Source organism: Odocoileus virginianus, chromosome 17 (assembly GCF_023699985.2).
Source record: "Odocoileus virginianus isolate 20LAN1187 ecotype Illinois chromosome 17, Ovbor_1.2, whole genome shotgun sequence".
Classification (NCBI taxonomy): Eukaryota; Metazoa; Chordata; class Mammalia; order Artiodactyla; family Cervidae; genus Odocoileus; species Odocoileus virginianus.
In genome coordinates this window covers 31286070-31350805 of record NC_069690.1, presented here as the reverse complement: position 1 = coordinate 31350805, position 64736 = coordinate 31286070, and the positions used below count along the sequence as shown (strand labels likewise).

General features: G+C 49.0%; 1 protein-coding gene across 11 annotated transcripts; it reads left to right on the top strand.

Annotated features, from left to right (window-relative positions):
• The first annotated feature begins 4499 nt into the window (after positions 1-4499).
• On the top strand, positions 4500-49617 carry CDRT4 (CMT1A duplicated region transcript 4). 11 transcript variants are annotated; one of them, XM_070479137.1, is made up of 7 exons: positions 21824-21925; positions 22254-22424; positions 22780-22954; positions 36028-36137; positions 36611-36692; positions 44504-44578; positions 46229-49617. In XM_070479137.1, exons 4-7 carry the CDS (start codon positions 36120-36122, stop codon positions 46681-46683), a joined length of 630 nt encoding a protein of 209 aa, XP_070335238.1. In that variant the 5' UTR covers positions 21824-21925; positions 22254-22424; positions 22780-22954; positions 36028-36119; the 3' UTR covers positions 46684-49617. The 11 variants fall into 11 exon arrangements, 10 of the variants coding, with proteins under 10 accessions (XP_070335237.1, XP_070335236.1, XP_070335241.1 ...); XM_020892258.2 differs by having other exon boundaries at positions 22735-22954; XM_020892257.2 differs by lacking the exons at positions 21824-21925; positions 22780-22954 and adding an exon at positions 4833-5758.
• The last annotated feature ends 15119 nt before the right edge of the window (positions 49618-64736 follow it).

The window sequence follows — 64736 nt, the reverse complement described above, 5'->3', positions numbered from 1 at the left end:
CACACACCATGGAGAACTAAGCCAGTGAGCCACAACCACTGGGCCTGAGCTCTAGAGTCCAGGTACTGCAACCACTGAGCCCATGTGCCACAACTACTGAAGCCCGTGTGCTCTAGACCCCGAGCTCCGCCAACAAGAGAAGCCACTGTAACAAAGAGTGTGGTACGATCTACCTATCTATCCATCTATTCACCTATCTATCCATCTATTCACCTATCTATCCATCTATCTATCTATCCATCTATTCATCTATCTATCCATCTATCCATCTATTCACCTATCTATCTATCTATCTATCCATCTATTCACCTATCTATCCATCTATTCACCTATATATCCATCTATCTATCTATTCACCTATCTATCTATCTATCTATCTATCTATCCATCTATTCACCTATCTATCCATCTATCCATCTATTCACCTATCTATCTATCCATCTATTCACCTATCTATCCATCTATTCACCTATCTATCCATCTATTCACCTATCTATCTATCTATCTATCCATCTATCTATCTATCTATCTATCTATCCATCTATTCACCTATCTATCCATCTATTCACCTATCTATCTATCTATCTATCACCTATCTATCCATCTATCTATCCATCTATTCACCTATATATCCTTCTATCTATCTATCCATCTATTCACCTATCTATCCATCTATCTATCTATTCACCTATCTATCCATCTGTCCATCTGTTCATCTATCTATCCATCTGTCCATCTGTTCATCTATCTATCTATTCATCTATCTATCCATCTGTCTATCCATCTATTCACCTATCTATTCATCTATTCACCTATCTATCCATCTATCTATCTATCTATCCATCTATCTATCCATCTATTCACCTATCTACCTATCTATCCATCTATTCACCTATCTATCCATCTATCTATCTATTCATCTATCTATCTATCCATCTATTCACCTATCTATCCATTTATCTATTCACCTATCTATCCATCTATTCACCTATCTATCCATTTATCTATTCACCTATCTATCCATCTATTCACCTATCTATCCATCTATCCATCTATTCACCTATCTATCCATCTATCTATCTATTCACCTATCTCTCTATCCATCTATTCACCTATCTATCCATCTATCCATCTGTTCACCTATCTATCCATCTGTCCATCTGTTCATCTATCCATCTATTCATCTATCTATCTGTCTGTTCATCCATCTATCGATCTATCTATCTGTCTATCTAGGGCTTGTCTTGTGCTTGTGCTCAGCTGTGTCTGACTCTTTGTGACCCCATGGACTTTAGCTCTGGTGGCTCAGACAGTAAAGAGTCCTGTCTGCAATGTGGACTGCACTAGAACCTGGATTTGATCCCTGGGTTGGGAAGATCACCCGGAGAAGGAAATGGCAGTATTCTTGCCTGGAGAATCCCATGGATAGAGGAACCTGGTGGGCTACAGTCCATGGGATTGCAAAGAGTCAGACATGACTGAGTGATAAGCACAGCACAGCACAGGACTATAGCCTGCTAGGCTCCTCTCTCCAAGGAATTTTCCAGGCAAGAATACTGGAGTGGGTTGCCATTTGCTACTCCAGGGGATCTTCTTGACCCAGGGATCAAAACTGTGACTTGCGTCTCCTGCATTGGCAGGCAGATTCTTTACTACTAGCACCACCTGGGAAGCCCCATGTCTAACATCTATAATGTTTATCTAACAAGTAATATGCAGCAGAGAGGGAATGCACCCAGCAGTTTCAGATTGTAGCGACATAGATCACTTCCCTCTCAGGGGCTGGGTACTGACAGTTGGGACAACATATTCTAATTTTGTTTTTGTTTTTTTTTTTATGAGCCCCTGAGCATTGCAGGGGTTGTATAGTCTGTCATGGTTACCAATGCTGGAGAATTCCCCCTGGAGCCTTGTCTTCTCTGAGCCATATCAGGGAAAGTCCCTTCCAGGTAGACAGACAGAACATGGTCTGTAAAGAAAAACCTTAGACCTCATACTGTCTAGCCCACTGATGGAGAAAGCCAGGGCACACCTACAACCTCACTTAGAGACACCGGGGCAAAGGTAGGTCTGGGATCCTACCCCAGTTCTCTGAGGATGGGCCCGAGGAGGTCTGTGTTCAACAAGTGGTTCAGGGGTCCTGGTGCTCACTGTGGTTTGAGAACCACTGCTCTAAAGGACCACGGATGAGGTCACACTCTCCAACTCTTCGAGTCTTCCTTGCCCTTCTGTGAGTTAAGTCTGATACAAAGCTTATTTAACTATATCAGACTTCTGAACTTTTACATATTAGTTATTGTAAGTTATTTCTCCAAAGTCACACATATTGTTGAAAAAGGGAAATGAACAAGATTACGGTGGGTTCTGAGCTATCAGGTGAAGAAGGGAAGCCCACTTGTAAACTCAGGGCTATTCTGATCTGGATAAAGATGGGGGACTAAAGTGATTTTCTGATTAGAACAAAGAGAAAAGGGAAAATGGGACTAATTAAAAGCTCCTCTGTCTTTGTAGGGCCAGGATCTTTATTGTTTCTGTATATTTCTTAATGGTTCTAATTCATCAGGACCTAAGATCAGTTCCTCTGGGTTCCTGGAGTCTGTAGAAACATTTAGGATGATTTTTTACTAAGGACTTAAGATTGGAATACTCTGTAGACTGAAGGCTTCACTGGGACAGATATATATCTTGAGATCAGGGACTGTCTCTCTCGTGGTGATGCAGGGAGTGAAACAGGACCCTTGTTCTCAAGGGCAGTGAGCACTTCCCAGTCTGTAATGTCATTGTTTGCCCAGAATAACCCCTCACATTTGTCTAGCTCTGTGGTTTTCAAAGCTCTTTGACATCCAGTCTTGTATTTTGTCTTTCCTAATGGAGATGAAGTACCTGTGATTAACTCTTGCCATCCCATTTCTTTAGGGGTTTCCCTGGTGGCTCAGCTGGTAAAGAATCCACCTGCAATATGGGAGACCTGAGTTCAATCCCTGGGTTGGGAAGATCCCCTGGAGAAGGGAATGGCTACCCACTCCAGTATTCTGGCCTGGAGAATTCCATGGACTGTATAGTCTATAGGGTCGCAAAGAGTCCGACACGACTCAACAACTTTCATGTCACTTTTATCCCATTTCCTTAGCTGTGAAGCACAGGAGGTGGCTTGTTCAAGGTCAGGTGATCTGTGGGCTGCCCCACCCATTTTTTGTTGTCGTTTAGTTGCTCAGTCATGTCTGCCTCGGACTCTTTGCAACCTCACAGATTGTAGCCCGCCAGGTTCCTCTATCCAAGGAATTCTCCAGGCAAGAATACTGGAGTGGGTTGTCATTTCCTCCTTCAGAGGATCTTCCCTTCTCAAAATGAAAAGGGCCAGTGACTCTTGCTTCCATTTTTAAGGAAACCATATTAATATCTGTAAAAGCACTGGTGTAGTTAAGACTTGGTAAAGGCTGTGTGTGCCAAGTTGCTTCAGCTATGTCAGACTCTGTGTGACCCTATGGACTGTAGCCCGCCAGGCTCCTCTGTCCCTGCAATTCTCCAGGCAAGAATACTGGAGTGGGTTGCCATGCTCTTCTCAAGAGGATCTTCCCGACCCAGGGATCCAACCTGCATTGGCAGGCAGGCTCTTTACCATTACTGCCACCTGGGAAGCCCTGGTAAATGTTAGTGGTTACTAACTTGTCATCGTTCAACATGGGGCATGACAGAGGAATGAGGTGACTTTCTAGGAACATCCATGCCATCATAGAGCTGCAGCTCTGGTTGGGGTGACTGGGCCCTCAGCTCTAAGCTCTCTCCCTGAGCTACGGGGAGCAGACACGTCTCATGCTGGGGAGGGCTCCTCAGATTTCCCCTCATCCGGCTTCCTCCGTTTCTGTCTTTAACCCACGCTCTGCTCCATCACCCCTTCTCTGCAATTCGATGCCAGAACCCGTGACAGACCACAACGTTACTTACTGAACACCTACTGCATGCAAAACACTGTCCTAGACGGGGTGAGACAGGTACATTAACTCATTAACTCTCTGCTCTCATTAACTCTAGTGTGCGGTGCTCGCTGGCTCAGTCGAGTCCCACTCTCTCGCAACCCCATGGACTGTAGCCCCCCAGGCTCCTATGTCCATGGACTTTTCCAGGCAAGAATACTGGGTGTGTTGCCCTTTCCTCCTTCAGGAGATCTTCCTGACCCGGGGGTTGACCCTCTGAGCCACCAGGGAAGCCAAATAGAACTAAAGGGGCTGCAAAATGAGGTAAAGATAGCTGTCCGGCACCCCCACTCCCGCCCCCCGCCGGACCCCACATTTTCAGTGCTCTTCACTGTTCATTTCTAGGGACTAGAGGCGTTTTATTAATAATTTCTGTGATCTTCTGCCTCGAGGACCTATCCTCAGATAAGCAGGCTTCTTCACCCAGGACGCGTGAACGGAGCCGGTTCCCGGAACCCCCGGCCCCACCCTAAGGTCCCGCTTGTCTCCGCGAGCTTCAGGCTGCGGCCGTTAGGTGGCGCCGGCAGCCCGGCGTGAGGCCGGGGGAGGCCAGAAGACCTGGCTGCGGAAGCTGCGCCCGGGACTCTTCCAGCAATCTGGACCGCATTGCCGACGCCCCAGCTCTGCCTCTCATCTCCTCGGGAGAGAGAGAGAGACACGGCCGGAGACGCTGGGGAGGGGAAGACGGCCGAGAAGATGCGGACCAGCCGGGCGTAGTGGAGGGAAGGGCGTGTCCCTGCCCTCGCTGGGCCGTCCAGCGGCGCCCCCCCGCGACCCGCACGTCCGCTCAGGATGGACGGGGGGCACGCACGGGTGCATGGCCGGAGGAAGGAAGCGGTGAGCCAGAGGGTTCCAAACAAAGGATGACAAGACAGGGTCCCAGAGCTCTGGGCCTGCCAGCCCCCCTCTTCCCGGCACGGCTGACCCTCCCAGGCCGGGACCCAGAGGGAAGGGTGGAGGCCGGCCACCTTCCTCCCCTGCCGGACGTACCCTCGCTTCTAAGGGTGACTAATGGGTACGGCTGAGGGGTCCAGTTCCAGAAACGACCCCTGTCCCTCAGTCACTCGTCCTCCCAGTTGCTTTCCCCCTTTATTGTTTTCTGGGCCCTGATGGTGACAAGTGGTTACTGCTCAGCAGCTAACAGGCTGTGTGATCCACTGGCCAGTGGTGATGGGTTGGGGGTGGGGGTCCCAGGAGGATGGACGTGGTGGCAGTGAGGTCTGGTTCTCTCTCCCACTCCCTGGGATCAGAGACGCCTTCCTGGCTAAGATGGACAGGAGCTCCATCTAAAACCCTGCCTGCTGAGGGGTTGCACTTGCTCTCAGGAGGCTGCGACCCCCTGAATCTGATCACTGCATCCTTTCTCACCTAAACCACCTGGTTTCCAGCTTAAGCCCCCTGCAGCTGGCTGCTCACTTAAGTGGACAGCCTCTAGGTTCCCTCCCTGCACCTGAAGGCTGTGTTTTGGCGAAGGCATGTGAAAGGGTGTTCAGAACTCTGAGCCGAGCCCCAGGCTGGGCCAACCTGAGACTCTTCTCTGTCCCCCTTCCCCAGAAGCTCCCCGAGGAAGTGGCGCGAGGCTTCGGATCAGAGGCCTATTGCACACAAATGTGATGTCCCCAGGTGACACGCTGAATGAAATAGGAACTACTGTTAATAGGTCACCAAAGTCAGCCCAAGACTGGGGAGGAAGGCTTTATGTCTGTGGAATTAAATAATCTCCAAGTGGTCAGAATGAACTCCAAGCAGAATAGAGGACAGAAGAAAAGGATCCAGTGATCACAGTGAGTGCCAAGTTAAAATGAGTCATTGGGGATGGATCAGTGCTGACCAGGGAGGGACACTGAGAAAACCCCCACAGAAATGCTTGAGCAGCCTCCGGCACCACCCTTCTGTGACTTGAAGATGCTCAAGTCCTGGTCATTGGAAAAGACCTTGATGCTGGGAAAGACAGGGAAGGAGGAGAAGGGGATGACAGAGGGTGAGATGGTTGGATGGCATCACAGACTCAGTGGACGTGAGTTTGGGCAAACTCCAGGAGACAGTGAAGGATGGGAAAGCCTGGTGTGCTGCAGTCCATGGGGTCGCAGACTGGGACACGAGTTAGTAACAGAACAGCAAAAACTCCTTTCAAAACCTCAGGAAAGTGCTTCCTCCCCGAGTGCCTTCATTTCTGCAGGATGCACAAGGAGGACCTTGTGCTTGGGCTCATTTTCTCACAAGATGTGCTGGAAAGGTGAGCTCTCAGTGGCCACAAGGTGACCATACTCATGGTTTTATGTCCGTTACTGAGTCGCGGTGGGAGGACGCTGGCCGGCTCACCCAGCAGAGGCTGCCCCTGCAGTGGAGCCTTGTGGCTCAGGACAGAATCGTCTTAGCAACAACACCACTCTGTTTGGAGGATGGATTTGCAAGAAAAGACAGAACCGAGAGTCTTTGAGCTCTTCCTGTACCCCCCTTTCACCTCCCCCCACCCCCTCCCTCTTCCCACCCATCATCTCCTGTCTCCTCTGCTCTCTCCATCTGCCCACATAGCTGACCCTCCTGTCTGCATATTAAGGGTTTAGACTACAGCTTCTCAATTATCTGCACTACAGACATTGGGGCAGATAGTTCATCGTGGGGACCATCTTTGCATCCTAGGATTTTAGCAGCATCCCTGGTTTCTACATGTAGATGACAGTAGCACTTCTTCTCCCCTCTCCAGCGATAACAACTCAAAATATTTCCAGATATTGCCAAATGTTCCCCTGGGGAGGGGGAGGTGTACAAAACTGACCCCCAGTTGAGAACCACCAGTTAAGACAAATCACAGATGGAAGTATCTGCTGTCACACTCAGCAGTAATTGCTCTTACACATAATCACTGACATTTTTGTGTCCAGTAGGATCATCCAATAAAGGAATTTATTGATAAAAGCATGCTTTTATTCCAAGCCCAACATCTGGCATTATCTTCTAGTCATCCCTGTCCCCTTCCTTCAGCATCTTTGAAGTAGTGCCAAAACTGATTTTTGCTACTCTAGTATCACTCAGAATGATGTCTGTGTGTTTTGGGTCTCTACCGTGAGTGAAATAAGTTTGTGGGTTTTTTGGGAAACATGATTTCACATTTTTTTCTACAAAAAATTAATTGATTTACCTGGAAGTGATTTAATAGAGTGTTTTTGACTGCCAATCTGCTGGAGATTGGCTGAATCATTGTCCCAATACATTCAATTATGAGATTAATTCCTATTCATGCATTTTTCTTTTTTTCTGGCAATCTGTTGGGAATTAGTGAATTTGCAGATTTACTGGTCACGGTGCTTATACACTCTCCTTCTGTATTCTCACTGAGGTCCTACTTATGATGCATGAGTATGATGTTATACTGAGATGCGGTCAATGTTCCTATTACATTATTCTGAGTATACTCTGTGCTCTGCTTTGAGTCCTGCACTATCCCACCATGAATTGCTTTTGGACCCTTGATCCATTTTGTACTTTGGGACTATTGCATGAGACAATTGTAAATCGCAATAGAAAGGAAACCTAAGCGTTATGAGAAATAACCTGCAAATAATGAGAAAATGTTGGTTGAGGTACACCACACCTTGCCAGGTGAGAGTTAGCCAGGACAGGTGACCTGGTACCGTGGTGTGACTTGTCCTCAGACTTCCCTGCAGTGATTTCGGTTGTAACATCGACTAGGAGCACACCTTTATGTTAGAGTCACCTGTCAAACGTGTGACATGCAGTGAAGGAGGTTTGCATCAGAGTTTTCCCAGAAGAGCAGCATCGGCATTCCCACCTTCAGGTTCCTGCCAGGTGCTTCCGGGGACAGGTGGATTTCAGCCCTATTTAGGGAAGACTGAGTGCGAATCAGCAGCATTCCTTCAGAGGCTGGTAGAGGGAGAAAGACTCCAGATGCCCAGGGGTCCTTCTCTGGGCAGGACAGCAGGACCTGTGGGTAGGAGCACCGCCCCCTGACTCCACCCCACCTCAGATCACACAAAACTCTTGGCGGAAAAGGGTGAGGCTGTTGTGTCTGCTCTGGATGTGTGGTGACAGGGGATCGGTTTCAGCAGAGGGTGAAGCCCAGGGCTGAAATGCAGTTGGACAGCTCCACAATGCCAGGCCCTGGGATTTTCCCGGCACAAATCCCTGCTTTTGACAAAGACCAGCATTCTGGGCTACAGGACAGCTCAGCAGTGGTGGCTGGCCCCAGCAGTGGCTCCACCGCCACCCAGGGTAGGCTCTGGACCCCGTGCCCTGCTCCTGGGGCCCTGGAGGCACCAGGCTGTCTTCCCCACAAGCAGCGCCCCCTGCTTTTGTGCCAGGACCAGACTTGGGTGGGGGATGTGAAAAAAATGAAGTTAGGTTCATTTAAGAACAATTATTTATTTGTTTGGCTGTTCTGGGTCTTAGCACATGGGATCTAGGTCCCTGACCAGGAATAGAACCTGGTTCCCCTGCATTGTGAGTGAGGAGTCTTAGACACTGCTGCTGCTGCTGCTGAGTCACTTCAGTCGTGTCCAACTCTGTGTGACCCCATAGACGGCAGCCCACCAGGCTCCCCCGTCCCTGGGATTCTCCAGGCAAGAACACTAGAGTGGGTTGCCATTTCCTTCTCCAATGCGTGAAAGTGAAAAGTGAAAGTGAAGTCGCTCAGTCGTGTCTGACTCTTAGTGACCCCATGGGCTGCAGCCTATCAGGCTCCTCCATCCGTGGGATTTTCCAGGCAAGAGTACTGAAGTGGGGTGCCATTGCCTTCTCCACTGACCACCAGTAAAGTCCCAAGAACAACTTCATACTCAGTTCAGTTCAGTTGCCTAGTCATGTCTGACTCTGCGACCCTATGGACTGCAGCACGCCAGGCTTCGCTGTCCATCACCAACTCCCAGAGCTTTCTCAAACTCATGTCCATTGAGTCAGTGATGCCATCGAACCATCTCATCCTCTGTCGTCCCTTCTCCTCCTGCCTTCCATCTTTCCCAGCATCAGGGTCTTTTCCAATGAGTCAGTTCTTTGCATCACGTGGCCAAAGTGTTGGAGTTTCAGCTTCAGTTTCATATTACCTCCATTAAAAAAAAAACTTACTGAAGGATCAGAAGGGCAGGTAGGAGGATGCTTCTGGAGGGAGAACTTGTCAGGAGAGCTGGGTGGCGTTATTACTATTGCTATTGTGGCTGTTATCCTGCCAGAGTTCATTGCCTGCTGATACTTGCCAGATGTGGCCTGTCGTGTCTTATTTACCCCCACAATCCTGCTGTCACCCTCACTGGACAACTGTGGAAATGGCCACCTGGCAGGTTGAATGTTGGCCCAGAGTCCTGAGCTGCTGAGCTGAGGTTCTGGGTAGTATTCCTGGCTTTGGGAACTTTCCTAAGACTGATGTCATGGTCTCCTACTTGGAAAATTCAGGGTGGGTTAGTTGACCTTCAGTGACTTTTTTTTGCTCTCACACACATTCCCTTATGTCCTAATTTCTGAAAGTCCGTTTTCTTGGGCCATATCCTAAGAAATGCATGAAGCAGACTCTACTTTCTGAGCTTCCTTCCTTCCCCAGTGTTCCCCAGGGCTTCCTCCATCCACGGAGGGGCAAGGAACCAGTGCCTTTGTCGAATTTAGTTACTCCTGCTTCCATCAGAGATCATGAAGGAGGGACTCCCCTGGTGGTCCAGTGGTAAAGCGTCTGTCTGCCTTGCAATGCAGGGGACTTGGATTCAATCCCTGGTTGGAGAGCTAAGATCCCACATGCCTTGGGGTAACTAGGCCTGCATGCCACAGCTACTGAGCCTGTGAGCACTACAACTAAGACCCCAGCCAAGTAAATAAAATAAAAAGAACCCATGAGGGAAAATAGCTTCAAATATTTCTTTTCCATTCAGTGATGGAATGGCAGCTACCAGCCAGCAGGTAGCGAATCGTTTGCCAGAGGCGTAAGGGTCTTAGTATCACCCCACTGCTAAAAATCCCCAGATTGTCCCATCCTGCCCCTCACTCCCAATTAGGTAAATGAGGAAATAAGGTTTTGCAGATTCAGTTCTCTGCTTCCTCATCGGGAAATCCCATACAGAGATGAATACACTGAAACCGCTCCCCACTTTTGGAATGTTCAGATTCCTGACAAGGAGCACTCCAGGGGGCCTGGAACATTCCAGAGGAAACAAACGAAAGATGAGCAGAGGGAAAAAGACCTCCGAGCCCCAGGTTCACAGTGCCAGGGTGAGGGTAGCTGGAAACTTCTCAGGGGTGGTGGCTGCCCAGGTCGAGGGATACCAACAGGAAATGCTGCCTTCCAGGGCCCCCAGGCTGGGAGGAAGCCCAGGCTACACAAGCTTGGCGGTACCCCTGCTTCCAGAGACACTCTGCCCAAGGTGACTCAGGCTTCCTGAGAAGCCGCTTATCGCTGCCAGCAAGGACATCTGTGCCTTCCTTGCCCACGACATCACCAAGTGGCGTCACCTCCTCCCCCAGCCAGGTCAACATCAGGGAAAGGAGGCAAAGCTGGGTTATGCCAGGAGCGCCCCCATAACGAGGCTTGGTGACTGTCTCCCCAGGATTTCTGTTTCTGCTTCCCTGTCTTCCTCCCTCTGCTCGGAGGCTGCTGGAAGTCCGGGAAGGGCTGACTCACTTGCCCATGAGCTCCTGGCTGCAGGAGGGACAGAGCCATCACTATAGCAACTATTAGCTTCCAGACTCAATCAGGACAGGAGGCCTGGATGGAGAAAGGGTGCTGAAGGGATGAGAGGACCACATATGTTGAAAATTAGTCTCCTGGATTGGTTCTCTGGACATGGTTTGCCAGAGGAAGGCAGTATAGGGTGGGTGCAAGTCATAGTCAGCAGAGCTGACCACCTGTGTCCCACCAGCTAGAGGATGACTGCACCCCTCCTCAAAGTCCATCCTGGAAGGGGCTAGAGAGAGGGGGGAGAAAATCCCGTCTGAGTTTTCTTATTGGTGGTAATGGAGACCACGGAGCATGAGACAGTTCTGTACCGTCATCAGGGTTCCCACAGCATCCTCCTGAGAGACCATGAGATGGTCTGGATGGCAGGAGCCCTGCTTGCCTCGCCTGGGGTGGTGCCTCTAAGGCTTGTTCCTTGGAACTCATCCTTGGAGGCCAGCCAGCACCTCCCCTCCCCCCACCGAAGGGGCACGTGGTGGCAAGTTCCACCACACATGGAAGTGAATGGAAGCCTCTTGGCAAAACAAATGAAAGGAGACACGACCTGTTTAACTGTTTATAAGCAAAGGAGCCTCCCTTTATCGTTTCAGAAAACATTTACTTTTTTAAAAAAGAATTCTTGGTTGTTTTATTTTATTCAAACTTTGTATAACTGTGGTCTTTGTTCAGTCACTAGGTTGTGTTTGACTGTTTGTGACCCCATGGATTGCAGCACTCCAGGCTTCCCTGTCCTTCACTATCTCCTGGAGTTTGCTCAAACACATGTCCACTGAGTCGATGATGCAATCCAACCATCTCATCCTCTGTCACTCCTCCTGCCTTCAATCTTTCCCAGCATCAGGGTCTTTTCCAATGAGTCGGTTCTTCACATCAGGTGGCCACAGTTTTGGAGCTTCAGCAACAGGTTGATTTCCTTTAGGATGGACTGGTTTGATCTCCTTGCAGTCCAAGGGACTCTCAAGAGTCTTCTCCAACACCACCATTCAAAGGCATCAATTCTTCCATGTTCAGACTTACTTAGTTTCTTTTTTTTTAAAAATCATTTAGCTGGATTGAATCTTATTTGCAGCACTTGGGATCTTCGTTATGTCGTGTGGGATCTTGCATTGAGGCTCACAGACTCTCTGGTTGTGGTGCACAGGCTTAGTTGCTTCGAGGCATGTGGGATCTTAGTTCCCCGACTAGGGATTAAACCCACATCCCCTGTATTGCAAGGTGGATTCTTAACCACTGGACCACCAGGGAAGTCTCAGAAAACATCTACTTTTATCTCGGGGAACTAAAGCCATGCAGGCACATCCCAGCCTCAAGTGGGGGAGGGGAGGGGGAGCTGGCCTTTTAGAAAAACCAGGATCTCCTGAGGAGCTGGAGGTTTCATCCTAGGAACCGTGGAAGGCAGTGGCAGGATTCTTTTCTCCTTCATATAACATTTCTCCTGACTGCATACGTAATGCATATTCATTGTAAAAAACTTCGAGAGCTTCTTCAAGTTCTGCCTGCTTCCATCTTGACCCCCTGCAGTCTTTCCCTTTTAGCATCCATCACTGCGTCAAAACACAGATCTGAGCATATGAGTCCCTCTTTGACGCCCTCCTGTCGCTCTTAGGAGGGAGACAAAGCTTATTCATGTGGCTTCTCCAATGTCTGCTCTTCCCTGCTTTTCCACACCCTTTTCCACACCCTCATGTGTATCTCAGGCAGACTGAGGGCCCTTCGTTTTCACTACTAACTTTGGACATTTTTTTCTTTTTCCTGGAATGACTGCTTCTTTTTTCTTATCATCATGGATCTTCCACTCCATCCTTTGCTTTTCAGCTGAGTTATTACTTCTTTAGAGCCATCTTCTCCGACACCTTTGATTGGGTCACATCTCCACATTTATGCCCCATGCAACTTGAGATTGTATGTTTCCTTGTGATGGGTTGGTGTGAGTCTATAGGCTGTGCAAACTGTAAGTCAGGGTAGGTTGTAAGCTCTGTGGGAGTTGACTGGGTCTGTTTTTGCTCATCATGCTGGAACACAGTGCTCAGAAAAAGCTGTTGATGAGCAAATACATAAATGGGTAAAATGTCACAGTTGGTTTGAAAGGTGGTGGATTCCACTAAAGCTGTCGCCAGTGGCGCCATTTGCCCTTGGCTTAAAGCAAACAAAGAGACTGTGTCCTTCTCTCGGGGAGCAGGACCTGCTTCAATGGTTCAGCATTTCAGCAGGAGCTGCGTGTGGTGGGGCTGTTATTTTAGAGTTCTGCTTTTTCTGAAAGCTCACTGACCCAGCTGCCAGTTCTCACTCCCTCCGTGATCTCATTAGGGAGGGAGTGTTTGGATTTAAACACGTTTGGCTGTTGAAGAACCCCGATTGCAAAACAGGGTGACTTCATGCTCTTCTTTTTTCCCCGTAGAAGCACAGTTCTCTTCACGCTGGGGAGGCCTGGCAAGGGTTCCCCGAAAGAACAGAAAAATAGTGTTTCAGAGGCATCCTGTTTTCACTCTGTAAAAGGACCATTGTAACACGGCTTTTCATTGTGTGTGTGTGTGTTCATGTCCATCATGTTTCCATGTGTCTGTCACAGAATGTCACAGCACCAGGTATTGGGTTCTCCAGTTTGGGTGAAGTTAAGCATTTTCATCCCTGACCTGCCCATTTGTGGACAGAAGTCCCCTCCCACTTAGCGTGTGGGAACCCTATAACCCCGTCTCCGTGGGCCTTCAGATATAGCCAGCATTCACTTGGCAGAGTCACTTGTCCTCATTTTCCTTCATTTATTCATTCAGCAAACACTCAGAGCCCACAGGATGGATGACTGGCTCAGAATTTGCCACAGTGATTTCCTTGGCCTTTGATGACTTAGTCTCCCTCTTACGAGAGTGTAAGCTCCAGGAGGGCCAGGATCTTTGTCCACTTTGCTCACTGACATACCTTAAGGACCTAGAATAACACCTTGCACTCAAGAAAGACTTGTTGACTGAATGGATGCATGTTACTATGTGCTCCAGGGACCTCTCTGGTGTCCAGTGGTTAAGAATCCACCTTGTGATGCAGGGGCCCTGTGTTCAATCCCATGTTGTAGAACTAAGATCCCACATGCTGCAGGGCAACTAAGCCCACACGCCAAACCTAGAGGGAAGCCAGCACACTGCAATGAAGAACCCAAGTGCTGCAACCCAAGACCTGATGTAGCCAAAAATAAATTAAAAAAATATGCTCTAGATACCTTCCTATTTTTTACCTGTCTAGCACTCAGCATCTATGCCCCCCACCCACTGCCATTTGGGATGAGAACCCTAGTTTTCCATGAGGAAAAATCCTCTCACTTTCAGACTTTAGGGTGTGGAAAGAGACTAATCTTTTTGTTGTTGTTGGCTGAACCACATGTCATGTGGGATCTTAGTTCCCTAACCAGGGATTGAACCTATGCCTCTTGTGGGTTCTTAAGCTCAGGTACTTACTAACTGGGCCACAAGAAAAGTCCCAAGGGAGAAGGCTAATTTTACCCCAAAGACTCAAGCTGCTAAGACTGGATCCCAGGTCTACTGTTCGATTTCCTGGGAGGAGAATCTCTCCCCCCAGAGGACGTGAAATGGGAAGGCTATCACTGTTGGGGCCACCCCATAGTGATCACTTGCCTGGGAGTGGAGCCCAGACTGAGGATGGCAGAGCTTAGAGAAACTGAGAATCACTGAGTTCTGATGACATTGCTTTTTCTGCTTCCGCTAGTGTCCATCTGTATTACTTTTCTAGAGTTGTCACAGCAAAGTACGTCAAACTGGTTGGCTTAGAAATCCAGGCATTTTGGATTCGGGCCCACCCTAATGACCTAATTCTAGCTTGATTACCTCTGTAAAGACTGTATTTGCAAATGATGTCACATACACTGGTACTAGGGCTTAGAACTTCAACATTTTCTGGGGGAAGGCAGGGAGGGACACGATTCAGCCCTTAGCTCATCTCTTGCAGCTGAGAGCTTTACACACTTAATGTTTCATGAAGCAAATCAAGTTCCATGAGGCAAATCAGTAATATCAAGTTTGTCTTCCTATGAAAAACTACCACCTTCTGGCGTTGGTCCATCTCACTGAAGTTTGCAATAAAGTAGCCAATGATCAGCATTTATTTCCTGAATATCTTCTGCATGGACTTTGATGTGGGCACAAGGTCCATTGGAGGTCAGAAGAGCCACAGGCCACTTCCAGGTTCCTGGACTTATAAAAAGCAGAAATGAGAAAGCAAGTTTCTAGATTCTTTGTGAGAGTTTTCATGTTTATGTGAAAAAAGTAAAGATTTTATGCTCTGCATGGTATGTCATCGGGGGAATTGCGAATTAAAACACACAGTTATTAGAATGGCCGAAATCCAGAACACAGACAACAGCAGGGGCTGGAGAAGATGTGGAGCCAAGGGAACTCTCGTTGGTTGCTGGTAGGGATGCAAAGTGGTGCAGCCTCTTTGGAAGACATTTGGTAGTTTCTTACAGAATGGAATACTTTTGCTGTGTCGTTGTTGTTCAGTTGCTAAATTGTGTCCAATTCTTTGTGACCCCATGGACTACAGCACACCAGGCTTCCCTGTCCATCACCAACTCCCAGAGTTTGCTCAGACTCATGTCCGTTGAGTCAGTGACACCATCCAACCATCTTATCCTCCAGCAATTGTGCTCCTTGGTATTTATCCCAATGAACTTAGATCTTCATTCACATAAAAAGCTGCACACAGTCATTTACAGCACCTTTATTCATAATTGCCAAAACCTGAAAGCAACCAAGATGTCCTTCAGTAGATGGATGGGAACACTGTGGTCCATCCAGACAATGGAATACTATTCAGTGCTAACAAGAAATGATCTATAAAGTTGTGAAAGGATACAGAGGAATGTTAAGTGCCTATAACTAAGTGAAAGAAGCCAACATGAAAAGGCTTTATACTGTATGATTGCAACTGTAGGACACTCTGGAAAAGGAAAAATTATGGATACAATGAAAAGATCAGAGGTTTCCAAGGGCTTGGGAGTAAGGTGAATATATAGAGGATTTTTAGGTCAGTGAAAATATTCTGTATTATACTATAATGATGGACACAGGTCCTCTATACATTTGTCCAAACCCATGGAATGTGCAGTGTCAAGAATGAACCTTAAGGTCAACTATGGACTTTGGGGATTCTGATGTCTCAGTGTGGATTCATCCTGGGTGAAGCATGTCTCACTCTGGAGGGTGATGCTGATTATAGGGAAGCTATGCATATGTGGGGGCTGGGATGTATGGGAACTTTGTACCGCCAGTGTGTTGAAACAGGAAATCATCCTAGAAAATAAAGTCCTTATACAGAGTGCCTCCCAGGTGGCGCTAGTGATAAAGAACCTGCCAGTGCAGGAGACAAGAGATGAGGGTTTGATTCCTGGGTGGGGAAGATACCCTGGGGGAGGGCATGGCAACTCACTCCAGTATTCTTGCCTGGAGAATTCCATGGACAGAAGAGCCTGGTGGGCTACAGTCCACAGGGTCACAAAGAGGTGAATATGATTGAAGTGACAAACACAAACACGCACATACATACAGGGTGAAGTCGGTCAGAAAGAGAAAAACAAATATTGTGCCTTAATGCATATATGTGGAATCTAGAAAAATGGTATAGATGATCATATTTGCAAAACAGAAATAAAGACACATAGGAACCAACATATGAATACCAAGGGGGAAAGAGGGGGTGGGATAAATTGGGAGATTGGGATTGACGCATATACACTACTGTGTATAAAATAGTGAGAACCTACTATATAGCACAGGGAACGCTACCCAATGGTCTCTGGTGACCTAAACTGAATGAAATCCAAAAAAAGAGGGGATATATGTATATGTATATGTATAGCCGATTCACTTTGCTTTGTAGCTTTAAGCAATAAAAAGCAATGTTTTTTAGTTTTAAGCAACTCCAATGAAATAAAAATGAAAAAATATATTTAAAAAAGACCCACCTCCCAGAGTAATGGAAATAAAAGCAAAAATAAATAAGACCTAGTTAAACTTAAAACCTTTTGCACAATGAAGGAAACTATAAGCAAGGTGAAGAGACAGGCTTCAGAATGGGAGAAAATAATAGCAAACAAAGCAACTGACAAAGAATTAATCTCAAAAATATACAAGCAGCTCATGCAGCTCATGGAACAGGAAATGGCAACCCACTCTAGTGTCCTTGCCTGGAGAATCCCAGGGACAGAGGAGCCTGGTGGGCTGCCATCTATGGGGTCGCACAGAGTCAGACACGACTGAAGTGACTTAGCAGTAGCATGCAGCTCAATACCAGAAAAATAAACAACCCAAGCAAAAAATGGGCCAAAGAACTGAACAGACATTTCTTCAAAGAAGACATACAGATGGTTAACAAACAAAAGAAAAGATGCTCAACATCACTCATTATCAGAGAGATGCAAATCAAAACCACAATGAGGTACCATCTCATGCTGGTCAGAATGGCTGTCTTCAAAAAATCTACAAACGATAAATGCTGGAGAGAGTGTGAATAAAAGGGAACCCTCTTATGCTGTTGGTGGGAATGCAAACTACTACAGCCACTATGGAGAACAGTGTGGAGACGCCTTAAAAAACTGGAAATAGAACTGCCATACGACCCAGCAATCCCACTGCTGGGCATATATACTGAGGAAACCAGAATTGAAAGAGACACGTGTACCCCAATGTTCATCACAGCACTGTTTACAATATCTAGGACATGGAAGCAACCTAGATGTCCATTGAAAGACAAATGGATAAGAAAGCTGTGGTACATATACACAGTGGTATATTACTCAGCTGTTGAAAAAAATGCATCTGAGTCAGTTCTAATGAGGTGGATGAAACTGGAGCCTATTATACAGAGTAAAATAAGTCAGAAAGAAAAACACCAACACAGTATATTAATGCATATATATGGAATTTAGAAAGATGGTAACAACGACCCTATATGCAAGACAGCAAAAGAGACAAGGTTGTAAAGAACAGACTTTGGGACTCTGTGGGAGAAGGCGAGGGTGGGATGATTTAAGAGAGCAGCATTGAAACATGTATATTACCATATGTGAGATGGATGGCCAGTCCAAATTTGATGCATGAAACAGGGCACTCAAAGCCAGTGCACTGGGACGACACAGAGGAATGGGATGCGGTGGGGTGAGAGGGGGTTCAGGACAGGGGAACACATGTACACCCCTGGCTGATTCATGTCAATGTATGGCAAAAGCCACCACAGTATTGTAAAGTCATTCAGTTCAGTTCTGTTGCTCAGTCATGTCTGACTCTTTGCGACACCATGAACCGCAGCACGCCAGGCTTCCCTGTCCATCACCATCTCCCAGAGTCCACCCAAACCCATGTCCATTGAGTCAGTGATGCCATCCAACCATCTCATCCTCTGTCGTCCCCTTCTCCTCCTGCCCTCAGTCTTTCCCAGCATCAGGGTCTTTTCCAATGAGTCAGCTCTTCGCATCAGGTGGCCAAAGTATTGGAGTTTTAGCTTCAACATCAGTCCTTCCAATGAACACCTAGGACTGATCTCCTTTAGGATGGACTGGTTGGATCTCCTTGCAGTCCAAGGGACTCTCAAGAGTCTTCTCCAACACCACAGTTCAAAATCATCAATTCTTTGGTGCTCAGCTTTCTTTATATCCAACTCTCACATCAATCCATGACCACTGGAAAAGTAATTAGCCTCCAAATAAAATAAATACATTAATTTTAAACAAAGGTAATGCTTTTCAATATACTTAAAGCCCAGTGCAATACAATTGCAGTATGTTACTTATAGGATTTCCAAAAAATGAGCTCAGTCACTTAGTCATGTCCGACTCTTTGTGACCCTGTGAATGTAGCCTGCCAGGCTTCTCTGTCCATGGGATTTCCAGGAAAGAATACTGGAGTGGGTTGTCATTTCCTTCTTCAGGGCTCTAAGAAATAGTAGTTCAGTAATGGACAGCAGGAGGTGCGCCAGGTACATTGCCAGTCCTTTATGGCTCAGATGCAGCCGCAACTAAAACACAGCTGCTACCCTCAAGGAGCCATTGACCATTTCTACCTTATAGCAAAGTGAGTCAGCCATATGTACACATATGCCCCTTCTTTTTTGGATTTCTTCCCCATTTAGGTCACCACAGAGCATTGAGAAGAGTTTCCTGTGCAACATTATGAAGCAACTATACTCCAATAAAAGTTAATTTAAAAGATAAAGGCAAAATTAACATCTCTGATAAATATTATTGTGTAGTACACACTTTGACGATATTTACAATATTGCTTTCATGCCTTTATATTTTTTTATTTTTGTTTATGTGTAATTTATTTTTATTTACATACTTCTGTAACTATTAGGAGGGAATTGCTCAGATCTAATATACCAATGAATATGTGTGTGTGTTAGTCGCTCAACTGTGTCTGACTCTTTGCGACCCCATGGATTGTAGCTCTCCAGGCTCCTCTGTCCATGGAATTCTCCAGGCAAGAATACTGAAATGGGTTGCTATTTCCTTCTCTAAGACCAATGAATACATAATGGCCAAAAAAGAAAGAGGAAGAAGCCTTTGACCTACTGGGGGTAAACATGCATGTGAAGAAGTGATGCTGTTACCATGAGACATGTATGCATGGCACATTGGGAACCTCCAAGGGGGAGTTAGGGGCTCTGCCTGTTGGGATGAGAGGCCTCATAGAGGTGAAGTGAGCCTCAAAGAATGAGTGGTTTTGCACGTAGAGAAGAGGGCTTTTTGGGTGGAGGGCCCAGCATGAACACACCTGATGGAGCTGGGAATAGGGAGCATTCTGGAGCCTCACTGGCTCAGCTCAAAGGGAAGCAAGCCCCACCCCCAAATTTCCACTTGGTTTCTACAGGGCAAGATTTTGCTTTCATGCCCCCAACCCACTATGAGGCTTTTGAGTCTCTCCTTCTGCTCGACTGTGGGGGGCTGTTGGATGGTGGGTGTCTGTAGTTGATGGGCCACTCAGGGTCAACAGCTGAGATCAGGTTAGCCACAGTCCCTTGCTCTCAGGGCTGCAGGACTCTCACTGTGGACTCGGCTCCCTCCACATCTCTCCTCCCGTCCCCTCCACCTGCGCCCTCTATAGCTCCAGAGTTTCAACTGGGAGCAGCGGGAGCTTCTATCAGTAGTCACCAAAAGACTCTGCCCACAAAGTGGGAGACCGGGGTTTGATCCCTGGGTTAGGAAGATCTCCTGGTGAAGGGAATGGCTACCCCCTCCAATATTCTTGCCTGGAGAATTTCATGAACAGAAGCTACAGTCCATGGGGTCGCAAAGAGTCGGATACGACTGAGTGACTATATACAATAAGAGGTCTAATTAGGTATGTGGATCTCGTGAAATAAATTATGTAGTGTTTCAAAGAGAAAAGAAGTTCCTGTGGGCTTGCCTGGGTCTGGAGCACTGCATGCAGCACTTTGTCTTGAGTTGAGTGAGGGCTGACTGGGTAAAATCCGTCTTGTGCTCTGACCTGATAACACGATTCCGAGCTGGAGGCTCTGAGGCACAGAGTGGCAGTCTACCCGGACCATGTCGGGTGCCGGGACTGGTCTGAAAGCACAGTGTGTTTGTGGCTTGGTGTCTAATGCACTCTCTGCTGTTTGCTATCTTCTTAATAACTTAGCGACTCTCATGATTTGTTGATGGGCCTTCCATTTTCTTACACTGATGATATTGAAAGGTAGGACATGAGGAAGAACATAACTAGGAAACATGTCTATCATCTACCTATCTAGGTGTCTGTCTAGGTGGCTTGCTAGCTAATCTATCATTGCCTGTTTTTTTTATTAACTGTAACTTTCACCTATTCTCCTTCTTATCTCATCTTTGGCATATACTTGGAAAGATAACTCAGAAGGTGGTTTTCTTCTTTTTTTTAAATAGCTTTATTGAGATACAATTCATATGCTATAGAATTCATCAATCTAAATTGTACAATTCAATGGTTTTTTTTTTTTTTTTTTGTATAATTAGCAGAGTTGTGAAACCATCTCCACAGTCAATTTTTGGGGGGCATTTTCATCACCCTAACAAGAAACCCCATAGTTTTTAGCTGTCATGTCCCCAACTTCTCCATCCTGCCCAGCCCCTGCCCAGGGCAACCCCACTTTACTTTCTGTCTTTATGGATTTATCTATTCTGGATGTTTCATATAAATGGAATCACCATATGCTGTCTTTTATGACTATCACATAGCCTTTATCCATGTATGTTCTGGAGTTGATTCTTCTTATAGACTGTGTGTCCATGGACAACTCACTTACCATCTCTGTGCCTCACTGTGTTCACTTGTAAAATGGGGATCGAAGTAGTGAAACCTGCCTGTTAGCACGTGGAAAAGATTTTGGATGGTGGATCGGGGAGGGCCTGGTGAGTTGAGGACAGTCCCTGGCATGGGGGTCATGTACCCGGAGCCAGCGCTTGACCCCTGGTCGTCCTAACTCGTGCACCCAGTGAAGGGAGGGTGGGGCTGAGCACGTGCTGGAGGGCGGTCATGGGGGAGCCAGGGATGAGGCTGCCCACCCCCATGGGGACACTGGAAGCCTTGGGGCACAGGGAAGCCCATGGCTCGCCCTGCAGTTCCCTTAGGGGTCCCTCTTGAGATGACGGCAGTGGGTGGGTGAGTGCAGAAGCACAGCGTGCTGACTCTCGGGGAATTTTCTACCCACAGAGGAGGGAAAAATGCACCTCTCTGGAGGGGGCAATCAGAGGCCAGGCAAGCCCAGTGGGAGGAAGAGAACTGGGCTGCAGGTTTTCTCCGTGGGGCTTGCAGCCTCGCTATGAACAACACAGACATGGTGTGACTAACATCATGGCCCGCTGTGTGCTGGCAGGTGGCGGGGCTGAGGTCACTCCCAAAAGGCTTCTTAGCTGGTTGGTCCAAGGACCTGGTCCCTGTCATCTGCAGCGCTAGGCCTGTGAGGGGCTCCAAGAGCCACCTTAAGCTGCAGAAGTCTTTATAGGCTGGTTTTTTGGAGGTTCTTGTGAATCCGTTCTCACCTGCCCACCCTCCACTCTGTAAACCAGCCGCCACCCCAGGCCTTTGCACACAAGTGTCCACAGTCTCCCCAGACTCCCCAGGAGAAGGCAGAATGTTCTCAGAACCCCCAAATGTCACACAAGTGTCCATAGTCTCTCTAGAACCCCCAGGAGAGGGTGAAATGTTCTCAGAGCCCCCAAATGTCACACAGTCTCATCTCTCTACACCCGCCAGGAGAGGGCAGATTCTCAGAGCCCCCAAATGTCCGGAAATATGGACAGGTGAATTCCAGATCTACTAAATCAGAAACTCTGGGGTGGGGTCTGGCAATCTGGGTCTCAATAGACCTTCCAGGTGACCACTGAATAGGGGTTTGTATTTGCCTCTCTGGGGCAGAGAACCCCCCTGCTACCTGGGCTAAGGCCCAGTACCCAGTGGGCATTTACGGCCGGGCCAGGGGTCGGGGGATCCACACTGGGGTTTGAGGACAGCACCCTGCAGCAGGCTGAGCTCCAGGGGGACGGAGGGGAGAGGGCAGGAGCCTCTTATGCTTAGGGTGGGGACCATATCACCTGCTGACATCACAATGCCCATTTACTCTGGCTGCAGGCTCCTGGACCACCTGGAGCAGTGGAGAGAGGATGGCTGGCGGCCACGAATAGAGGACCAACGGGGAAGTAAGGTCAAGGACACGGGGACGTTTGGGGGTGAAAATAAGCCCCGGGAGGGAGAATCACCAGGCTCCTGAAGGTAGCATGGAGAACCACAGAAACCTCTCAGGTAACTCGGGGTTAGGGTCCTATCTCGCCTTGGAGCACCAGGTATTCCAGAGAGAACAGTCAGGGATGAATGTGGAGCAAGGCCAGCCTGTCACAGCAGCAGGAGCCCTTTTGCTGGACGTTGGAGCCTCGGTCTTCCTCCTTCCCTGCCGTCTGCCCCTGGACTCTAACTCTAATGAGGTCTGGATTAATTTTGCAGGGACTTAGGCCTGTCTTTTAAAATGGTCAGGTGACTCCACAAGGCAGCCAGGGCAACAAGTCTTCTGCAAAGAAACCAAAACAAACATGAAATACACCCGTTTCCTCCCTAGGAGTGGGGGACGGGGCTCCTATCGCGTTCCCTCCCCACCCCCCAGGAGCTCAGCACCCAGGACATGCTACGCCGGGACTGGGGGAGGCCTTGACGGTTAAGGACCTATAAGAACCCGGAGGGGAGAAGGTTGTGACAGCCACACAGACAGCCGGTTTTAGAAAACGTGATGAATATTCCAGTTGCTTATTTAAGAATAATAAAGAACAGGAGGAAAAAGGGTGAGTACGTAAACATAGCAGTCCGTAAGCGTTCTGATCAGCGTGGACACAGTGTGGAAGGGCGAGGGGAAGAGGGAGGGGGGGCTGGGCTCGAACCCAGACCCCCAGAGGCCACCGTCTGTGCCAGCAGCTGTGGTTTTGCATGTGCTCGACGTGTGAGGAGCTGCTGTGGGAGAAGCAGGAGGGGAGGGGCAAGGATGGGGGCCAGAGTCCTGGGTTCAGTTCAGACTGCCCCGTGTCCAGGAGAGGGTCACTGGCCAGCCTGGGGTCAGGGAGCTGGTCCTGTCCGCTTCACCCGCTGCGTCCCAAGGTCGCAGTCTTCCTTCAGGCCTCCGACCAGCACTTCCCTCCTTCCTTTTTGGTTGAGTTAGTTCAGGGGTGTCTTCTGAGTGCTCACAGCTGGGACCTGTGCAGGGTACAAGGATGCTTCCTCCCCAGTAATGGATGGTCAGGCCCACACGGCCCGGGTTGGAATGCAGGGCAGCCATTCCGGCGTCTTCTCTTTGCCCTCCTGGTGCTGCCATGAGGGATCTGGAGCCTTGGGATCCCTCCTCCTCCCCTAGTCAGAGCGGGGGCCCTTGGTTGCTGTATCGGAATGGGTTAGTGTGTGTGTCTTTGTGTCTGTGTGGGCATGTGTGTATATGTGCTTGTGTGTGTGTTGGGGGCTTCCCAGGTGGCTCAGTGGTAAAGAATCCACCTGCCAATACCGGAGACTCAGGAGATGTGAGTTTGATCTCTGGGTTGGGAAAATTGATCTCTGGAAGAGGAAATGGCAACCCGCTCCAGTATTCTTGCCTGGAGAATTCCATGGACAGAGGAGCCTGGTGGACTATATATATAGCCCATGGGGTCACAAGATTCGGTCATGACTGAGCAGGCACATGTGCATGTGTATATGTATTTGTGTCTGTGTGTGCATTTCTGTTGCCTCTATGTACTTGTGTGTGTCTGTGTATGTCTGTGTGTGCATGTCTGTATATCTGTGTGTGTGCCTGTGTGTACATGTTCATGTTCATTTGTGTATATCTGTGTTCCTATGTGTGTTTGTGTCTGTGCTTGTGTTTCTGTGTGCATCTGTGTATACGTGTGTGTGTGCACACACGGGCCCAACCCCCGCACTTTCGAGCCCCTCCGTGGCCGTGCTCCCTGTCCTTCCCTGTCAGGCTGTCAGTGGGGAGATGGGGCTTGGTGGATGGGCGCCAGGCAGCTGGGCCTGGGGGAGTGAGGAAGGAGTAGCAGCTGGTACAGGCCACTCCCTGGGGAGTTTTGGCAGAAAAAGGAGGAAAATAGAAGTCAGGGAAGCCTGGGGTCAAGGGAAGAATTTTCTAGAGGAGGGGAGACTTGGGAATGTTTGAAGCAGAGAGGGAGGGACATTTGGAAAATGCTGGTGATGGGGGCGAGGAGTGAGGCCAATGGGTGGGGCGGGCGGAGGGGGCCGAGCGTGGACAGTGGACATCAGCACTGCTGCGGTCTGTCCCGGGCCAGTCGCCATGCACCCAGATTGCTCACACCCCCAGCATCCATGCTGTCACTGTCCCCAGAGAGCGCTGACCAGCAAAGGGCGCAGAGAGAAGATGCCAAACACCGTGCCCAGGCCGGGAGCTGGTCTCTGCCTTTAACAGGCTCAGCATCTCCCGGGACAAAGACGTATCAGCCTCCCGCGCCTGGGGGCTTGCCTGGCCCCTGGGTCTTCACTCCTCTACCACCCTTACCCTCACCCCCGCCCCACCCGCACCCCCATCCTCTCTTCACTAGAGAAAAATGAAGTTGGTAATTTGCCCAGAGTCACACAGCTGGCAAACAACAGAACTAGGACAGGAACCCAGCGCCCTCTGACCCCAGTGTTCGCGCTCTGGGCGAGTGTAGAGCATTGGGTTCCCAGCCCCTCTGGGAGCTCTGACTCCATTGCCTGCTTGACCTCCTGTTGCTTTGCCCGCTCCTGACGTGGCCCTTCACTATCCAGACCTCAGCCAGTCCATGTGCCAGTTCTGACTTTCCCACCAGCTACTGGCTCCTGCTTCTCCAGGACCTCAGGACCTTCTTCTCCCAGTCCCCGTTTTCCTCAGGCCACCAGGTCTCTGGTGACAGGACAGACAGATGTGTGGGAAGTCAGGCTCTGAGGAGGGGGCTGATGACAGGGCATTTCCAGTCAGATGGGTCAGTGTCAGGTCTGATGGCACCTGGTAAACCTCATAGTGGGCAGTCCACTGCAGAGAGAAGATGGGAAGTTGCTTCCACAGCTCAAGGAGGCTGTTGCTGCAGGGAAAATGTCCAGAAATCAACAAAAAGGAAGGAAAGGTTTGCCAGGTTGCTGTGAGGGATGCTCTCAAGAAGACTTTTGAGAGTCCCTTGGACTGCAAGGAGATCAAACGAGTCCATCCTGAAGGAAATCAACCCTGAATAATCTTTGGAAGGACTGATGCTGAGGCTGAAGCGCCAATACTCTGGCCACCTGATGTGAAAAGCCAACTCATTGGAAAAGACCCTGATGCTGGGAAGGACTGACAGCAAGAGGAGTAGGGGGCAACAGAGGATGGGATGGTTGGATGGCATCACTGACTCAATGATGAATTTGAGCAAGCTCTGGGAGATTCTGAAGGACAGGGAGGCCTGATGTGCTGCAGTCATGGGGTCGCAGAGTCAGACTCGACTGAGTGACTGGACAACAGCTACAAGCGAGTGTCTGGTCTAGGTTAGGCATCAGGAATGTGCAGCAGGTCAGGCCAGCAGCCTGGGAAATACTTGGCCCACTTCGGTTTTCACTTTTCATTGTTTATTTCTAACAAATGTTTATTTCACCTTTGTAATTTTTAAAGTTTTTAGGAACATGCCAGAGAATGACTTTGTTCTGGTTTTTAGACTCTTGACTTTCGGTCGCAGAGAGACAGAAGCCAATTAATCACAGTCATGGGCTGTCAGCCAGGGCTTCTCAGAGGGGCCACCTGCAGGATGTCTCCAGCCTGTATTGTCCTTCAGCCACCCTGGAACCATCATTTCACTCTCTCTCATTGAGACCCTGGCCCTCTCTGACTCTGTAGCCCACTGGTTTTTCCACCACATCTGATCCTTTTTTTCTTCTTTCCAATTTCTTCAAACCAAGTCTGCTCTCTGATGCTAAAGAGAATCCCCTCTCCATATCTAGATGCACCTCCAACCGGTGGCCCTACAGCTGTGCTGACAGTGGGGGATGTAATGGTCCCCCCAACTCATCTCCACAGTCTCCCATCTCTCTTTTCACTTTCAAGTTTTGGTCCATTTCTGCCCACACTCTCTGCTCCCTTTTCTGGCCCCTGCCATCCTTACATCCTTAAACCATTTTACATTAGTATGTGCTCTGCTGAGTTGCTTCAGTCGTGGACTCCTTGCGACTCCATGGACTGTAACCTGCCAGGCTCCTCTGTCCATGGGATTCTCCAGACAAAAATACTGGAGTTGATTGCCATGCCCTCCTCCACGGAATCTTTGCAACAGAGAGATTGAACCTGTGTCTCTTGAGGCTCCTGCATTTACAGGTGGGAAGCCCCTTTACATTAATACATTTTACAATCAGCTTGTGAGTTTCTATAGACACTTTCATCTTAGTTGAGGTGACATCCAATCTACAGCCCAATGTAGGAGAACTGATATTTTTACAGTGAACATGGCATTTCTTTCCATTTATTCAGACTTCTAAACTAACACCCCAAAAAGATGTCCTTTTCATTATAGGGGACTGGAATGCAAAAGTAGGAAGTCAAGAAACACCTGGAGTAACAAGCAAATTTGGCCTTGGAGTGCAGAATGAAGCAGGGCAAAAGTTAACAGAGTTTTGCCAAGAGAACGCACTGGTCATAGCAAACACCCTCTTCCAACAACACAAGAGAAGACTCTACACATGGACATCACCAGATGTGACCAACACCGAAATCAGATTGATTATATTCTTTGCAGCCAGAGATGGAGAAGCTCTATACAGTCAGCAAAAACAAGACCGGGAGCTGTCTGGCTCAGATCGTGAACTCCTTATTGCCAAATTTAGACTTAAATTGAAGAAAGTATGGAAAACCACTAGACCATTCGGGTATAACATAAATCAAATCCCTTATGATTATATAGTGGAAGTGAGAAAGAGATTTAGGGATTAGATCTGATAGAGTGCCTGATGAACTATGGACAGAGGTTCGTGACATTGTACAGGAGACAGGGATCAAGACCATCCCCAAGAAAAAGAAATGCAAAAAAGCAAAATGGCTGTCTGAGGAGGCCTTACAAATAGCTGTGAAAAGAAGAGATGTGAAAAGAAAAGGAGAAAAGGAAAGATATATCCATTTGAATGCAGAGTTCCAAAGAATAGCAAGGAGAGATAAGAAAGCCTTCCTCAGCGATCAATGAAATAGATTGCTATTTCATAGAGGAAAACAATAGAATGGGAAAGACTCTTCAAGTCTTGAGATCTCTTCAAGAAAATTAGAGATACCAAGGGAACATTTCATGCAAAGATGGGTTCGATAAAGGACAGAAATTGTATGGAGCTAACGGAAGCAGAAGATATTAAGAAGAGGTGGCAAGAATACACAGAACTGTGCAAAAAAGATCTTCATGACTCAGATAATCATGATGGTGTGATCAGTCACACTCACTAGAGCCACACATCCTGGAATGTGAAGTCAAGTGGGCCTTAGGAAGCATCGCTACGAATAAAGCTAGTGGAAATGATGGAATTCCAGTTGAGCTATTTCAAATCCTAAAAGATGATGCTGTGAAAGTGATGCACTCAATATGCCAGCAAATTTGGAAAACTCAGCAGTGGCCACAGGACTGGAAAAGGTCACTTTTGAGTCTTATCCTAAAGAAAGGCAATGCCACAGGATGCTCAAACTACTGCACAATTGCACTCATCTCACACACTAGCAAAGTAATGCTCAAAATTCTCCAAGCCAAGCTTTAGTAGTACATGAACTGTGAACTTCCAGATATTCAAGCTGGATTTAGAAAAGGCAGAGGAACCAGATATCAAATTGCCAACATCTGCTGGATCATTGAAAAAGCAAGAGTTCCAGAAAAACATCTATTTCTGCTTTATTGACTATGCCAAAGCCTTTGACTGTGTGGATCACAATAGACTGTGGAAAATTCTTGAAGAGATGGGAATACCAGACCACCTGACCTGCCACTTGAGAAACCTGTATGCAGGTCAGGAAGCATCAGTTAGAACTGGACATGGAACAACAGACTGGTTCCAAATAGGACAAGGAGTACGTCAAGGCTGTATATTGTCACCCTGCTTATTTAACTTATATGCAGAGTACATCATGAGAAATGCTGGGCAGGATGAAGCAAAAGCTGGAATCAAGTTTGCCAGGAGAAATATCAATAACCTCGTATATGCAGATGACACCACTCTTATGGCAGAATGTGAAGAATAACTAAAGAGCCTCTTGATGAAAGTGAAAAGGGGAGTGAAAAAATTGGCTTAAAGCTCAACATTCAGAAAACTAAGATCATGGCATCCAGTCTCATCACTTCCTGGCAAATAGATGGGGAAACAGTGGAAACAGTGGCTGACTTTATTTTTTTGGGCTCCAAAATCACTGCAGATGGTGATTGCAGCCATGAAATTACTTGGAAGGAAAGTTATGACCAACCTAGACAGCATATTAAAAAGCAGAGACATTACTTTGTCATGAAAGGTCTGTTTAGTCAAGGCTATGGTTTTTCCAGTAGTCGTGTAAAAGAAAGCTGAGGGCCGAAGAATTGATACTTTTGAACTGTGGTGTTGGAGAAGACTCTTAGAAGTCCCTTAGACTGCAAGGAGATCCAACCAGTCCATCCTAAAGGAAATCAGTCCTGAATATTCATTGGAAGGACTGATGTTGAAACTGAAACTCCAATACTTTGGCCACCTGATGTGAAGAAATGACTCATTTGAAAAGACCCTGATGGTGGGAAAGATTGAAGGCAGGAGGAGAAGGGGACAGCAGAGGATGAGGTGGTTGGATGGCATCACCAACTCTGTGGACATGAGTTTGGGTAAACTCTGGGAGTTGGTGATGGACAGGGAGGCCTGGCGTGCTGTGGTCCATGGGGTTGCAAAGAGTTGGACATGACTGAGCGACTGAACGGAACTGAACCGAAACATGTTTTTTTAATAATGTATAATTTTCTGCAGAGAGGACTTGCATATCTTTTATTGGATTTATTTACTGACTTTGGCATTTTTTAAGTAATTGTAAACAGTAACATTTCAGACATTTTTTTCTGGCTGGTATTTAGAAGTAGTATGTTGTCTTTGCCTCCAACAAGCTTGCTCAACTCGATAATGCTAATAGTTTATTTGTAGATTCATTTGAGTATCAACAGGTATAGTCAGAGTCTTCTCTCTGTGTCCTTGGGGGATTGTTCCAGGACCCTTTGAGGGTATCAAAGTCCACGGATGGTCAAATCCCTTACAGTTGGCCCCATATATGCGGGTTCAGCACCCATAACTCCAGGGGGCAACTGTCCACTAGTTACAAGCACTAGTTTTAGAATCAAATTGACTTGCTTTTGAATTCTAACCTCAGCATTTGCCAACTGCAGGGCTTTGAGACAGTTGCTTGGTGTTTCTGAGGCTCATGACTCCCTTTACAGAATGGGGACACCATGTCATAGGTGGACAGTGGTGAGGAATGAATGGCGTGAAGTGTGTCCCTCTGGTGGCTGTGCTGGCCCTCCTGGGTCTCCATTTACAGTATTCCCATCGCTGTCCCCTCATCTGCCTTCCCCATGAACTCTGTAGCTCTCCCAGTTCTGGCTTTTACCCCATCATTTTATGGAATCACCCCCATACATGCTCCTAGTGTCAATGTCAATGGATTCATTTGGTCCTTGAGTTTCTTGATGCCTCTGTGGCTTTCACACATCCATCTCCGTGACATCTTTTTTCTGACACCAAATGTGTAAATCCTGACACCAGTTGATTCTCCCCTCCTCCGCCACCAGCTGGGTGCTTACACATGAATTCCATTCAGATTTTGTCTACCCGGAGAGTGTCAGATAGAGAGCTCAGTTTCACAAGACTGCCCCCATTTCAACTCAAGTCCCAAGGGTCTCCTCTGCTTCTCACTGGCTATAAATTTGGGGTTCCCATCACCCCTTCCTCAGATTTTCTCATTTGCTAGAATAATGCACAGAACTCAGGAAATGCTCCACTATTACTTTACAGGAAATGCTCACCAGGTTATTGTTCAGGAACAGCCAAATGGAACAGGTGGAGTTTGGTGACATGCAGTTGTTCAGTTGCTCAGTTGTGTCTGATTCTTTGCGACCCCATGAACTACAGCACGCCAGGCTTCCCTGTCCTTTACTATCTCCCAGAGTTTGCTCAAACTCATGTCCACCGAGTTGATGATGCCATCCAACCATCTCATCCTCTGTCACCCCTTTCCTCCTCCTGCCTTCAATCTTTCCCAGCATCAGGGTCTTTTCCAACGAGTGGGCTCTTTGCATCAGGTGGTCAAAGGATTGGAGCTTCAGCTTCAGCATCAGTCCTTGCAATGAATATTCAGCGTCATTTGCCAAAGGGACAAATGAGATTTTACTTCCTCGGTCAGTACTTTTCTTTACAAATCAGCTCAGTCAGAGAGTTTGGTTGTATCCTCTCCTCATCGCCCTTTGAGCATTAGTTGAGGAGGGAGCCCTGGCAACAGCAGGGCCTCCAAGTAGAGCTCTGATGCGCCCAGGGCTGGTGGCTGCTGCAGGAGCCAAGAAATCTCACCGTTTTCTTGCCCGCCTCTTGGCTTCAAAGTAAAGTTTTAGAAACCACCCATCAGGCGTGACCACACTGAGGTGGAAAAAGTGTTTCTGAAACTGGAGTCAAAAATTTCCACTGACACCAGAGTTTGGCACAGGAGTTCTTAGTCCAGGCGACATTCACACACCATTTCTGTGACTTCCTGGAAGCTAACACGAACCTCTCAGCCTTCCTCTGATATCTGGTGGGGAGATGGCAGAGGACAGCTCTCCTGTGTGAGAGCATCACCTGGCAGGCTTGTTGAACTCAGGTCCCAGCCCCATGCCAGAGTTTCCGATGCAGCAGGCCAGGGCAGACCAGAGAAAAAGCATTGCCAACATCTGCCAGGTGATGCTGAGGCTGGTCCCTGGACCACCTTGGTGACCTCTGGTCAGGGTCATATGCTCGCTGAGAGCAGGGAAGTGCCAGTGGGAGTCATCAATGTGTGTGTGCTCAGTCATGTCCAACCCTTGGCGACGCTATGGACTGTATGTCATGCTCCTCTGTCTGTGGGATTTCCCAGGAAAGAATGAATGCCATGCCCTTCTCCAAGGGATCTTCCCGACCCAGGGATCGAAACTGAGTCACTTACATCTCCTGAATTGGCAGGCGGTTTATTTACCACTAGTGCCACCTGGGAAGCCCAGTGGGAGGCATCAATAAATCCACTTAAATACACCCTCTGTGCATCCTTTGGGGTTGAGGACGGGAAGAGAGCCGTGGTGAGGGTCAGGGCCCACAGGGCGGCTGTGCAGTTCTGTTGCTGCCCCTAAACTGCCTGGCAACCCTGCTGGAGGTCCTGGGGCAAAGCAGCCATCCTCAGGCTCTGTCTGCATTGTCTCCTTGAAGCCTTCCTGATTTGCAGGATTGCTCCTGAACTGTGACTATCAGAAACTGTCAACAGTTCCGGTCAGGCCTACCTATTGGCAGGGGCACTTTAGGCAGAGGGATGCCGTGACCCAAAGACACCTTCCTGGGACCCCCACGTAGCCCCAGGAAAAGCCAGCCCCTCGTCTCTCCATCCCAGGGCCAGAGGACACGGGGTGGGGCTGGGCCCATGGCTCCATCAAAGTCAGGTGGATGCTGGCGGTCACAGCATGCTGGGCACTCGCGGCTCCTGGTTGCAGGCGCTGCGTCCCTGCTGCATACACAGAGCCTCCTTTCTTCCTTCAGGAGAAGCCACTCTTTCATGGGCAGTGCAGTTGAAGGAAGTGGAAAGTCCCAGACAGAGCCTAGGAGCCCCTCTAGGTCCCTTTGCCTCTTCTGGCCCCTCCCAAGGACAGGAAGAAACAGCCTCTGCAGGTGGGCAGGGTCCTGCCCAGAAGCAGGGTTTCTGGAGCCGAGGCCGGGATCGAGGGAGGGAAGGGGGAAGACCGAGGCCCGGGCTCTGGGCTGGACCGCAGCCCCGGCCGGCTCTCCGGCCACAGCCCAGGAGAGCCACGCAGAGAAGCTGCCGATCTCCACCCCGCCGGCTCCACATTCCTGGATGCTGAGGGAGGGATCCCAGTGTTTACTCCGAACAATGTTTTCCTCTGTCTGAACCGACTGGGCGTTAAATTCTTCCAGATTTCTGGCTCCACGTCGTAACTCCAACGGGAGAGAAATAGGTTTACGGCAGTTGGCAAGGGTGGGAACACAGGGTCCGTCCCTATACCTCGTGCGTCTAGAATTTCCATGGGTGGATGGAAAGACTGCCGGCTGTTTGGTGGTGGTGGTGGAGGGCTTGCCCTGGTTCTGCACCCTGCCTTTCACATTTCCCACCCTAGAGGGCAAAGTGAGCTTTCTCTTCTGGAACCGGGCAGAAAGGGGGCCGAGTGCTGAAGGTCAGGGCTTGCTGTGCTTTCTTGGTTGTGATAAACTCAGAAGTTGGGCTCACATGGAACTCATTTGGTGGGGTGCTGGGAAGCTGGCGTGCATCCTGGGTCTTGGGCTGCTGTGTGGGGAGGAGGTCAGAGCTGGAGAGAGAGAGAGGCAAAAAAAAAACAGCAACCCTATTTTCACAGAGAAATCTAGTGACCTGAGGGCTAGACTGTTGGGCCAGAAAGACCCCAACATAGCTGCTTGGGTCTCAGAACCACAGGCACCAGGTTGGTGCCTGTGATGATCTGTGACTGTTACTGTCCTTTAACGGGATGTCCTTTAACAGGATGACCACACAACGGGGCCACGGAGATCCTCTTCTCTTTATTAACTATATAGAGACCTTTGGGAAACCAGTAGGATCGATTCAAAGAGAAAGGCACCTTCCCTTTGAACACATTAACCTGGTTCCTGGTTTTTTCTCGGTGATGATGTGCTCTCTGTGGGGTCCTGGCTGAACCCTCAACTGTGGGGACAGCTGCCCTTCAGCCTTTTGAATAGGAACAGCCTAGATCCACATCAGGCAGGGGGCTGATGGTGGCCTTGAAACCCCCGGTTTTCTTACCCTGTGCTCTCAGACCCTGAAAACCTACTCCTGAATCCCTTTCATGGTGTGTGTGTGTGCGCGTGTGCACGAGTGCACACACGCACTCATGCACACACAGCAGGAGAGAAAGGTGGGTGGCCAGCCATCCAGATCCAGAGCCCAAACAGCATTTATGTAGTGGAGGGGGTGGGTTGGTAAAATAATTGTGTGACAGAATTTGACTTTATAATCTGGCTGCTTTCACAAAGCCATTTTGATGCCAAAGTCATTTTTACTTGGTCTTAAACCACTAAAGCTACAGCTTTTTGAACCTCTCAGGGAACATGTGAAGAAAGCACCCTGGCATCATCTCTGAGCCCCACCTCCACCCCTTCCCACCCTTCCCTGTCCCCTCTCTGCCTTGACCCCTCCAGCCACAGCAGTGTGTCCACAGCGTTGAGATGGCCTTGTTGAAACTGGCTTTGTTAGACAATGGCCTCATTTCTGTGGTGTTTGATAGCCATGAATTCTTGATGTGCACATATTCCCTTGTAGCAGGAGTTGCATTGTTCCCCAGAGATGGGAGCAGAGCAGAAAGAGGAATCATGTAGGGGAATTACCCCCATGGCTGGCAGCGTCCATGTCTCTGTTCAGGAGTAGGATCCTTCCTTGGGAAGTCTGATATGGGCCTTGTATCAGTTACCTCTTGCTGTGTTACAAATACCCCCAAATTTAGTTCCTTAAAACACACATGTACTTCCCAGTCTCCATGGGTTGAGAATCTGAGTGGGACTTAAACTGTGCCTCTGTCTCCAGGCCTCTCCGTGGGGGACAGTTGTGGTTTTGGCTGGGGCTGTGGTCCCACCTGAGAGGCTAACTGGGGAGGGTCCCTGCCCAAGCTTACTCGCGTGGTTATTGGCAAGATCAAGCTCCTCACAGGTTGTGAAACTAAGGGCCTCAGTCCCTTGCTGGCTAGAAATATCCCTGGCCATTGGCTTCCCCCTAGGGTGGCTTATAATAGGGTTTCCCTCTGATGTACAGAGACAAAGAGAGACAAAGACAGAGACAGAGAGTGAGTTCAAGAAGGAAGCCAAGGTTTCTGTGTAACCTAATCGCCATGTAATGTCCCATCACTTTGATCACATTCTATCTGTTAGAAAGGAGGTATTAGATGTGTGGGGGTGGGTGGGTTTCAGAGGATGTGAGTTCTGGTGGGCAGAGGATCTTTGGGAGCCTTCTAGGAGGCTGTCTGCCAAGGCTTCTGGGCCCAGTTCTGTTCGGTCTGTCCAGCCTGTGGGCCCTGGCACCCTAGTGGTTCTGATAAGCCTGTGGCTGTGAGGGGCAGAGATAAACGAGTTCTATGGTCACCAGAGAGTAAGACACAATGTTCTGAAGACCACCCAGGGGCTGGTGATTCTGAACTGGTTACACTTGCCCTCCACTCTCTCCTCTCATCCCACCTCCACCCTCTGCTCTCTCTGGAATTCATCTAGTTCTTGTCTTGGGTGACCATGTTATGTCATCATCTTGCTACCCACACGCGCCCCAGTCACACATCAGAGAGGTATGTTCATGTCATTAGTTCAGGCTTCCTGATCTTCTCTACAAAAGCAGAGAGTTAGAACTTACTGGTCACGACATCCTTCTCCCTGAATCAACTGGATTGGAGTAACATCTGTGGGACAGGGTGTTTCTCACGGAGAAACTGAAATTTGGAAGGACCAAGTAACCTGCTCAAGACTGGACTTAAGATGCAGAGCTGGAGCTCAGAACTCTCCTCCAGCCCATGTCCCCTTTAAGCTGCTCACATACCCAAGTCTCCAGATTGTTTCCAGCAGGAATCTGGCGAGACTTTTTGGCCCAGTTTGCTCATGAAGTCATCGCAGGCTGGAGCTGCGGTGGCCTGAGGAGAAGAGAAACGGGGTCAGCTGGGACCAGGGGTGTTGAAGCTGAGGGTTGCCCAGAGGCTTGTCTGGGGACATTGGGGAGTTGCAAAGGGCATGTGTATGCATGTGTGCATGTGCACGTTTGTGTGTAGGTCATAGACCCATAGACCCCCCCCTTCATCTTGGGGATCAGGGCCATGTGCATATCTGTACATTTGGACTCTAGTGGCTGCAGGTTGACTGGAATGCCTCAGACTTGCTGGGCTCGGGTCACCTCCAGAGGGTGTTCTTTCTGCAAGCAGATGATATAAGCAGGGCTGCTGGGACCTGAAGAGTGGCGTTGATGTGGGGGATGGGTGAGACTTGGGAACATAAGTATGCCCCCTTCTCATAGCCCATCCTGTCATCTCCTCTGCTCCAGCCTCTTCCTGGATGTCACAGTCCTGCATGACAGTCACCCAAGGAGGGTGAGGGCAGTCCAACCTGGGCTCCCACCTGCTTCATATAACGCACCTCACGACAGAGCCATCAAGGCCAGAGAAATCCTGTTACTGCCCCTAGTTTACAGACAAGGTCGTCGAGCCTCAGGAAGTTTAAGTATCCCACTGCAGGTCACACAGCTGGGCAGCAGCTGGCCTGTCCTGCGCTCATGCTCTTAATTATGTGTGCTGTGCTGTGCTTAGTCGCTCAGTCGTGGCTGACTCTTTGTGACCCCGTGGACTGTAGTCTGACAGGCTCCTGTCCGTGGGGACTCTCCAGGAAAGAGTACTGGAGTGTGTTGCCATGCCCTCCTCCCAGGGGATCTTGCCAACTCAGGGATCGAAACCAGGTCTCCCACATTGCAGGCAGATTCTTTACTGTCTGACCCACCAAGGAAGCCCACGGATACTGGAGTGGGTAGCCTATCACTTCTCCAGGGAATCTTCCTGACCCAGGGGTTGAACCGGAGTCTCCTGCATTGCAGGCAGATTCTTTACCAACTGAGCTACTAGGGAATCCCCTTAATTGTATACTCCAAATAACTGCTTCATATGCATCTTTGTCCCGTTAGGCACATTCTCGTATGTTGCCTCCTGGAGCTGTTGAAATACAAACATAGATCACAGAAACACCGTGGGAGCACCGAAGAGAGAGCTGGTTCTCATGCAGGGCTGCACAAGGGTGGGTCTGCAAGGCCAGGCCTCTGTCAGGAGAGGACGTCCCCCCAACACATACTGTGGAGGGCCCATTCCCGGAGAGTAAAAGTGTTCCGTGCACCCCTCCACTGTGCCAAGGAGAGACACATTAAAACCCTTGTTGAATTGGATTTCTGACTCAACAAAAACTCCTTTTGTCAGAACCTCAGAACTTCCTGGCACGTGACCGCACATATTTCCTATGTGGTAATGGGTCACTGTGGGCTGTTTGTATATCTGTGCCTAGAAAAATTCGTTTAAAATGAGTAGCTCAGTATTTCTCTCCAATTTCAAAGACCCCTTTCTTGATCTTTGGGTACTCAATCTTTGCTATTCTCTCTTTTAACTGCAGGCAACAGTTTTCCTGCATATTCAGCTGTCCATTTCCCCTAGAGCATCCATGGTACTTACATGATAGTGTATTTTACCAGTTTACCTTCCTCATTCTGTGTTTTTCAGAAAACTCTTGAGATGAGCCACACCACAGACTTCCAGAAGCTTCTGTGCTGGAGAAACAAGAACCAAAGACGGTCAGAGCGAGGTGAGCAAACCTGGGGAGAGAGACCCCAATACCAGGTCATGCACAATGGGACAAAGGGCCCTGGTAGACCAGGCACAGATAAGACACTTGAGAGAAGAGGGCAGGGCAGGTATAAGCCCCCTGTGGAGGCTGATCGGCCTCCTGGAAGGAGAGACGAAGGGGCATCTGAACTTATCATCGTTCTGAGGGAAGAAAAGGCCACTCCATCCTCTAAGAGCAGATGGGCGACACCCCTGGGTCGCATCTAGTAGCAGTGACATCGCTGTGTATGGTGGGCATGCAGGGGATGGAGTGCATGTTGGACCAGACGGGAAAGGAAACGGAGCTTCCGAGGAAAAGAGGGGTTGTCATTCAGTCTGTTCTGTGGCCCTATGGTTTTCTGTGTGAGACAAGGTTTCACTGAAGCCTGAATCCTGGACTTGGTGGCTTCAAGCCAGTGTCCTGGGGGCTCATTTCTGGGCAGGGCTTCCCAGCTGGCATTAGTGGTATATCCTCCTTCCCTCACTCTGGTGCTTTGCAGGAGACATAAGAGATGTAAGTTTGATTCCTGGGTCGGGAAGATCACCTGGAGAAGGGCATGGCAACCCACTCCAGTATTCTTGCCTGGAGAATCCCATGGACAGAGAAGCCTGGTGGACTACAGTCTATGGGGTTGCACGGTATCGAACATGACTGAAGCGATTTGGCATGCATGCATGTATATGTATATGTATATGTATATGTATATGTATATGTATATGCTGTATAGTTGTTCAGTCGTATACAACTCTTTGAAACCCTAGGGACTGTAACCCATCAGGCTCCTCTGTCCATGGGATTTCTCAGGCAAGAATACTGGAGTGGGCTTCCAGTTCCTTCTCCAAGGGATCTTCCTGACCCAGGGATCAATCCCCTCTCTCCTGCATTGGCAGGCAGATTCTTTACCACTTTGCAACCAGGGAAGCCCATAGGTTATGTGTATGTTGGGATAACTGACCCCTGAAGAAGGTGGCCACATTAGCTCTTTGGTTCCAGGTGGAGTCTCAAATGCAATCACCTTTTTTCTTTTTTTAAAAAAAAGCAAGATAGGGGTTTTAATATGATTAAAGTGAAGTTAAAAAAAAATCAGGTGAAACATGGCCTTATAAAAATCTTCCAATTAAGAAAAATATACAGGTAAACAGGCAAAAAAATAAAATTAATATTGTATAAGGATACATAAATAAAATTTTGCTCATCATTATTATCTAGAATATTAACTTTTGAAAAAGAAAGCATTATTTCTAGGATTTGCTTGATATTTATTATTTTTTTTAAAGATGTTTTAAATGTAAGTAATATATGCCAAGTTGAAAATTCAGTGTTCATTAAGGATGAAATGAAATTTGATTTCCCTCTTTCACTCTCTGGTCCCCTGGTCCCTGACTTAAACGGTAATCAATGTTAGCTGTTAGCAAGTCACCATCTTTAAAGCAAACCCTGGCCTGGGTTCCTGGTGCTTTGAGAACTGTAGAATCAGGTGGTGGGGCCCACTGATTGCGGCTGCCCTGGAGATGCCTGTCTGTCCTCCCATTGTTCCAGTGGAGCAGGGCTTCCTCTCTCTGATTGATTATACTGTGTGAAGCCACATGTTTTCATGGTCCCTTTACTCCTGAGTCAGCTGTCAGGCAGAGAGAAGGTCTCTGGGCACACACTGCTTCACGCCTTTCATGTCTGATTTCCTGACTATGAAAAGGCAGGGCTGGTTCCTGCTGCCTGTCTTTTCATCTTTCCTAGCCATCTTGCCTGTCGGTGTACCCGGCCACCAAAAACGTCCACGAAAGGAAAAGGTTGAACAGCGCTCCTCTGATTGTGCCTGTTTGGCTCATTTTGGAAATTTTATTTAAAAATTTGAACCTTGATCTCTAGACAGTATGGCCACGGGTGCTGTTTGCTGAATGAGTCTTCACATTACATTTATTTATTTATTTATTTTACTCTTTTAATTTTTTAATTTTTATTTTTTTCCCATTTATTTTTATTAGTTGGAGGCTAATTACTTTACGATATTGTAGTGGTTTTTGCCATACGTTGACATGAATCAGCCATGGATTTACATGTGTTCCCCTTCCCGATCCCCCCTCCCGCCTCCCTCTCCATCCCATCCCCTTGGGTCTTCCCAGTGCACCAGCCCTGAGCACTTGTCTCATTCATCCAGCCTGGGCTGGTGATCTGTTTCATCCTTGATAGTATACTTGTTTCAATGCTATTCTCTCAGAACATCCCACCCTTGCCTTCTCCCACAGAGTCTAAAGGTCTGTTCTGTACATCTGTGTCTCTTTTTCTGTTTTGCATATAGGGTTATCATTACCATCTTTCTAAATTCCACATATATGTGTTGATATACTGTAATGGTCTTTATCTTTCTGGCTTACTTCACTCTGTATAATGGGCTCCAGTTTCATCCATCTCATTAGAACTGATTCAAATGAATTCTTTTTAATGGCTGAGTAATATTCCATGGTGTATATGTACCACAGCTTCCTTATCCATTCGTCTGCTGATGGGCATCTAGGTTGCTTCCATGTCCTGGCTATTATAAACAGTGCTGCGATGAACATTGGGGTGCACGTGTCTCTTTCAGATCTGGTTTCCTCAGTGTGTATGCCCAGGAAGTGGGATTGCTGGGTCATATGGCACTTCTATTTCCAGTTTTTTAAGAAATCTCCACACTGTTCTCCATAGCGGCTTTACTAGTTTGCATTCCCACCAACAGTGTAAGAGGGCTCCCTTTTCTCCACACCCTCTCCAGCATTTATTGCTTGTAGACTTTTGGATAGCAGCCATCCTGACTGGCGTATAATGGTACCTCATTGTGGTTTTGATTTGCATTTCTCTAATAATGAGTGATGTTGAGCATCTTTTCATGTGTTTGTTAGCCATCTGTATGTCTTCCTTGGAGAAATGTCTGTTTAGTTCTTTGGCCCATGTTTTGATTGGGTCATTTATTTTTCTGGAATTGAGCTGCAGGAGTTGCTTGTATATTTTTGAGATTAATCCTTTGTCTGTTGCTTCATTTGCTATTATTTTCTCCCAATCTGAGGGCTGTCTTTTCACCTTGCTTATAGTTTCCTCTGTTGTGCAAAAGCTTTTAAGTTTAATTAGGTCCCATTTGTTTATTTTTGCTTTTATTTCCAATATTCTGGGAGGTGGGTCATAGAGGATCCTGCTGTGATTTATGTTGGAGAGTGTTTTGCCTATGTTCTCCTCTAGTTTCTGGTCTTACATTTAGATCTTTAATCCATTTTGAGTTTATTTTTGTGTATGGTGTTAGAAAGTGTTCTAGTTTCATTCTTTTACAAGTGGTTGACCAGTTTTCCCAGTACCACTTGTTAAAGAGTTTGTCTTTTTTCCATTGTATATTCTTGCCTCCTTTGTCGAAGATAAGGTGTCCATAGGTACGTGGATTTATCTCTGGGCTTTCCATTCTGTTCCATTGATCTATATTTCTGTCTTTGTGCCAGTACCATACTGTCTTGATGACTGTGGCTTTGTAGTAGAGCCTGAAGTCAGGCAGGTTGATTCCTCCAGTTCCATTCTTCTTTCTCAAGATTGCTTTGGCTGTTTGAGGTTTTTTGTATTTCCATACAAATTGTGAAATTATTTGTTCTAGTTCTGTGAAGAATACCATTGGTAGCTTGATAGGGATTGCATTGAATCTATAGATTGCTTTGAGTAGTATACTCATTTTCACAATATTGATTCTTCCAATCCATGAACACGGTATATTTCTCCATCTATTTGTGTCCTCTTTGATTTCTTTCATCAGTGTTTTATAGTTTTCTATGTATAGGTCTTTTGTTTCTTTAGGTAGATATACTCCTAAGTATTTTATTCTTTTTGTTACAGTGGTGAAATGGTATTGTTTCCTTAATTTCTCTTTCTGTTTTCTCATTGTTAGTGTATAGGAATGCAAAGGATTTCTGTGTGTTATTTTCACATTACATTTAAATTGAGAATTTTACTATTTATCATTGAACAGTCCTCAGATAAATATGAAATTTAGATTCGTAGTTTTACCCAAGGCTCTGTTCTGCTTCCTGCAGCACATCTGTCAAGCATTTTTTGTGCCAACTCAGCATCATGGTTCATAGGCAGGAACCCTGCAGCCTGTGTGAGCTGCACCCAGAGAGGAAGGGGGGCCTGAGGAGACATACTTCACTCAGGACTTGAACTCCTCAGTACCCACTGCCCATCACCCGCCAGTCCATCAGAATTCAGCACAACCATCTTCTCTTCTTGAACCTGTTTCATGCTTTCCCACCCTGACCTGGGTTGAGTTAGGAAGATTGTGGTTTGACTCCTCAATGGGCCAGGTGCTCCTTGAACCGAAGTTCCAGGCCTGGTGCATGGTGACAGTGGACCCCCCATCTGCAGAGTGACTGAGGGGACTGCTTCTGGTCTCTGCAGAAACTTCCCTTCTTTTATTTCTGATGACTCGGATGACATGGGCTGGTTGTGTTTGATCTGTTATGCGCATAGGAGACAAACGTGCTTTGTGGACCCTTGGCACTGTGAAGGGTAGACCCTTTCTCCCTCACCCCCCGAAAGCAAGAGACAAACATGGGGTTCTCCACTGTGGGCTCTCGGGGAGGGTGGGACCCACACCTCTTAGAAGTGCTGGGTTTGGGGCTCAGTATGGATTTGGTGAACACCTGCACCCATGCAGGAACTGATGTGCATGGCAGTGGGCATTTCAACTCTGCTTCTACTTCTGTGTCCCTCAGAGTCTGTGTGTAATCATTAGAGAACATGGATGTACAGAAGCTTCTTCAAGAAGCAGCATGTCCCCCTTCTTCCTCCTGCCACTGTGATGAGTCAGTGATGCCAGGCCTGTGTCAGAAGATGGGCACTTCAATGAGGCTCCTGCCTTCTGCCCCAGGGTGGTGCCCACCCCCCTCATCCGCTGCCCTGGAAAGGGGCATGGTCTCTATTAGGACCAGCTGACAGCTACCAAAGCTGCCCATCGCGTGCAAGTAGGCTTTTTAGCAGAGCTCAGTAATGGGCTTGTTTCTCCTCTCTTGGAGTGGACGTATGTTTGAGGTTGAGAAGGTGGCTAGCAAGTTGTCGCATAGGGAGGGGGGAGGGGAGGCCAGCTTGCTCCTCCCCACCCCTGTCCCCTCTGTCTTAGCTCAGAAATTCTCAGGGCTTCTCAGTATAGTATCAGGATCTCCTGGGTGCCCCCTGGAGCCTATCAGCTCCATAGTGTTGAGTGTAGCGATGGGGCAGTGTGAAGAGGTAGAGGAAGTCTTGGTAAGTGGGTGGTGGGCTCATGGTAAGTCTGTCGGGGGGTACAGTGCTTCCTTAGGTCTGAAGTGCGGGACGTCAGAGAGTGTTCTCAGCCTATAAGACGAGGGTCCGCTCAGGATGAAGGTCAGCATGGGAACACCATGTGGCACCAGGCTGGTTCAGGTCTTAGAGATAAGACTCCCAGGACACTTCTGCCCTAAGTGGATGCTTCCTCTTCAGCCCAAAATAAATGCAGAGTAACCAGAAGGCAGACAAGGAAACAGACAGGCCAGGGAGGAGACCGGAGGTTGAGAAGGGTAAGTGCAGAGGTGAAAAGAAACTCCGCACCAGCTTCCTGCTGGGGAAAATATGGTTCTCCATCCGTGGGGGGTGGGGTGGGGGTGGGGGTGCCGAGGGGGGTCAGAGGAACTCCTTGGATGGCTCAGGGAGAAGAGGGAGATGAGATGCAAACAAGACAAGATGCCTGCAGGCTGAAGCAGAGCAGGGGGCAGGCCAAGCAGAAGGAAGGAAGCAGGTCTACTTTCCAGGGAGCACTGGGCCCTCCATTTGGCTTGGCCCTTCCCAGGTGGCGCTAGTGGTAAAGAAACCACCTGCCAATGCAGGAGACATAGAGATGTGGGTTCAATCCCTGGGTCAGGAAGATCCTCTGTAGGAGGGCATGGCAACCACTCCAGTATTCTTGCCTGGAGAAACCCTATTCTTGCCTGGGAAATCCCATGGACACAGGAGCCTACCAGGCTATAGTCCTTGGGGTCGCAAAGAGTCGGACATGACTGAGCAACTAACACTCACTTTTTTCACTTTTTCTTTTGCATTCTGTGGGGCACAGCTTGGGAAACACTGGATTAAGACACTGTCCTGCCCATAAGGGTTTGTGCATACAGCACTATTTTCACAGTGTCTGTGGGGCAAACAATCTGAGTGTTTGGGGTGGATTTGTACCCACTGATTCATTAGTCTTGCCTGGAACCCACAAAATCCTTTTGCAGGAGGGTTTCCTGAGATATGAATGTGGCTGGTGGCCATGGACAGAGGGTGAATTAGTTCTGCATGAAAGCACCATTCTTAGTCTCCACTTTAAGACACTGGTTCTTTAATCCTCCTGATTCCAGTATTACGTGGTTGTGGGAATGTTCCATAGCCCTTAATTAAAAAAAATTTTTTTAAGATTTTTATTTTGATGTGGAATTTTTAAAAAGTCTTTATTGAATTTTCTATAATATTGCTTCGTTTTATTTTATTTTATTTTATTTTTATTTTTTGGCTGTGAGGCATGTTATAATAAAGCTCTGACCTTGGAAATGATGTACTTTATAACTACAGTGGGATTGATGGTGGCCCTGTCGAGGGCTCCCTTCCCTGCCTTCCCCAGTGACTCCTCAGTGGGGAGGGAAAAGGGCAGAGAGTCTTGGAATTGCTCACCTGAGGGGCGTTTCCTACCTGCATAAGCCAAGCCTTGTGTATGTTGCAGCTGAAAGAAAGATTTAGAATTGTCATTCAGCCTCTAACAGGGCTACTAAGAGTAGGTCCTCACACTGGCAGCAGCACCTGGGCGTGACTTAGACATGCACATTCTCAGGCCCCCAGAGCAGCCGGCAGACCCTTCATCCCTGGTGCAGGACCCTGCTGCTGTGTTTTCCCAGTCCCACCCCCCAGGGTTCCCATGGAGTGGCACCACCCTGGACCCATGGTTCTTATAGCAGGGTCTCCTGGACACAGCTCCAGACTCACCCTCAAGCTTGTTCAGAGCCACTCAAATTCTTAGTCCCTAGGTGTTGACAGGAGGCAGTGGGCATGCTCCCTGGGCCTTTCCAGTGCTCAAGGAATGAATCTATAATGTCATCCGTTCTCCAATGTGCATTTCTGGAGCTTGGAAGTAGAAAGGAGCTGAAAAGGTCACTAAGTGGTTAATAATAAAACCTCACCAATCTTTATTGCTGAAGATTTGAATTGTGGCTCTGGACCTGGGCCCAGGGATGTTTTAACAACCCTCCAGGCGGATGAACCCTCAGGTTCGAGAGTCCCTAGACTGCAGTTACCATTGGATTCCCACATGCACACGGTCATGTCAGGCAGGAAGGTGGCCTTATTGCAGCCTCTGCCTGCGGGCCTAAGGTTGACTCCAGGCAGCTGCCCATCTCCGCTGCCCCTTCCCTTGATAGCAGGTTGAGGAGGGTGCTGCCTGGGAGAGGTATTCCACCCAACGGCAGTAACATGCTCACTTGGGCTCTGGTGGAGAAGAAGACATGGTTTTGAAGTGGGGATGTTTCTTTCTTCACCTTTTCCCTAGTCCAGCTTCGACACAGCCCCCAAACCAGCCCCGCACTGGGTCCTTGAAAGCCGGCAGTCAGAAGGTGGAGGCCTGGAGCTGGCCTGCCCTCCCAGCATGCCCTGGGCTCAGCCCGTCTCTCCGGCTCCCGGAGGCTCCTCCTTGTCTCTGAGCCGACAGAGGCCCTTGAGCTCAGGCTCCCAGGGAGGCTGCTCATCGCTTTCTTCCAGGACTCTCTGTGGGAGTCCAGGCTTACAGATGTTTTTCTCCAAAGGTATTCAGGCCTTCACTGTGAAGAACTCGGTAAACACAGAGAGGCTCGATGCAAGAAAGATGAAGATGGAAGAAAGTGAGGCTCAGGTCTTCGCAGTGGGTGGGGTTGGCCAAGGTTGGGGGGTGGTGGGGGCGGGGAAGACGCCGAGGTGGCCGCTCTTGTCACACTGGTGCGCGGATCTGGTGGCTTGGAGAGACAGAAGGGGCAGGTCTCTGGGTAGTTTCACCTCTGTCCTGTACAGTGGATGCCCTAACCCGCAGGACCCTGGAGTTTTGCGTCTGCTTTGGGGAGGCCAGGACGGATGGTCATGTCTGTGCCTGGAAGCTTGGATACTCTTCTTCTAGAGTGAGGTGACATCACGCATCCTGTCTCCCCCAGGCACAGTGACACCCTTGCCGGGACCTGGAACCTTCCATGATGCTCTTCCTCATGTCCCTGTCTCCGAGGAGCTCTCGTTTCCCCACAAGGGAGCCTGGGAATCACTTTAGAATCTGCCTCTTCTCTTGAGTTGTAGTGCTTGTCACTGAATTCAGGCTGGAGAAGGCAAGATGAAACTTTTAAGTCCCCTGCCTCTCCAACTCATATCAAAATGACCAAAGGACTATAAAATTAGGGAAAGTAGGCGCCACCTGAGGAAATGGGGCAGGAGAAGCTGTGGGAGGGAAATTTGGAGGCCTTTCTTCTGGACCAAGTGAAGCTGCAAAGGAAAGAAAGAAGGTCTGACTTGGAAGGACTTGGTATTCACAGAGGGATGGGCTGCTGGCAAACTAATGGGTGGATTTTCCAGTAAAGCTGCCCCTACCCCAGACACCCAAAACTTCTGGCCAGCAGCTAAAGTGAAAAGCTTATGTATGTGTGAGCCTGTGAGACTTGAGTTCAAACCCACCAAGTGTGAGTTGTGCAGGACGGATGGCCTTGTCCTCTCTCAAAGGGAGATGACACCCATTATCAGGCGTAACAAGGATTAAATGGAAAAGGCAGTGAGACTCAGCCAAGATGTTCACAGTTGCTGTACTGATTACTCTATGCCAGGTACTGTGCTAAATAAAATCTTTACATACATTGCTTCCTTTAATCCACAAGAAAGTTCTTTGGGGTTGTTCTTTTTCTAGTCACTGCTTTACAGGCAAAGCAGCTGAAGTTAAGGAGGGTCAGAGACTTGCTCGAGATTCACAGATAAGAAGAAGGGGTGGAGAACAAATTTGAACTCAGATAGTCCAAGTGCAAAGCCCATGCTTTCAACCCCTGAGCTACACTGTTACAGGTCCTTGACTTATATTACTTTATTTCATTCTTCCTATAGCCTTATGGTAACCATTTTTACTGGTGAAATGTCACAGGTTTATAGGTTAAACAATTTGATGTATGCAAAGATTTGAAACCAAGCCTGCTGGACTCCAAGGTCCCGCTCTTGACCATTGTTTTCCTTAATTAATATACTCCGTGGAGTGTCATTCTGTCTCCCAACTTAACAGATTTTCTAGTAAAGCTCCCCCCACCTCAGACACCCAAAACTCCTGGCCAGCAGCTAGAGTGAGAAGATTATGGATGTGTGAGCCCGTTAGATTTGAGTTCAAGCCCACCATTTTTTTTCCCACTGAATACAGGGTGTGGAAGGGCTAACATGCCTGATGGGGAGAAATCCAAACTCTGATTCCTCTGACCCCTAAAGAATGGAACCATTGCTGCGAGTGCCTCTAAATCGCCTGTGTTTCTCTTTGCCAGTAGAACTCACTGAGAACATCGGGCTCCCGGTGAATCTGCTTGAGAAACATGACCCATGGCCGGCCTATGTCACTTACACCTCCCCGGTGGTGAAGAGACTCATTGAGAAGAGCAAGGCCAGAGAGCTGGAGTGCTTGCAAACGGTGGAGGAGAGTCGGCAGGTGGGCAAGCAGAGCAAGCCAGCCAGCTTCATCCAGCTGAAGAGGAGAAAGTCCTCCAAGTCCTCGGGCACTGCCACCTTCAAGGACCTGAGGTCCGAGACCATGCTGTCTGTGTGGGGCTCCCTCTCCATGTCGGCCACGGGGCCCCCGAGGGTCCCAGAGACCCTCCACCTGCACTCGGACTCCAGGGCGAGTCCCACCGCCAGCTACAACAAGATCATCTTTGCCCGGGCACCCACCATGAGGACGCTCCCTTACACGGCCGGGCGGCCATCAGAAATGTTTTGTCTCTAGCCAGAGTCCTCGCAGCTGACCCCCGAGCTTGTATGGCAATTAAGCGCCGTTTGCCACACGTTGTGTGGAGGCCCTTGCATTGGAACTCCCCCCTACTGGTGCAGAGGTTGGCTGAGATCAACCCCAAGGGATGGGGGCCATGGGTGGGCGGGTGCACCCCCTCTGGCAGTGCAGTTAAGTGGGCCTGGGAATGCCAGGCTCCAGTTCCTGGTGTAGACGCTTAGGACCTAGCTGGGGGTGAGTCAGTTCTGGTCCAGGCAGCAGACAGAAACCACACCAGAGATTCTTTCTATTAATAGAAAGAATCCCTGAGCAGGCCACTGAAAAGATAGGAAGAGGGTTCAGAGGGTGTGGATGGAGAGGCACCTGCAGGAAGCAGCCTGGGGCATGCACCCAGGGAAGATGCAAATATATTAAGTTAGACGCTTGGTGACGGGCAGGTGGGCTGATCTCTGATTCCTGAGGTGGGCTAACGAATGCTTCTCAGCAAACGCTGGTGTCCTGAGCTCAGAGGACAGCCCTGTGGGGTGGCACCCCTGCCTCTTGGCTCATGACCCCCCAAGCTTGGTTCCAAGAGTGTTGGGGAAACCCAAGAGGGACTCAGATGTTTCTGGAAGGAGTTGACACCACCCAAGTGAATGAGTATTGCTGAGGACAGGAAGCCAGCAGGAACCAAATCTGGAGTGAGTCCCTTCGTCATCCTCCAGCCTTGACGCTCTCTCTGGCTCTCCCAATAGGCAGAGCTTAACCAGGAGGAAAATAGAAATGTGATTTGCAGCAACTCAAACCCTGCCTCTTGAAGTAGAGTGTGAAAGGATGGACTTGCAGCCAGGGAATTAAGCTTGAGTCCCTGCCCAGTGAGTTCCAAGAGATCCCACCTTGCTGTCCTACTTGGTTCCTGAACCTGTATTGGGAAGTTTCTTCCTTGGGGGGTGCTTACAAAGCGGCCATGGGGGTCCAAGTGTCTGCTGCTGAGAGATGGGGAATTCTGTCCCCTGAACTTCTCTGAGACTTGTGGAGCAGAGCTGGCGGGGAGACAGCTCTGGCTGGACCCCAGCTGTGCTTTGTCAGACAGTTGGAATTGGTCCACCCATGCTCGGGCTATTCTCAGCTGGCCTCAGAGCAAACGATGCTGTCCTCTGTCTGCAGGCAGACACACTATGTGTTTAGTCACAGAGGGGACCCAATGTGACAGACAGACCACCCAGTCTCAGGTTTGGGGCTCTTCCACTGAGCGTGGCTTCGCTGATTGTATCTGTCTTCTTTGCCTCACCCAAGTGTCTGTGCTTGTGTAAGTGAAACGGTTAATACTCACCCAGCTTCTCACAGAGACACAGAAGATGCAATGAGTCAGTTGTTGGAAAAGGTGGAAGCTGCGCTGTGAATGTGCCCTCTCCACCCAGGAGCCCTGCAGAAACACCTGGCTGCACTCTGGCTGCCGTGAGCTGTGTCGAGAGCTGCATAAGTTAGGAGCTCCAGATCCATTCCTGGGTCCGCAGCTCTTGGCCAGAATGAATTCTTACAAAAATAATGTGATTTACAGTGAATCCAAATGACTGTCCATGGAACATTTACAGACATAGAGGCAGATGATAAATTCCCAACAAAAATTTTTCTTTTCTCTATCCCTTTATGGGAGTTTATAGCTAGAGTATACTTGGGAAGTGATGGATTATAGATTTTCCGTTGTGTCAGTGTTTGCAGGGGTTTGGGCTGATTTCTTTCCATTCCTTTGAAGGCAGAATTGTTACATAGTGTTTTGTTTTGTTTTTGGTGGCTGTTGCTTTTTAAATTTCTAGGTGTTTCACAGTTTTTACAAATATATACTCTTTAAATTAATGGTTGTTTTATAGATAACATTGCTTAGGTTAATTTAATTCTCAGTCTGTTATACAAGCAGGAGCTAAGCACTCCAGCACCTTATGCTGTGATGAGAATGTCTTGTGTCTGTGGCTGCAGTCCAGATGCGTTGCCTTCTGGGGCTGTTTTAAGAAAGAAAAACTCTTAATTGCTTTGAAAGGGAGGAGTCTGTTCAAGGCCAAACTGGGTTCATAGGTCCAGCCACTTCAAGGACTTGACCATGTTGGCTTGAGGACCGAGGGGGCTGCCTGGAAGGGGTTCTCCTGGGGAGGCAGCTGATGGACAGAGGAGCTGGACCAGTGATGAAGCCTCCGTCACTGGAGGAAGGAGGGTGACCCTGAGGTATCAAAGTGGCTGTTGCTTAAATTTGTCTCCAGGCCCAGATGCCTGACTGCATGGAGGTGGGGGCCCTGGAGCTGAACTCGTGCTAAACTCATGGAGGACTCTTGCTAAAATCCTGGGAGGCCCTGAAGTAACAACAAAAAGTGGCGGAGAGACTTCTTGATGTCACAAGGCACCCATGTGCAGGCTCCCCGCCCTGGGTGTGGACACGAAGCTGTGGGCCTGTAGAGCCCAGTGGATGCTCGGCGGGACTGGACTGGCTTTGCTAATGAAGCTGGGAGACTTCCTGGTGCTCCCAGGGCCCGCAAGCAGCCTTCCAGCGGCCTGGAGTTGGCCCAGCAGGCGGGGCTTGGAGTGGAATGTGGATTCTTCCGAGTGCAACCTCAGCCGCCTTCTGAGTGGAGGGCCTGGGGGAGCTCAGGTTCCTCTGGATATGCTGGACTCAGCCCTGGGAGTCCACAGCCTGTAGCTGCCGCCTCTTTATCTCCACAGCATCTGGAAAGTTCTGTCTGGCAGGGGAGCTGTTTCATCTCCCCACTCTGGTTGGTGTGTGAAACACCAGAGTGTATCTTTTGTTAGCCCTTCTATGCTGCTCTGTAACTAAGGACCCCTCTGCCTCTGACACGTTGAGTAGCTGTTTTTGAGCAAATTCTCTGGCTCCCGTGCACGATACGGTTTTTTTCTGTTTGCAGATTCCACAGTTGGTGTTTAAACAGTTGACGTTTACCTTCAGCTGAGCCTGTGGTCCTTGCCATTCAGGGGTCGGGAGGGGTGGGGGTGGGGAAGGTGGGCTGTAGGACAGACGATCTGGCAGTTCTTGGAGCTGCTGTGTGCCAGCCAGATGTTTGGGGGTGGCCCAGGGATCCTCCAATTGGAAACGGAGGCCAGGGCGGGGACTGAGGGCAGGGGCTCGGTAGAGCCGAGGACTTGACTGACAGCGCGTGTGATTACAAATCCTTCTGGTCCATTGGGCCTGAGGGCCTTGTGTGGGAGGCACAAATGCCTCACAGTCCCCTTAGTCTCCTTTTTCAGGACAGAGATAAAATAATGGGCCCCCTGAGGTAGGGGTTTGGACCCCTGGGCTTTGGTGGGGGCCATGGGAGGGAGAGGGGACACAGCCCAGGAATCCCAACCAAGGGCCAGCCCCACCTCCCTGGAGATGGAAAGCCAGCAGCAGGAACCCCAGCCCTGCAGCCTCGCTCCGCATGTCCACAGAGGTGGTAGAAAAGATTGTTAAGTACTTTGTGGGACGTGGGTGCACCCGTGTGCCTGTTCTGCCCCTGCAACTCTCTTCAGCTCTGTCTGAGAAGTCACTCCTAGAAGCTTCTTGGAATCCCCACCCTTCTGGAGTGAAGTGCAAAAACCGCACCTTATCAGTGATGAGACCGAATGAGAGCTGGAGGGGCAGTAAACAAGGGCCTGGGATTTACCAGGATCCAGCATCGCTGAGCCTCAACTGAAGCTCAGATAATCAGGAAATCTTCCCTCTTCCTTGCTCATTACCCACTTCCCCAGCCCCAGCTGTCACCAGGGACCCAAAGCCTCAGCCACCTGCTTTTGTTCTAAGTTGCTTCAGTCGTGTCTGACTCTTTGCGACCCCATGGACTATGACCTGCCAGGCTCCTCTGTCCATGGGATTCTCCAGGCAAGAATACTGGAGTGGGTTGCTATGCCTCCCTCCAGGGGATCTTTCCGACCCAGGGAGTGAAGCCGTGTCTCTTATGTCTCCTGCATTGGCAGGCGTGTTCTTTACCACTAGTGGCATCTGCTTAGGTACTTGGAACTCACACTGTGCTGCCCTAAACTAGCGAGGCATAGCTGGGCATATGCAAGGGGCTCCCTCTGGGGCATTGGGATGGGCATGCGGGAGCAGGCAGGGGATGCGGGTACACCCCAGTTTTAGGTGGAACCCACCACTGCCCCCATATTCTGTGCCTTGGTCCCGACCATGATCCAGTTTCCACATGGGACAGGCAGGATAAACAGTGACGTGGAGATGACCTTGGACTCAGTACTGAGAGCCCCATCTCTTCTCCCAGGCTCTCTGTTCCAGGGCAAAGAATTCCCATCCCACCCAAGGCCTTTCTAGGAAGCTCCTAGTTCTGAGGGCCCAACAAGGTTCCAGGTAACCCACTTCCCCTTCAGGTCCAGTTTCCAGCCATCCGGTAACCTCCATCATCTTTGGTAGACAAGGCAGGAGGGAAGCTTCTGCATTTCAGACAAGTCAGAATGGTTTCCGTGGGTCTGCCAGTCGGGAGCGGTATTGCAGAGAGACAAACTGGTCCCAGGGAAAGTGGCCACTGGAAGGACGATTGCCCTGTGGGCCCTGAGTACACCAGGCCCTCTGTGCCCACTTCTGTGTGTTTCAGCTCTTCCAGGTGCATTCACTGCCTTGGGGGCTTCTGTCTGCTGTCCTGGCTAGAAGGGAGCCATTCTGAGACTGGACCCAAGCCCTCAGGTCCAAGTCCTGGCTACCTTTCCTGTACCCGGGTCCCCTTCCCTGTTCTTCCTTCTCTTCCTCCTTGTTTTCATCACTGGCAGTCCTGCTGGTGTGTCCTCAGGAGGGTAGGTGTGCTTGGCCTGTGGCTTTGACCCTCAAGGTCAGTGTTGGGCATCCTTTTGGAAGGTATCCACTCCTCCTTGTGAGTGGTTTTACCAGAAGCCCGTCCTTTGTGGCCCATTCCCCAGGGCCAACTCACCTGCTCAACTCCCAGCCGAGTTGGGAAGGAGACTCTGAAAGTGTTGTGAGAGCTGGACAAGGTCAGTCGTGCTCATGGTCATCTTTCCAGAACATGGCCCATGGCCTGGCACATGGTTGGAGCTCAATTACAAATAATGTACAACAGCAGTTCCCAACACCTGGAATAGAATGAATTGCGATGTGGTGGTATCTTTTGTAATGTCCAGAGGCTGGAGAAACCACTTGGCTGGGGTTGTGTAGAAGGTTTGAGGCAAGGGGCAGGCAGCTTTGCTGGAAAGCTCCTTCTGGTCCTGATGGTATGATTTGAATAAAGGACCCAGGTGGTACCCTGGATGTGCCCTTCCCTGAAGGACGTGGAGGAGCAGCAGGCACAGTCTCTTAGAATTCAACATCTAGTTACTCTGTCCTCTTAAAACGACCAGCCCATGCCCGTCTGATGGAATTCCAAGTTAATGTGTTTTCTCCATCCTTTATCAGAAGGGATGTAAATTCACAGACCTAACACCATCTCCCTTTCCAACATCAGCAGCCATCCAATGGGCACCCGACAAATATGTGCTGGGTGCTGGCTTGTGCCAGGTACCCATGGGGGCCCAGTGTGAGCGCGGCAGACACTCGGTCTTCCATCTGGCAGCGCAGATGCTGGTCCGTCGCCCTTGCATGTTACAGAGAAGCTTGGGGTTCTGTGGGAGCGCTCTTGCTTGAAGCACCTGGTGTGTTCTCCCCAGGATCATGAGAAAGGGATTAGGGAAGAGGCAGGATTAGTATCAGGACAGCTGCTTATAAAAAGGGGTGAGGTCATGTCGAATTTTTGGCCAAACTGAAGTTTGGCGGCCTGGTGAGTTTTTTGAACTTTGCCAAGCTGCCTTCAGTTTACACTTACCCGGCTGCCGTGTTTGTTTCTGTAGCACCATGGAGCTGTCCCCGGGCTCGGGAGTGAGCTTCGGGGCGCGGCCTCTCTCTCCTGGCCCGGCCCCTCGCAGCAGAACAGAGGCAGCGCCCACATCTGCAGGCTACTCACCCTACGACTCTTACCTCCCGCCTTCCTGGCTGGAGGGCTGGGGCTGGGCGAGGCAGCTTCAGATGTTGGTGGGGGGGCTCCAGTGCCTGTACTTTCCCCACTGGGTGGTGGTCAGGTCCCAGCTCTTAGCATTTGGGCCCCCAGACACATGAGCCTCACCTGAACTTCCCCAGGTCTCAGAGCAAAGAGACCAGGCCTGGCTTTGGGCATGGTTTCTACCTGCCTTTCTGGGTTTTGGGGGACCCCTCTGTAGACCAGGGTGAGGGGTGCCCTTCAACCAAGGGACGAGGCGTGGTCCCCGGCTCCACCTCATCGTCTTCCTGGTCATACCTGCAGAGCCGTCCCTCTCCGCTTGCCTCTCTCCCTCCCTTTCCCTCTTTCCTTTCCATCTGATTTTCACTATTATTTATTTTTTTGTCATTGCAAAATGAAACGATGCTTGTTAAGTGACTCAGTCTCCCTGTGGTAGAAGTGACTGAGATGGCCTGGGCTGCACAAATTTTGGAGAAGCAGGTCCCTTTATGCTCAGATCCTGGGTCTGAGCCTCCATCCTGAGGAGGTGAGATGTGCCCCGGTGCACCCTGGGAAGCACTGAGGACTGTGCGTCACCTGAGGTCACCCTGGCCATTCTCTCACTCCAGAGCCGTTGCTCCAAGGTCCCAGGCCACTGCTGTCCCTCTTCTCCACTGGGTCCCCCTAGGGTTTCCCAGGGCATGGCTCCCCCAGGTTGACACACATCAGTAAGTCTGCCCTGAAGGCCTGGGGGTGGCAGAAACTCAACAGAATAAATTACAGCTCTACTGGAAGTGTGTAGTTTGGGAGGCCCACAGCCTAATTTTGAGTGCTGTTCCCTGATGAGGACCAGCTCCACCTCTAACACGGATCTCAGGGCATCTCTGTTAACTCAGATTACAGAATCAGTTCCCCCTGAATCCTTCATCTTCCCTTCCTGCATCAACAGTTTCCCTCTTGATCACAGAATTGCTGCTGGGATACCAAGTGCCCTATTTCTAAGAGGAGGTTTAGTAGTTCTGGCCAGGAGAAGGCAGTCACAAATGTTCAACAGAACACACTGCAATTAAGACCTCAGAATGGTTAGCAGGGGGCTTTTGTCTAGTCCTCTTTAGGGTCCTGCTGGCAGAATTTGGGCAAACTTTGCCTTCTGATGTGCCAGAGTGGGGAGCTCCTGACAGAACACACACTACAGCTCCACCACCACCGTTCCCACCTGCAAATCCATCCCCATCACCACCATCATCTCCATCACCACCATCACTGTCTTCATCTTCATCTCCATCACCACCACCACCATCATCTCCATCACCACCGCTGCTTTCCCCTTTGCCACCTCCATCAGGCCATGTCACCTCTGAACAAACTAATGAAAGTGCAGCCCTGATTTATTGAAAAATTATGAAGCCAGCAAAGACACAATCTCATTGAAAGGCCTATTTGATAAATTAGAGAGAGGAAGACAAATACTGTAGCATGTGTGAGTGCTTAGGCACTTAGTTGTGTCCGACTCTTTCGGGACCCCATGGACTAGAGCCCACCAGACTCCTTTCTCCATGGACTTCTCCAAGAAAAATACTGGAGTGGGTTGCCATTCCCTTCTCCAGGAGATCTATCCAACCCAGAGATCGAGCTCAGGTCTCCTGCATTGCAGGCAGATTCTCTACCATCTGAGCCACCAGGGAAGCCCTGAAGTACAATCTAAGAACGCTGAACTCAGAAAAAATAGTAGAATGGCGGTTCCCGGGGGCTGGGCGTGGGGGAGGAGTGGATATTAGTCCAAGGGTAACACTTCCAGTTATAAGATTGATGAGACCTAACGTACAGGATGCTGGTTATAGCTAATAATACCATGTTAAATGTTTGAAGGAGGAATGAAGAATGCATTCTGAGAAGTCCCAGTATGAGTGGGTGGGATGGGTTGAGGGATCCAGGTACAGGTTGGGAAGTAAGGGGGTGAGAGTGGGTCACTTCAGGACACAAAAATGAAAGACCATGTTCCCCCTAAGAATGAGCAACAGCTACAGCAGTGTTTTAGGCAGGGAAATAGCGAGATCTATGAGAGGCTAAACTCTGGATTCCTGGCTCCCTGGCCTGGGACCATGAACATTAGCTCACCAACCACCTTAAATATCCAGAGGCGAGGCAAAGGGGGATATGAGGCCTGCCTCTGAGGAGTAAAAAGTATTATATATACATGAAATGTGTTCTCAAGTGAGAGCTATCCCCTCCCATGTCATCCATGTGATGCTATGTCCTCAACCTGAGAAGTTGTGCCCTGTTCAACAAGCTGGCTCTGCTTGGAGCCTTCTGAGCTCCACTTCCGTTGTCATTTTCTGATTCCGTTCACGGGCTGTAGCAAAACTCAGCTGTTCTAGGACCACAGAATGAGGGAGGGCATATAAGAGTGGCTCCTTTAATCTCCCCCAACCATTCTGAAGATAAGGAGACAAAAGGTCAGAGAGGCCCAGTGATTTTGTGGAGGATTTGAAAGCAGTCCAGCCTGGTCTTCCTGAGCCACTGCTGACGTCTGCCATGGATCAGGGAAGGGGGCCTCTCCAGATAGCCCTGAGCACGCAGCTGGAATTTCTTTGTGGAGGGGATGGGCAGACAACTATCTGCAATTCTTTTTCTTAAAAAAATCTCCAAATATAGTTTTCCCCAGAGATTTTGTTGAAACTTTTTTTTTTTTTTCCCAGCAGAGCACCCCAGGCAAGTCGTGTTTGTGTGCAAACCCTCCTTTCAAGGTGGTCCTAGTTTCCTGTGCACCAGGAGAGTTTTTAGAAACAAGCCCACCTGGTTCTCCTTTACTGATTTCATCTTCATGTGGAAAGAGTTAAAGACCAGCATCCTTTACAAAAGACAGGGTGAAAATACCCACGGGGCAAACCACTGCCAGGACTTTTTAAAGGCAACATTCACGTCCCTTCCCCTGCCCGCACTGCAGGCACCAATAACTCTCCACCTGGAGCTTTCTTTCGATGCCCTAGAGGGGACAAGGAGTTAAGGTCCTGGGAAATGCCCTCAGTATGGCCAACAGGAGGGGGAGGATAAATAGCCCAGCTTCCTACCCCTCCCCCACTCCCCAGTTTGGGCGTGTAAGTGAGGGAGTCCCATGCTGGTGACAGACTTGAGGATTTGAGGGGCCATCTGCTCAAGGACGCCCTGTACCTCAGCCTGTGTTTTTCCTCTGCCCACTCCTCCACTCCCCTGCCTGTGTCCCCCGGTGTACACCCCCAGTAGGCTCCTTATTTTCCAATCCTCATCTCAGAGTCTGCTTTTGGGGAACCCAAGCTAAGACATCATGCAGGCAACCCCTGGATTATCCAGCCACCCAGGAATAAAGGAGTCCCTTTGCGGGGGAAGTTCTTTATTTTGTGTTTCACTCAGGGCACAAGGGCTCTTTGAAACGTTAAAAAAAAAAAAGCAAGGCCGTGCATGTTTACGGACAAGAAACAAAAAAGACATCCACAGAATATGATGAGAAATCATTCTCTGCCCCCACCTCCCTGCCTGCCCCCTGCCGTTCCTCTGCCTGGAGGTGACCACCACTAATGGGTGGATGTGCATTCCTTGGGGGATTTTCTCTGTGCGCTCTTAAACCCTGAAGTCAGGTCTCATCACATTTCCTCTCAATAAGAGACCAGAGTCCTTTGTACAACCAACATACTCTTCTGGCCTCCTTTCTGTGCCTCTTCTCCATGTTCTCCTTCCAACTGGCAGCTCCAGCCTACCTGGACCATCAGGCTTCCTTCTCTGTGCCCTCCTGGCTGAAATGCTCCCGCCCCAACCATGTGTCTCACTCTTTCTCTCTCTCATCATAGGAGTCTTGGCTCAAACACCCACCCCCTTCTTGGTAAAGCTCCAGCCTGGCCCCTGCATCTCTCATATCTCTTCATTTTTTTCCGCATCACTTTCCACCTGGTGGCCACCCCCACCACCTACTTACTGCTTGTCATTCTCCTGGGAGGATACATGTTCAAGAGAGCAGAGGGTCTGTGTTGTGTTCACCACTGGGCCCCCGGGTCTTGGAACAGTTTCCATATCAGGTAGCTGCTTGGCAAAGCTTTGCTGAATGAATGTACATGTGCGTGCATGCGCACACTCCCCCCACCCCCACATGTTGTATGATACCCAGTGTCCTGCTGGGTGCTCTTCCCACTTAGCCATCTTGGAGGTAGTTTCTCTGGGCACATAGAATCACTGTATCCTTTTAAGCAGCTGCAGAGTGTAATGTTGTGTGCGTCCACCATGAATATAGCTCTTTAGCCGGCCTCCCTGTAGTGGACATTTGGTGGTTCCTGGACGCAGAGCTGCTGTGTCTCTGCTCACATGAGCGGCACATCAGCAAGGTGAATACCTGGAGTCCAGCTGCCCTGGTTCATTCTTATCTGGACAGAAACTATTACCAAATTGACCTCAGAAAAGGTCACACCTATCACACTCCCCCTACAGTTAGTTGTGAGAAGCCCTGTTTCCCCACTTCCTAACTGGCACATGCATTAATAAATTTTTGGTCTTAAGACTTCCCTGCTGGCTCAGATAGTAAAGGATCCACCTACAATGCAGAGACCAAGGTTTGATCCCTGGGTCGGGAGGATCCCCTGAAGAAGGGAATGGCTACTCCAGTATTCTTGCCTGGAGAATTCCGCGGACAGAGGAGCCTGGAGGGCTACAGTCGATGGGATCGCAAAGAGGAGACACAGCTGAGCGACTAACACTTTCACTTTCAACCTAATTAGTAAAATTTTTACAGATTTTAATGTGCCTTTTCTTTCTTTGCATTTGTTTATTCGCCATTTCTAATGCTCGCTCTCTGTGAACCATTTTTAAAATATATTTTACTGATTTAAAAAAATTAACTTGGCCTTTTACGTGTGGCTCTCAAGTCCTCTTTTTGTATTAAGCTCGTCAATCCTTTGTTCATAACCCATCTTTCCAATATTTCTCAAACTTTCCTTTGTATTTTGATTCCATTTTAGTACTTTTGATATGCATAAGCTTTAAAGTATTTATACAGTCAGCCTCATCAATATTTGTCTAATGCAGACAAAAAAAATTTGTCTTAATTATAATAGCTTTTTCCTCTTCTAATCGGCTATGAAAAAATGACCTCATGTCCTTTTCTAGCACTTTTACAGTTTTTCTGTTTTTTTTAAATATATATTTTTCCCTGTAATTAATTTTAGTATAAAGACAGGAAAGAGGATTTAGTTGAACTTTTCCTCTCTGGTCAGCCAGTTTTCCCAACAACATTTATTGAACAATCCATCTTTCCCTCAATGACTGGAAACTTGCCTTTCTTATACCTTAAATTATTCTACGTTTTCCAGTCTCTTTGGGGACTTTCTATTTCAGTTCATTGATCTGCCTGTCTGTTTGCCAGAGTCAGATTGTTTCCATTATGACAGCTTTAACGTCTCTTTTACCGTCTGATAAGAGTAAGCCCAGAGAACCTTTCTGGAATTTTTTTTCTGATGACCACTGAGCCTCTTGGTGAGAATGAAAGTGATTTTCAGGTAGTAAAATTGCCCTCTTTTCTCTTAGGCACTGAGACTGGTGACTAGAAGACAGGCTCCTTGACCCTTGTAACTGATAACCCTCCTGTTCCTGCTAAAAGGCTGAACAAGGTGACAGAGTGTACCTGTATTCCCTCACCTCCAGGCAGTGATAACCTGCCTGCTGCCCGAGGCGCTGAAGGTGTGCTGGGGCTGGCTTACCTCCAGCAGGTGAGATGGGAACATCAGAACTCGAATTTGCCAACTCAAGTAGCGGTCTGAAGGCCTGCCTTTTCCACTTTGGAAAGTGATACCAAAATAGAAGGAAAACGCCGATCAGAAGGAAATTCCTCCTTCGTCACCCTTGGAAAAGGACTGGTGCAGATGATGCTGACAAATATTTAAGGAAGCTGAAAGCACAGAGCACAGGGCCGAGGCCTTGGGGCTGCCGCGGCCCTAGAAGTGGGGCAGAGTGGCCGCCCCCACCCTGACAGCTCCAGTCCCTGGTCCCCAGCAGTGGGAGCTTGGTATGAAGTTAATGTTCGCAGTGGGTGAGGCGTGGGAAGCAAAACAGATACGAAGACATTTTTCCTTCTCGGCTTCTTTCTCTTAGACTATTCCTGGTTCCTCAGGAACAGGCTTCCATTGTGCATGCCCGCCCTGGACAGCTTGGCCAGGGTGCCATAGCCCGCCCCAGGAGAAAGTGTGCCGGGCCCTGGGGGACAGAGCTCGGCTCTAGAGTTGCAGCTACAAGACTGCTCAGACCTCCCCTCCCCAGCGTGTCCCTTCCCCACCAGCATCTGTCCTGCAGAATCACTCAAAACTCAGGAAGAGTCCAGAGCTTGACACTCAGAGATGAGCCCACTAGTGGGTCCTCATACCCAGCTGAGGAGCATCAAGTACACCTGGGCTCATCCGTTTCCCGAGGATCACGCTGGTGTGTGTCTGAGATGGAGAAGTGCGGATGAGGATAACGGGGAGTGGGAGTGAAAGAGCTGTGTTGCTGTTCAGTCGCTTAGTCGTGTCCGACTCTTTGCGACCCCATGGACTGCAGCACGCCAGGCTTCACCATCTCTCGGAGTTTGATCAATCTCATGTCCATCAAGTTGGTGATGCTATCCAACCATCTCATCCTCTGCCGTCCCCTTCTCCTCCTGCCTTCAATCTTTCCCAGCATCAGGGTCTTATCTAATGAGTCAGCTCTTCATATCAGGTGTCCAAAGTATTGAAGCTTCAGCTTCAGCATCAGTCCTTCCAATAAATATTCAGGATTTCCTTTAGGATTGACTGGTTGGATCTCCTTGCAGTTCAAAGGACTCTCAAGAGTCTTCTCCAACACCACAATTCAAAAGCATCAATTCTTCAGCGCTCAGCCTTCTTTATGGTCCAACTTTCCCATCTGTACATGACTACTGGAGAAAACCATATCTTTGACTATATGGAGGTTTGTCAGAAAAGTGATGTCTCTGCTTTTTAATAAGCTTTGAGAACAGGTCAAGTGAGGGAAGGGCCCCTGCCTCTAGCTCAGTGCCCAGTAAATCCCCCACCCCCCTTGCACTTCTGTGAGTGTTCAGCTCAATCAACAGGTGCTAGAGACTTTTGGTTTTTTGGTTTTAGAGTTACATTTGTACAAAATAATTTAAAAAATTTTAAAGAGGAAAATGTGAACATAATATGTAAAGAAGTACTCACAAAACATTTTAACATAAATAGTACAAGTTGTGGGAAAATTGTAAACCTGCCATCTAAAACAGATTACTCAAGAAAATTTCATGCTGTTCAACAGCTCTAGAGTGACTTGTTATAGGCTTTGGCTCATGCAGTGATGGAGGCCAAGAAGGCACACGGTCTGCCCTCTGCAAGCTGAAGAATCAGGAAAGCCTGTGGTCTAACTGTTGTATAATCGTGCAGTCACGTCTGACTCTGTGGACTGTAGCATGCCAGGCTTTCTTGTCCTTCACTGTCCCCTGTCAGTGCTTCTACTTTTTCCCTATCTATTTGCCAAATGAAGTGATGGGACTGGATGCCATGATCTTAGTTTTTTGAATGTTGAGATTGAAGCTAGCTTTTTCACTCTCCTCTTTAACCCTTGTTAAGAGGCTCTTTAGTTCCTCTCCACTTTCTGAGTGGTGTAACTGAGTCCGAGTTAAAGATCTGGGATGGTGTAAGAGCTGGTCTGCATCCCAAAGCCCAAGAACCAGGAGCATCAGTGCTAGAGGACAGGCGAAGAGGAGTGTTCCAGTTCCAGCAGAGAGAGAGAGAATTTGTTTTTCTCTATCTTCTTATTCTATTCAGGCCCTCAGCAGGTTGGATGAGGCCCACCTGCACAGGTGGGGGCAATCTTTACTCCGTCCATGTATTCAAAGGCTAATCTCCTCCAGAGACACCCTCGCCACTGACACTCAGAAATAACATTTTACCAGCTCTCTGGGCATCCCTTAGCCCACCTCAGCTGACACTGTCACAGTTTATCCCCAAGGAGGTCTGTCACAAGGGAAACTGTGGCATTGTCTTCCCCTTGCCTGATAGACAGACATCGGCTGCACTCAGCTACTGAAAAGAGTAAATAAAGTGATGTATGGAGTAATGACAGTTATGGTTGTATTTGTTTACTGAGAGCTTCCCATGAGCCAGTCAGGGCTTAGTCACCTTGTATGACTTCAGACTCTACAAAACCAGAGAGGTATGTACTCTTAATTGTTCCTATTGTTACAGATAAATCACAGTTTAAGTGCTAGGATTCAGTGAACTTAAAGAAATGCCTAGCTCCTAGACAAATCTCGGTAAATGTGGCTGGAACAGCCACTCGTAGGGGCTCATAAGAGCTAACTCTATGAATGCTTCCAATGCCAAGAACAGCTGGCCCCTTGCTGACTCCGCGACATTATGTTGGCAGCTTGAAATGGACCGAGGTGGGAGTGTTCACACCACAGAAATCAGCAGATACTACAAATCAGGTTTTTTTTTTCCCCCCTAAAGAGCCTGCTTCAGCACCATGACTACTTACTAAGATTATACTCCTATGACCTAGAAATCATCCTAGAATTGACCCCTACTAAAGTCAAGGTTATGGTTTTTCCAGTGGTCATGTATGGATGTGAGAGTTGGACTGTGAAGAAAGCTGAGTACTGAAAAATTGATGCTTTTGAACTGTGGTGCTGGAGAAGACTCTTGAGAGTCCCTTGGACTACAAGGAGATCTAACCAGTCCATCCTAAAGGAGATCAGTCCTGGGTGTTCATTGGAAAGACTGATGCTGAAGCTGAAACTCCAATACCTTGGCCACCTCATGGGAAGAGTTGACTCATTGGAAAAGACCCTGTTGCTGGGAGGGATTGGGGGCAGGAGGAGAAGGGGACGACAGAGGATGAGATGGCTGGATGGCATCACTGACTCGATGGACATGAGCTTGAGTAAACTCTGGGAGTTGGTGATGGACAGGGAGGCCTGGCATGCTGCAATTCATGGGGTCACAAAGAGTCGGACATGACTGAGCGATTGAACTGAACTGAACTGAACTGAACATCAATATGGGCTTCTTTCCTGGCTCAGATGGTAAAGAATCTGCCTGTAATACAGGAGACCTGGGTTTGAACTCTGGGTCAGGAAGACCCCCTGGAGAAAATCAATACACTGAAAGAGGGGACTGGCCCAAAAGGCTTAAGTGGTGGCAACATCTTTATCATACTGATGATAAAGTTCAATCAGGAAAGAGTTTTACTTCTGTGGTCTTCAGCCTCAGGGGCAGGAGAACATCTTCGAGGGGTTTATGCTCAGGGGCAAATGGTTTGAAAAACATCCAGGGACAGGTGTGATGTCAGGGACAGGTAAGTGGGTGTCACAGTGCCCTGCCTCACATTTTTCTGAACAGGTCCTTGAAAGCAAACATGCTGCCCGGGAGCCCAAGTCCCTGCAGGAACTCAGGAAAGCCACTTGGAAAGTCTGTTCTTTTTCATAAAGTAAGGGGATTTGATCTAGAAGAAGCTCCAGAAGCACCCAGCCCATCACTGCCCCATGCAGACTCTCTGTTCACAGATAGTTCTGAAGACTGTGGATCATCGCCCGAGTTCAATCACCATGATTTTCATGATAACAGGTCTCCTTATCTTAGCATAAACCAAGTGTGTGTTGTAAGGAATAAAACTGACTGGAGGTTTGGATGCAATGACTCAAGGGAAGAAAGAGACAAACGGTGTGCACATCTTATCAAGTAACCAAACTTTCGCCAAGCACCTGGGGTGATCGCAACCTGCTGCCCCCTCTCCTGCTGCTTTGCAGCCCTTTGTTATCATTTCCCCTCCCCACCCCCAGATTATGAGGTTCTTCAAGGGCAGGGCTCAAATTGTATTCATGTCTTCATTCAACAAACATTCTTTAAAGCCTTTTACGTGCTTCAAAGGGGATTAAAAGAAGATGACATGAAATTCTTCTGTTAGGAGGAGGAGTCAGAGAGAAACCCGGTGGCTAATAGCAGGAGGCAGGATGCGATGAGACCCTGGCTGGGCAGGTGGAGCATGAAGGTGCCGAAGATGCTGAGAAAGAGTGAGGTTAGTAGGGGGTGGTGACAGACAGGGCTAGAAGAAACTCTGAGGTGGGGGACTTGGGACTGAAGGTGGCAGCCACGTGGGTGATGAGAGTTTACGAGAGACAGCCCCTGTGCTCACAAGGAACTTGATGCACTTGAAATAGTGAAAAGGGACCCCTGAGCCATGGCAGAAACAAAAGACAGGAAGTTACAACCTTCCAGGGGCTTCCCTGCTGGTCCAGTGGTTAAGAATCTGCCTTCCAATGCAGGGGATGCAGGTTCAGTCTCCTGTAGGGGAACTGAGATCCCACATGCCGCTTAGCAAGGAAGACCCGATGCAGCCAAATAAAATAAATGGAAAACAACAACAACAACAACAACAAACCCAAACAAACCCCACTCTCTTGCTTTAAAAAAAAACTCTCCAAAGCTAAGATTGAGCTTGACATGTACATACCACTCCCTGAAGAAGGAAATGACAACCCACTCCAATATTCTTGCCTGGAGAATTCCATGGACAGAGGAGCCTGGTGGGTCCTCTGATGCTGGGAGGGACTGGGGGCAGGAGGAGAAGGGTGCCATAGGGTGGCACAGACTTGGACCTGACTGAGTGAACCTGCAAACATAAATAATAGAACCTACTGTATATCACAGGCAACCCTATCCAACACTGTAATGACCTATGTGGGAAAAGAATCTAAAAATGAGTGGATATATGTGTATGTATAACTGATTCACTTTGTTGTACACTTTGAGCACAACATTGTAAATCAACTATATCCCCATTAAAAAACAGAAGAACTCTTGAAAGCCAGGAAGGCAGCACATCCGAGTGGAGCCCAGGGCACTGTGACCTGACTGAGCTGGCTGCCAGGCTGGGTGGAGCCCTGAAGGCTTAGGTCACTGTAGGCCCCATGGCTGAGCAGGAGGACAGATAGGGGGGCATCAGGTACTGGGCCCTCAACCTCTGGCCAGGCTGACTGCCTTGAGAGGCACATGCCATGCCTGAAGAAGGAGCTGGGAGCCTCCAGAGGGACTGTGGGCAGCTGGCCGCCCCACTTGGGATGTAACCCAAGGCCTGGCATCCCCAAGCTTGGGGCCCTGGGCGTACCCGAGCAAGCCAGACACCCAGGGAGCAGCATTCCTCAGCCTTGCACACCCCAGAATGGACGCTGGCTCTACAGAGTAGGTGCCTCCGAGTAGATGCCAGCTAGTCCAGCCCCTGACAGGTGGGAGTGAGCACCCTGTCCTGAGGGCAATCAAAAATGTCAGTCCGTGGAGGGTGTCCTGGAGGGGTTTCCTGCCTCAGACCAGTGTGTGGGTACATGGAGATGGGGGTTGCTGGTAAGGCTGAAATTCTATCTCTCTGAGCAAGTGCATTCTCTGTGACTGGAGATATTTATAGACCCCAAGTCCATAAAGGCAGTCCTGTAATGAGAGTGCTGGTGAGGTTGCCTGGAGCTCAGAGGGCCTCACTGGGTTTCCCGTCAGGCCCTGCCTCGCCCTGGAGCCCTGGAGCAGAGACATCTCACGCGGGACATTCCATCACCGGTACGTAGGGCCTCTCCCCCAACCTCACAACAAGGGCCCTCCTCCCCACCTCGGTCCCCTCAGCGTGGAGCTCGATGCTTCCCAGAGAGAAGGCCCCCACTAAGGACTGGGGACAGAAGGAGAGTGGGCCCAGTGCAGGCTTCCCAGGTGGCTCAGGGGTAAAGGAATCTGATTGCCAAAGGAGGGGACCCGGGTTTGATCCCTGGGTTGGGAAGATCCCCTGAAGGGGGAAATGGCAACCCACTCTGGTATTCTGTCTGGGAAATCCCATGGACGGTAGCCCGCCAGGTTCCTCTGTCCGTGGGCTCGCCAAGAGTCAGATGAGACCGAGTAACTGAGCCCACGTCTGTCCTGGAGCCACTCTGCTCACTGCATCCCACACCTACCCGTGAGGACCGTAAGTCAGGACGATGGCCCAGGGCCTGCTTCTTGCACAACACACCTCTGAGGCCGGACCCTGCAGCCGCCTGGCGAGCTCAGCCCTTCCTTTCCCAGGAGGGGCTTCCACAAAGGCAGTCACATCTGTACAACATCTCGGTGCTCA

Excerpts from the sequence above, each read along its gene's own strand:
- CDRT4 (XM_070479135.1), top strand. The coding sequence starts at position 4,767 with ATGGACGGGGGGCACGCACGGGTGCATGGCCGGAGGAAGGAAGCG. Across the intron at positions 4,812-36,610 it reads ATGGCCGGAGGAAGGAAGCG|AAAACTCTTGAGATGAGCCA; the intron begins GTGAGCCAGAGG and ends TGTGTTTTTCAG. Across the intron at positions 44,579-46,228 it reads AAAGATGAAGATGGAAGAAA|TAGAACTCACTGAGAACATC; the intron begins GTGAGGCTCAGG and ends TCTCTTTGCCAG.